A 67,490-nucleotide genomic window follows, 5' to 3' on the forward strand; every position below is an offset into this window, starting at 1 on the left:
AAACTGCCAGGGCATGGAGGCTTATCAGGCAGGCAGAAGCTGTGACAGAGGGTGGGAGATGCTGCACTGTATTATTGGGGGAGGGGGTCCTGGGGAGGCTTCCTGATCACCTGAGCTGGGAACTGGTAGCCCACCTGCTCCTGCTGGACTAGCTTCCAGCCTCCTTCACTATCCCTACTGGAGCATCTGCCCAGCTGCAGGAAGACACACCAGGAGCCTCCCCCCCCCCCATGACACTTGAATAGAAAGGCCAGGACAGCAGGAGGGGGCTGGGGGGGGGGGCTGACTGATTTGGTTCCTTTATTCCAAACCTTTTTCTATGCTGCTTCTGCGGAGGAAGACCCCAGGTTAGCCTGGCCCTCTGTATTGATGAGCCGAGGTGGCGCAGTGGTTAGAGTGCAGCACTGCAGGCTACTTCAGCTGACTGCAATTCGGCAGTTCGGCTGTTCAAATCTCACCGGCTCAAAGGTTGACTCAGCCTTCCATCCTTCCGAGGTGGGTAAAATGAGGACCCGGATTGTTGTTGGGGGCAATACGCTGACTCTGTAAAACCGCTTAGAGAGGGCTGAAAGCCCTATGAAGCGGTATATAAGTCTAACTGCTATTGCTGTTGTATTCACCTGGTGGGGGGGGGGATGTAAGGGAAATTCCAAGGAGGAGGGCATGGAAGGCCGAGGAGGTGGCTGGATCAAACATCCTTCTCAACCAGAGGCTGCTTGGGGGTGGGGGGCATTTCTGAGGGTCGGAAGCAGTGCAGATGGGGAGGGGAGAGCAGCGGAGAATAGCCTGGCAGAGCCCCCCCAGGCGTTCCCTCCAGCAGCTAAGGGACGTTGGCCTCCTATAGAATGAAGGGTTGGGTCTCATCCTGGGACGCAACAGGTGCCTCTTGCTAAGCTGGTGGTGTCTGAGGATCGTTCAGCAATGACCCCCTGCAACCCCTTTTGGGGTGGGGGCACATTTGGCTTTTCCTGGAGACCCTTCCTGACGGGTGAGGCAGGATCGGCCATGGATGGGAGGCCTTGGCTCACGCAAAGTGGGAGCTAGAAGGCTCTGGAATGGGTCTGCCCCTTGCGCCCTCCCCCCCCGCCTTTTAAAGCTGGGTCACATCCACCCATCCTGACGCAGAAGTGGGGTCTCAGCTAGCCCGCCCACACAGGTGCCTTGGTCCAGGTGCCTGCTGCAAAAGGCTTCAGCTTGGGGCTCCCAGTTGCCATGGAAACTCCACCAGAACTGGCATCGAGCAATGAAGAGAAAGGAAGGGGCACAGAAGGAGGAGGTGATGGGAGGCGCCCTCCATCCCGAGGATGCATGGCAAGACACACCAATGATGGTCCTTGGCGTTGGGTTCTAAGTGCACCGGTTGAGTCCTGCCCACTTGTGCCACTTTGCCAATGAACAGAGGGTGAGCAAAGCTGCAGTTTCAGGTTGCCCTCAGAGGTAATGGCTGCACTTGTGCGGGGTGGGGGGGAAGAGAGGGGTTTCTGCCACTCACAGCCCCCAAAGGCCTCAGGACCCTAAAGGCAGGAATCCCTCATTGGCTGCTCCAAAGGACAAGGGCTTGCTGGAGGGGCGGAGGAAGGGGTACTTGAATCCCCCACCCGGGTGCTGCCCGCTTTCTGGCCCCGAGCAGACACCCCTCTTCACCCCAGAGCGAAAACCCGCTTGGCAGAGACATTTGGGGGAAAAGGACCAGAAGTTTCCAAGGGGCGCCGGCTTGCATCTCCCCCACTCTGCTGCCATGGGTGGAGGTCTTCTCCAGATTGCAGGCCGCCACAGGAGAGAGACCCCGCCCTTCTGCCTCCCTCCCCTCCCCAACGGGACCCCAGCCCAAGAAGAGACAGCGCAGCCAAGAGCTAAAAATATCCCTTCCAGTTTATTGGGAATTTCTGGTTCCTCTGCTCCAGGATACATTCCCCACCCACCCCCTAACCCCCACCCCCAGCGAGGAGCAGGCTGGTGACGGGTGGAGGAGACACACGCAGAGGTTTTACACTTCCAGGCAAGCTGGATCGAATCCCACCGCCTGAGTTGCTTGCAGCACCCCCCCTCAACGTGTCCCCCTCCCACCCCCTCAGAATCCTCCCCTTGCCAGCTGACAGGGCTGCTGACTGCCCGAAGGGCCCTCCTGCCACTCAAGCTGCCAGACTCTTGACAAGGCAGGGCTTGCTGTCTGCCATCTTCCCCTGCCCTCTTCCCCACCCCCAACCCCAGGCCCGACACCCACCCGTGGCAAGTCCTCAAGCTGCCACTGCAGGGTCTCTTGCCAACCAGCAGCCCCTGCCCGCCAGCCGCACGGGGGCAAGCCCCTTTCTGCCCCCCCGCCCCCCAATTGCGTCCAACCCGCTGCCCCTACAGGTGCCACCCTCCTCCTTCCCTGCCTCTCCAACCAGCAGAGGGGTTGCCGTGAGTTGGAGGGCAGGGCGGGCTGTGGGGCTGGCAAGAAGGCCGAGGCGGAGGGTCCTCCCCACGCCGATGCGGCTGTGCCGTGGGGCTGCCGCTGGCCAGGGCAAGAGGGCAGGAGAGAGGCTGCTGGTCCCCCCGGGAGCATGGATTGGCCGCTGGGCACGATGGCTAGGAAGGGCATTATCAAAAGTACAAAATGGCCTTGTGGTTTACTTTGCGCCACTGCCCGCCCCGAGGGAAGCCTGCTGGTTTCGTAGTTTGGCACAGATGCAGCTGGAGGAGGAGGAAGGGGGGGATGGATGTGCTCGCCTGGGTGACGTGTGTATCTAATTGGCTGTATCAAGAACACTTAGTTTAAAATCTTTACAAAGGACGAAACACGGTGCCTCCGTTAGTGCTTAAAGAACTAAAGATCTGCTTTAAAAAACGTCTTTTGGAAAGAAACAGACAGACAGACAGGATCTCCGCAACATGGAAAGTGTGATATGGAGCCAGGGTACCAGGCAGTACCTACCAGGCCCAGCATCAAGGCCAGGCAGGGGATTCAGGATCCGCTACGGGGTCGAGAAACACCCCCACCCACTGCCAAATGGCAGCCGTCCAAGAGCTCCGAGAAGTGCGAAACCATCTCCCGCCACAAGGTGGCATCTAAGCTTGTGGGAGCCGTTCTGGGTGGCTCTCGGTTGGTAGAGAAAGAGAGAGAGAGAGAGAGAGAGAGAGAGAGACGGGCAAAGCTTTGCTCCAAGTGCCCACTAGGAGGTGCCCAGGTGGAGTCCCCCGCGGGTGTTCCAGAAGGCGAGGGCCTGTCCTGGGCTTCCTTGGCAGTGCCAGCTGGACCTGGGAGCAGAAAGGGTTTACTGGGGGCAGCCCAGGTGGGGTTGGGGGGGGGTCTCGCCTTCTCTGCCGGACTCCCCGAAGCCTCAGCTGCTCTGGAGACGAGGAGAGCAAAGCGCTTGATACTACGAGCCGAGAGAGCGGCCACGCCTGACCCCGTAAGCCCAAGGTCCAGTGAGGTGGAGCGTGTGCATGGCGGCTATACCCGGGTGGTGGAGTGTGAGTGAGGGAGCCCCGTACTGCTAAAGCTGGCAGCAAAGGTGTTGTAGGGGTGCAGGGTTTGCAGCCCCACCAGGGAGTTGGGGATCATGGTGATGGTGTTGGGCGTCATGAGGGGAATGTCGTCGGGGGAGCGGCGCAACGTGAGCGTGTAGTCGGGCAAGGCGGTGAGGCGGAGGGCATCGTGGGTCGGCACGGCCTCACAGTCCCCCAGATGGGACTGGTTGCTCTGCAGGGAGGGGATCTCCTCTTCTGGAGTGTGCCCGATGTCGTTGGTGGCGGGGGCGTGCTGCGGGCTGGGCTGGCGGTGGGTGTCTTGCCTCCGCTTGTCCTTCCGGTAGTAGAGCGCTGCGAAGGCCAGGACGTTGAGGAAGAGGAGGGAGGCCCCCACGGCAATCGTGACGCTCAGCTCGGTGGAGTAATCCCGGGGGTTCTCCACCAGGAGCGTGCCTGCCCCGTCCTGCTCGGGGTTCCACTTCTCCTGCGAGCCCTCGCTGGTGTAGGCGGTGGAGATGGCTGGCCGCTTGGTGCTCCAGGCCTTCCCGTTGGGACGGCGGGCCATGTGGGAATTCTGGGTGGTATCGGGGGGCGGCACCTTCGTGGTGGTGGAGGTGTAGTGAAACATGTCGTGCAGGTTGTACAGATGGGGCACCAGGTGCTTCCAAAAGGCAACCTTGGTGGCCCGGTAGTGGTCGCGCACTCGAGGCTTCAGGCCGATGTGCAGGTAGAGCTGGTCCCGGGGGTTGTACTTCGACCAGGCCACTTCCTCAAACCGGTTGGCCTTGGTGTGGATGAACTTGGTGTCCTGGGGCACTGGCTTGTTAGGGTCCCTGAAAGAGAGAGAGAGAGAGTGAGAGAAAGGGCGGGCGGGGGAAAGCATGCCATCATCCACCCCTTGTGTGCCACTAACGGGAGGGGCTCCCTGGGGGGAGGATTCTTCCCAATCGAGCCATCGTGCCAAGGAGGAGCCATTGGACCCAAGGGGCTCCAATACACAAGGACAGACTCTCTGGCTTTTGAGGGCTGCAGAGCGCGGAGCCTTTTCAGAACCAAAAATCAGCCTGGCAAAGACCTGGATTCGTCTTTAGGTCATTGGAAGGATTAAAGCTGGACTTTCCCTAAATCACACTGGCTGGGAGTTCTGGGAGCTGCAGTCCCAGCACATCCGGAGAGGAGTAGGCTACAGAAGGAAGATCTAGGCGTTCAATCCTTGGGGGGCACTGGAAAAAGACGCTACCTCCAGGGCCCTCAAACTATTGGTCCAGGGAGCCCCTTAGTCTCCCCCTGCAAGGAGAACAGATTTTGGTTTAATCCTTTTTAGATCCCTGGGACTGAATCTGCCGGGGTGGGGGTGGAGGCAGAGCTTTACCCCCCCATCTCCTCCGGCACAGCCTGATCCTGGCAGCGGAAGGTCCTTTCAATATCCACTTCCACACAGCAGAGGGGGTGAGCCAGCCCTGCCCTCTGGGAGATGCCAGACTGAAAAAAACCCCACCTGGGGGAAGGCGACATACCCAGTCTTGGCGAAGTTGGTCCAGTAGGTCATCACGACGGCGCTGAGCATGACGTCGTTCTTGGAGAAGTTGCAGGGGAAGAGGTCGGTGGGGCCAATCATGGGGATCCCAAAGACGTAAGGCACCTCGTCTCCGTGGGCCGCATCCGACCAGGGTGGCTTCATGAGGCTCTGGCAGTGGTGATAAAAAGCGTAGAAATAGGTGGGGGACCCATAGCGAGCATGAAGGTCAGCGGTCACCACCGATGGCTCGACCCACTGGTGGTCAGTGAAGAGGGCCACCAGGGTCTTGCGCCGCGTTTCCGGATTGTCCCGGTCGGCCCAGTCTGTGTACATGAACTTGATGGTCTCGCGCAGGGTGTCTTTGCCCTCCGGATAGCCGTAGAGGTTGTCCACAAAATTGGAGACGGAGTAATCAAAATCACTGCCGGAAACGCCGTCCTCGGGGTCCACAACCCCCTCCACGAACTTCAGCCCCTCCCCCTGGTTGACGCCAAGCATGATGTCGTAGTTGAGAAACTCCCCCTGCTCCATCAGGATCTCGGGGTCGTCCGGGATGACGTCCCCATCGATGACTGGCCCAAAGGCCACGTGGTAGCGGGCAGGTTGGATGTCCTGCTCCACCAGTTCCTTGGCTGTCTTCTGCCTCAGGCAGTCCACCATGTCCACCGTGTCCAGTACGTTGCAGCCTACTTTGTCAGCCAGCAAGCTGGTGTACTTCACCGGCTGGTAGTTGACGGCCCAACTGGAGAGAGCCGAGCCGCTCTGGATGATGGCTCGCTGGAAGAGACCTGTGAGGCGAGAACACAAGCAGGGCAGAAACGGGCAGGCGGCCCAGAGTGGGACCCTCCACTTTCAAGGAAGCTGTGCTGAAGGGGCACCACCCATACCTGCCAGCAGCTCTCTAGCGCCACCAGGCAAGGAAAGGGGCAACAGGAGGGCAGATGGCCCAATGGAGAAAGCTCATCTCCAGCCATGCCGGCTCCTTCGTCCAAGACCAGGCTCCAGGAGGACAATCTTGGGCTTGCGGCCTTAGCATAACCACCTCCGATGCTCTGGTCATCCCTCCCTGGCAGCTACGCCATGTCAGCTTGGCAGCAGTCAAGCCATCCTGGTCCTGTTCCACTCGGGCTCTGGGAACAATGGGCAGGAATGGAACAAGAAGGGTTCCTGCCTCCCCTCCCCCCCCCCCCGTCCCCGGCCTCAGGCAGGGCAATCTGAGGCTGGCATTGTGGGGGTTAAGCCCCTGGTACTTAACCCTGCATGTTCCACAGAGAACAGCCCTCATTTCCTGCCCAGCTGGGCCCCGCTCCGTGCCAATGTGGGGCTCGGCAAACGGCACATTCCCCGGGGGGCACAAAGGAGCCTTTTTGCTGGCGGGAACACAAGAGGCCGAGGACGCTGGGCCTAGGAAGCCGGCCCACAAAGGCCCTGGGGCTGGCAAAGGAATGCCAGGCCGGGCGGAGTGCCAAGGTTTCTTCCGTGGGGCTTGTCCTCGGAATACAAAAAGGTCCAGGAAGTGCAGCTCCTGCAGCTGAAGCCGGAGGGAGGAAGGGGCAGAGGGCAGGAGGATGGCAGCCTCTCCGCCAGCTCCTCCTGTCCCTCAACCTCCAGGTAAAAAACGAGGCACACCTTTGCTCCAGAATTGGGGGAAGGGGAAGATGATCATTTGTTGTCTCCCCACGCGCTCCCTTAACGCTCCCGGGATTCACCCCTTTTCTCCCTTGGAAGACCCCTACACAAGCCTCTTTCCCCCAAGCCCCCTACCCACCCCTACCGGAGGGAGCCAGCCTGCATTGGAGTCACCTTCCAACCACCAAGCATCCGAAGCCACTCCAGGTGGTCCTGCATCAGCTTCACAGAGGGAAGGATGGCCAGCTGTGCCCCGAGAGCCTCTCAGTGTCTTTGGGACCCCCCCCAAAGCAGCCTCCCCCCATCTGGTGCCCACGTTGCTCAGTTCTGATATCCTGGCGGTTGGAGCTCCACCCAGAAGCCTCGGATCCTCACCCGCTTGGTAGGGAGATCCAACAAAACCCAGCTACACTGCCGCTGAAGTCGGCTGGTTCAGGCCACCCTACCACGTGGGCAGGTAAAGCTGCAACCAGCTGGCCAGGGCATCCCTCCCCCTCCTCCACCTGCTGCTGCACCAGCCCTATTTCGACGATTCTCCTGGTGGCTCCGGGATCAGCTTCGCACGGCCCCAGAAATGTGTGTGTCCTGCAAATGACCGGAGCTAATTCTCTCTCTTGCCAGCTGCTGGGTAGCAGAAATAGGTGAATCTCCTTTGCACACACACAGCAAGAGGCAGAAATAGCTCCTGCCGCTTCTCTCCACCTGGGGGACAACATCCCCCCCACCCCCCCACACCGTGAGCAAAGTGGAAGACGGATTCTTCCTCTCCTCTTAAGGGGGGGAGAGGGGGGCTCTTGCCCGCTTTCTTGGCTCACGAAAGGCCGCTTGAATGGAGGTTGGCTGCACCATTCCAAAGAGTGTCTCCTGGGGGGGGTGGTTTCTGGGGCCTCTGTTCGGCAGGCAGGATTCCAGCTGGTGCCTAATGCATTCCGGCAATGGAGGGAGAGAGGTGGAAATGCAGCGAGGGGGGGGGGAGGGGGGAGGCTGAGCAACTCCCACCATTCTCCAGCAAGCAGAGGGAAGCCGTCCCTCGCCAGGCAGACGCAGCCGAGAAGACCCTGGGGCTGCCTTGGCTGGCCTCTGCTCATAGAAGCCTAGGAGTTCCCTTTTGGGGGGGGTCCAGGCAAACGGGGGATTTGGGGTGCGGAGACCCCAGGGTGGCCCTCCCCCTCCCCTTTGCATTCCTGCCGGTAACCTACGGAGGCTCTCCCACGCTGGGGGCTCTTCCGGCATTATCCCCGTCCCTGCTGATGGCTCTGCACCTTTGCCCCCCCCTTCCCTCCCTGTGTGGGGCTGTCCCAGATCCTTTATGCTGCAGTGACCGAACCTGAGCAGAAGAGGCAGAGCTAAGACACCCCCTCTTCAGACATCGATACCAATGCACCAATGCTTCCGAGGCCCTCTTTGCCCGAGTCCAGGAAATCCTTTGGGGGCCCAGAGGAAGGATGGAGCCCCGGGGCCCCTGTGCTTGGTCCCCCCCTGCCTTAATTCTACCATGCTTCTCTAAGCACCTCAAAGGTTTATAGTTAGCCTAGCAAGGAGGAGCTAAGCTCAATTCAAAGATGTTATTAACTTTCTACGATTTCTTTAAGTATATCTTAAACTGTTTTTGTTAAAGATTTATACCTTGTATTGGTTCTGGGAAGTCAGGGTGGGGGAAGGTTGGGGGGGATTGGGGGGGAGGGTGGGAGGGAGTGGAGTTTACTAAATTGGAAGAGGGATGTTGGATGATTGTACATGTATACTGCTATCTTTTCTTTTTTATGTATATTGAAATGGAATTATAAATACCATCAACACAAAAGGGAGTTTGCTCAGAAGCTGAAATACACCAAGTGAACTAGAGGAAGAGTGGGAAGCAGAGGAGAGAAGAAAGATAGGAAGAGAGGGATAGGAGAGAGGGTGAAGGGGGGAGGATGAGGTGTATAAGGAGGAGTGGTAAGGGGAGAGAGTAGAAGGAGAAAGGAAGGGGAAGTAGAGTAGAAAATGATGGAGGGAAGACAGGATGTAGAAGAGTTGGAAGTAGAGGAGAGAAGAAGATAGGAAGAGAGGGATAGGAGAGGGGGGTGAAGGGGGAAGATGAGGTGTATAAGGAGGAGTGGTAAGGGGAGAGAGGAGAAGGAGAAAGGAAGGGGAAGTGGAGTAGAAAATGATGGAGGGAAGACAGAATGTAGAAAAGGGGAGGAGAGAAGGGGAAGAAAGTGTCGGATAAGGTATAAATATGGTTTATGGAGAGCAGAAGAGCCAATAACGGGGTTTTTTTTCCCTTTGGTAGTTGATGGTAAGATGAATTGATGTAAGTACTTAATAATATAACTTGATATTGACTATGTAATAGTATACATGTGATTATATGCTATGAAAATGGAAAATAAAAACTTTTAATGATGTCTAAGCACCCCAAAGGGGCGATAACATTAACTAGACTGGGGTGGGCTGGGGGTGGCGTTTGCCGGTGGCTCGGCTAATCCCCATCCTCCAGGAGCCGTAAAAACACCGTGGAAATATGAGCCGTGAAAAAGTCTGCTGCTTTTTCAGCCGCCACAGGAACTCCTGTGCCGCAAACTGGACGCGCAAAAGCGGCTGGATGTCTTAATTAAAAAGCCAGGCATCCTTCCGAACCCCCCAAGGTAGCATCTATGCCGGGTTACCCATCCGTGAGGATGGCGTGGGCACTGTTGGGCAGGGAGAGGGACAAGTGTAAATACTCTTGAAGCTGTCCCGGGGGTGAGGCCAGGCTGGAAGCTGGAAGCCACAGTTTTTTTTAGCCTGCAGATTCCCTCTTGAGCTGGCAGCCCCCGCCCCTCCCCTCAGATACACCTCTAGCTACGTCCAGGCAGTCTTCGCACAGCCCATCTGCAAAGAGGTCCCGACACTTCCCGGGATCAGCCAGTCCAGCCAGGATTCAGATGCTGAAGGAGCATGGCCTGAAGCTCCAAGGCTTTGCTTGGCTGGAGTTTTAATTCGTGCATTTTTTGATGTAACCTTGGTCTTGGCTTGGCAATGTATATGTATAAGCATAAGCCATGATTGTTAACAAATCTATCTGTTATTTTAAATGCTAGAAAGATATAATTGGATGCTAATTGCTTTAAGCAGCCATAAATGGAGGAAGGAAGTATTTTTTTAATTGAAAATTTTAAAAAACAAACTTTTACAAATATTTACTTCCTTCCCTCCACCCTCACCCTCCAACTCCCCCCAACCTTCTCCCCCCCTCCCGAACCAATACAACCAGAACCAATACAAGCTATAAATCTTTAACAAAAACGTGCCTAAATAAGCTTAAAAAGAAAAAAAATGTTGATACCATCTTTCACTTGAGCTTTAACTCCTCCTTGCTAGGTTAACTCTAAACAATTTATATCCTTCCTAAATTCTTTAATCATAAACTATCTGGAATTTCTTAGTCCCGTATTTATTTTGAATATAATCAATCCATCTTCTCCGGTCCAATTTATATCTCTCATTTGAATGGTCCTTAAGATATGCAGATATTTTAGCCATCTCAGCTAGGTTTGTTATTTTCAATGTCCATTCTTGAATCGTAGGCAAATCTTCAAGGAGGAAGGAACTATTTGGAGTTCCCTGATGCTCCTTGATGCTCCTGATATTTCCCGAGTTTACTATTGGTTTATTCTATTGGTTCTACTGTTGTTCCTGATAGTTACTGACTGTTACTGTATGTGGTTAGTATTTGGAGAGAAGACCGTGTATTGGATGGAGGCTAGTCTGTATAGAGCTGTATAGAGCCAAGGTGGCGCAGTGGTTAGGGTGCAGTACTGCAGGCCACTTCAGCTGACTGTTATCTGCAGTTCAGCGGTTCTAATCTCACCGGCTCAAGGTTGACTCAGCCTTCCATCCTTCTGAGGTGGGTGAAATGAGGACCCGGATTGTTGGGGGCGATATGCTGATTCTGTAAACTGCTTAGAGCGGGCTGAAAGCCCTATGAAGCGGTATATAAGTCTAACTGCTATTGCTATTGCTATTGTATAGTAGTTACCTGTCTACATGGTGAATTATGAATTGAGCAACTGCATCTTCAACGTATTGTAAATAGACTGTGCATATACTTCAAGACTGACTATTGGTGGTGCAATACTGGAAGAAGGAAGAATTGCCTACTATTCAAGAATGGACACTAAAAGTAACAAACTTAGCAGAGATGGCTAAAATATCAGCATATCTTAAGGACCACTCAGATGAGAAATGCAAGCTGGATTGGAGAAGATGGATGGATTATATTCAGAATAAATATGGGACTAAGAAACTCCAGATAGCTTATGAGTGAATGAGCAAGGAAGGATACAAATTTGCTTAAAGTTAGCTTTACAAAGGGGGAGTTAAAGCACAAGTGAGGGATGATGCTAAAGTCTTGTTTGCTTATTTTAGAATATGTATGTTAATGTTTATACCCTGTATTTGCTCTGGGAGGTTGGGGGGAGGTTGGGGAGGGGGAAGTTGGGTTGGGGGGGGAGGCATATATTTGTAAAACCTTTTTTTAAAAAAAAAGATTTCAATAAAAAAAAAGACTGCTTATAGTCTGTTTGGAGACTATCCTATTTTTGTTAGGCAAGTAAAGCTATTATTTGTTTTGCCTTCGGTGGCTGCAGAACTCTAGTTTCCTAACGGGGATAGACTTAACAGGGGGTCTCGGTTCCTTCCTGGCCTTGGGCCCATCTGGGCAGTTGTGTTTTCTGAAGGAGAAACTTGCAGACTCCCAGACCGGAAGTCCTCTGGCTAAGCTCTCCCGGACCGTCCCTGGCCACAGTTTGCAGCTTCTGAGGGCCGCCAACTTCTGTTCTTGGGGAAATGGGAATTTCCCGAGGTTGGTTTCCCTTGAAGACACCTGGACTGTGCAACTGCCATCCCCATAACGAAGAACCTACTTCAACTACAGCTAGAATAACGTTTGCCCAATGTTGGAAACAGAGTAATATTCCCCCAGATGAATTAGCAATTCAGAAAATTCTAGATTGCGCAGAAATGGACAAGTTAACATCAAGATTAAAGGACAAAGAAGAGTCTGAATACTATGAAATTTGGGATAACTGATATAAATGGTTGCATAAGAGGAATAAAGTTAATTCAGCCGAGAAACAATAGGGAAAGGTATAGAACTGTAGGTGAATGTATATAAATAGAAAGAAGGACTAGGGGAGACATGATAGCAGTACTCCAATATCTCAGGGTTTGCCACAAAGAAGAGGGAGTCAAACTATCCTCAAGGCATCTGAGGGCAGGACAAGAAGCAATGGGTGGAAACTAATCAAGGAGAGAAGCAACTTAGAACTGAGGAGGAATTTCCTGGCAGAACAATTAATCAGTGGAATAGAAGTTGCCTCCAGAAGTTGTGAATTCTCCAACACTGGAAGTCTTTAAGAAGATGTTGGATTTGTCTGAAACAGTGTAGGGTTTCCTGCCTAGGCAGGGGGTTGGACTAGAAGACCTCCAAGGTCCCTTCCAGCTCTGCTATTGTATTATTGTATTATTGTATTATTGTATTAAATATAGAAGCAATATAAGATTGATCTATACAGGTTTGATGACACAACAATGTCAATGTGATGATTGTAAGATGTTATAGAGGGAAAAAAACAATAAATAATCTGTTTTTTTAAAAAAAGAACCTACTTTGATATCTAAGCATTTGTTGCTGCCTGTTTTCCGATGGTCTTTGTAAATTCCAATTGTTATTTTATTTTGAAATAGCAGTTGCCTCCCTTCTTATAATCCTGAATGCAGAGATCCAAGGATGCTTTGGAAAATACACCATCAGAGCCAGATATAATCAGAAAAGTTTTGGCCTATGCGGAAGCAGATAGGCTCCCTCTTGAACTTAAAAATAAAGGGGAATCGGAATATTTTGAAGTCTGGAACAGATTTTATGACTGGTATAAGACAAGGTGACAAGACTGGAACAAACTGTACATACTGTGATTGGACAGAAGGATAGACAATGTATTAAGTAGGCTAATTGTCAATAGTTGTGACTAGCTGTATATAAATGTATAGAGCCGAGGTGGCGCAGTGGTTAGAGTGCAGTACTGCAGGCTACTTCAGCTGACTGCTAGTTCGGCAGTTCAGCGGTTCAAATCTCACCGGCTCAAGGTTGACTCAGCCTTCCATCCTTCCGAGGTGGGTAAAATGAGGACCTGGATTGTTGTTGGGGGCAATATGCTGACTCTGTAAACCGCTTAGAGAGGGCTGAGGAGAGCCTTCTCTGTGGCTGCTCCGACCCTCTGGAATGAATTCCCCGTGGAGATTCGAACCCTCACCACCCTCCAGGCCTTCCACAAAGCCCTTAAAACCTGGCTGTTCCGACAGGCCTGGGGCTAAAGAGCTGTTGCCCCCGTCTCGAATGGTATGACTGTTGTGTGTTTTAAATTATGCATTGTTATGCTTTGTTTTTTTAAACTTGTTGTCTGTATCCCCCTTCCCTGGTTTGAGTTGTGAGCCGCCCTGAGTCCCCTTCGGGGGAAAAGGGCAGCATATAAATACAATAAACTGAACTGAACTGAACTGAAAGCCCTATGAAGCGGTATATAAGTCTAACTGCTATTGCTATTGCTATGTGAATGTATAGTCATTCCGAATTCACGGTGCTTTGTTGTTTTAAATGTAAAAATAAAATAAAAATATATGGGGGGAAAAAAGGATCCTTTGGAGCCCGTAATCCCACATTATTACAGGAACAAATCGTCTATGGTAAAAGCATGGGAGGAGAGGAGGGGTGGGGGAGATCCAGAGGGGCAACCCGCGGTCTTCCCCCTCTGGGGAGAGACCAAAAGGCCTCCCTTACCTTCAGAGTGGTGCGACAGGGTGAGCAGGCTGACGCAGGAAGCCCCGATGCCCGACCCGAAGACGGTGATGCGCAGGGGGTCGCCGCCAAAGAAGGCGATGTTCTCGCTGATCCAGCGCAAAGCCTGGATCTGGTCCAAGAGCCCATAGTTGCCTTTGGCCGCCTGGTCGCCGGTGCTCAGGAACCCTGCAGGAGAGTAGAGTCAGTTGTTCCCCATCCACAGCTTCCCTCCTCCGCCCTCCCCGCTGCTGACCAGGTCCCACCAAACGGCCAGCTCCTCCGTTGCCCTGCCAGAGTCCCAGAGGGAGCCTTTGGCGCAATCCGAGGAGGGCAGGGAGATGCCTCACGGGCCCGTCCCGCAGCCTCCTCTGCTCTGAGGGAAGATGCCCCCGAGCGCCCCTCCCTCGGGACGATGGGCTGGGCAACTCTGCCTTTGGGGTTAGGCCAGTGGTGGGATTCAAATAATTTAACAACCGGTTCTCTGCCCTAATGGCCAGCTGGGTAGGCGGGGCTCAGTGGTCACGTGACTGGGTGGGTGTGGCCAACTCAACGTGACTCCCGTCAATGGGTGCGTCGCCTTAGCTCTTACAATGTAATCGGGGTTAACCGGAGAGGCAGTTTCTGTAAGCAGGTCAACAAAGATGAGGCTAGAAACAACATCAGAATATTTCCTTCCTGCCTTCCTTACAGGATTAGCCCTGTAAAGTGGGGAAAAACAAAAGGAGATTTCTTCCAACAACCGCTTCTCCGAACTGCCTGGAAAGTTGCCAACCGGTTCTCCTGAATAGGTGCGAGCTGGCTGAATCCCACCACTGGGTTAGGCCCTCCACCCTGATGTTCAGCTTTCCGTTGGGTCTTTCCCCATTGTTCTGCACTTGGTTGGAGGTCTAGAGTAATGTTTCTCAATCTTGGCGACTTTAAGTCCTGAGGACATCAACTTCCAGAATCTTCCAGCCAGCAACGCTGGCTGGGGGATTCTGAGAGTTGAAGTCCACAGGACTTAAAGTTGCCATGGTTGAGAAACACTGATCTAGAGGATTCCTCTCTGGCTTCGTCTAACGAAGGCCAAAACTTAGCAAGTGTTTGAAATGTTTGGGAGCTCGTGATTTCTGAACCCCAGGAAAAGGATCACTGCGGAAATGAGCTGAAACGTAGGACAGAAATCGAGGGTAATAATGGAATGTGCTGAAATGAGTAAATTGACGTTTGAAATCAGAGAACAAGAAGATAAACCATTTTATCTTTATAAGATATGGGATTTATTTTACCAATGGTTAGACACAAAAAAAATATGGAAATGAAATATGATTGAGAACTTTACAATACAAGGACAATGGAATGACACGGAATATAATATAAAGATGTACTATTATTGGATGGATTTAGGAGGATGGATTGAATTGTTATAATATAAATTAATTCGAAATTTAGAATATCTCGTACAAAATAAAGGAATAATAGTTACAGTCAAACAAATGATTAACAATGATAATAATGTATACAAATAGATTGACAATATGGGATTAGCCATTAAGCCACAAGTTCTTTGCCTAAAATGTAATATAGCACAGGTTTGAATCCCAACATGGGTATGGCTAGCTGATGAGAGCTAAATAGCTTGAAATAGATCTATACTAGTCTCCCTTTATTTATTTATCAGCACAAATATAACACAAAATGTGTAACAAAGGCAACAGTAAAAATATTGGGTTTCTGTCGTGATGGACTCTTGTGACGAGCCGATTGACAGATAATGGAAGCTGTTAGCTTCCTCCCATAATTGGGGCTTACCAGGGGTTGTGACACTAAATGTATGTATGTATGTATGTATGTATGTATGTATGTATGTATGTGTATACACACACACACACACACACACACACACACACACACACACACACACACACACACATATATATATATATATATATATATATATATATGATAGAGATAGAGATAGAGATAGATAGAGATAGATAGATATAGATATAGATATAGATATAGATATAGATATAGATATAGATATAGATATAGATATATAGATATAGATATAGATATATAGATAAAAATATAGATATAGATATAGATATAGATATAGAGATAGAGATAGAGATAGATATAGATATAGATATAGATATAGATATAGATATAGATATAGATATAGATATATAAAGAAATCGAGGGTGAACCCTATTGAGTTCAACTGGGCACCTTCGGTAGCCGGGCATGCCGGCTTGTGAGCTGAGCATGTCGTTTCTGGGCTTCTGACCCAGGTGCAAATCCCCCCCAGGGGAAGCTTTCTCCTCTGCCCGGAAGCCGCTGCCGCTACAGCCCAGGCACCCTCAAGGGCCAAGGTGCCAGCTGGAGTTGGGGTGGCCAAAGGCCCCAAAAGTCGAGGGGGGAGGGGCTGTTTGTCTGTGCAGCAGGAGACCCCCTGCCCGCCTTCCGCTCCAAGGAAACCCTTCAGGATCCAGCGGGCGGCTTCCGGAGGCGGCCTGGCAGCCCCCCAGCGGAACCACAGGATACTCCCTCTGGGGAGGCCTATTAGTGGTACTTGCTGAGCAGTGCAGAGAGGAGGTGGGTAAACAGGGCTTCCACAATATTGAACCACAGATCAATACTTGCTCTCTGTGGGGCCCTAATGGGCAAACACGAGGGAACTCCAAGCTAGGAACACAGGGTGGCATTCACAGTGGGCCATTTGGCCCTGAAGTGGGTCGAGGGTCAGTCCTGGGGACCAGAGGCTGGAGGGGGAGAGGATCCTTTCAGGGGAGCCGGTGCAGAAACAGGGTACCAAAGCTGGGGATCTTGCTCTTTGCGGGACACTGTTCCTATTCCCCACAGGGTCCTCCAGGCTGCTAAGGTATGTGGTGCCCCCCCCCATGACCTCCCCAGGGTCCCCCACGCTGGGATGGAGCGCAGGCAGAATTTCTCCCTACCCAGGACTCCCACGCGGTAGTTGAGAGTGATGACGATGACGTTGCCGTAGCTGGCCAGCACGCTGCCGTCGATCATGTTCCCTGTGCCTTCCATGTAGGAGCCCCCATGGATGTAGACCATCACCGGCTTGGCCCCGCTGTCCCGGATGTCTGCAAGGGGGAGAAGCTAGAGACAGGAGTCTGACGCAGCCTGCTGGGCGCCCACCCCTGCGTTACCTGGACCCTTCCCGGGGAGAAGAGGCATAGCAGGGACCTCAGGCTCTGCCCGCAGGTTTCTGGCCTGGCAGACAATGTGAGAAGGCCCTAAGGCTTGCAGGAGCCCCACGAGGTCCCTTGAGCTCTGGTGGGACCCACCGTGGCCAGCTGAGAGATTCAGGGCTTGGGACGGAGTCTTAGAAAGATGCAACCCCCCTCCCACAGGGAGAGGAAGGGTTGGGACGCAGCCCCTCTCCTTTCACTGGGCCAATATCCTGGGGAGGTCCCACTCTGTATAGAGTAGCCCAGCCCTGTCCTATCCTCTGAGAAGCTGCTGCTTCACTTCCTAGCAGAGACGTGGTCATCCCCCGCCCCTTCTTCTCTCTTGCTGATTTCAGTCAAATGCCCCTGGCACCTGAACCGGGATGCCAGCCTGTGCCCCCACAGCCGCTGGCCCTGCCCGTCCTGCCCATGCCCTCAGCACAGCGGCAGGAGCCGCTCCCCAGGGATCCACACACATGCCCGGAGCTTGCACTTCCGGGAGCTGCAATCCCGGGACATAGGGGGCCACCTGGCACTGCCCTGTCAAGGATGCCAGAGGGGTCTCTGTTCACCCCGGAATGCTGACAACTCTAAAGCAAGCAGACATTACAGGTACAGGCATGTTAAGTCAAGACGCAGCCCAGACGGGGACTTCATCTGCTCTCGCCAAGAAGAGGTATGGCTGGCCAACCCCGAGGGAAAGAGCTCCTCCAAGGGGGCTGGAGGGGGCAGCAACTTGAGGGCACTTCCACCTAGGTCAGACGAAGGGCTGGCCACGAGAATCGCCACTCGCACGGCAAATGAGCCACCGAGGGAGAAACAGGACGGTCAGCTGAGACTCCCAAGCGCACAACTGGAAGGACACTCTGCTCTCTGAGGCCTGGCTAGGAGGCCCTGGGCATCCACTTCCAGGCCTGGCCCACCAGTTCAGCTATGCTGGCATCTGGGTTCCCTGGACGGAGGGTCCCGGGGAGCTCTTGGTGCTTCTCTGCCAAGCTGTTTGCACAGGTTTGGCTGGGATTTCCTTAGGTGTCACCTTGATCTTCTCCTTCAAGCAAAACTGATGGGCGCTTGGCAGGGGGGGATGCTTTCCTCGGGATTAAATGGCAGCCTCTCCAGGGAGGGAGGGAAGCGAGTGAAAAGAGCCCAAGGACACCGCTGCCCCTGGCATGGACGGAAATTGGCAGAGGGGCAAGCCGCAGTAACCACCCTGTTGCAGAAGGGCACCCATCTCCTCCACCCAATGCCAATGGTGCCCTTGGCAGCCTCCTGCCCAGAGCTGTGCCTCCCTGCCCTCCATAGTGCCATGCCCCCATGCCCCCTTTTGAAGGGGCCCCTCTGAGCAGGAAGCAGCCCCCCTCCCCCGAGGGAAAAGAGCCCCTGAGCAGCCAGGGTGTGAGCTGAGGGCCCAGGCTGGACCCAGGGGGTGTTGTGTGTGTGTGTGTGTGTGTGTGATTGAGAATGGCAAACGCCACTCCACACACACCCCCAGACACACCCTTCCTGCAAGCCCATTGCAACCTTCTGTGTGGGGACAGGCCAGAAACCCGGAGCGTCTGAGCTGAGAGAGACCCTGCGACCCCTCGCCTCGACCTTCCCAGCCAGCAAGCAACCCAGGGCGAGGGGCAGCAGGGCGGCCCCCTCCCTCCCTCCCCATTCGACCGCTCAGCACCCGGAGAGACAGAGACACAAACGAAGGGGGGAGGGGGGGCTTCTTGGGATGGCAGCAGCAATGAGGACGTGCATGAAAAAGAGAGAGAGAGAGAGAGAGGGAGGGAGGGAGGGAGGGGAGGTTTTCATGCATCGACAGCCACCTGGCGCACGCAAGTAGTACCTTCGTCTTCATCCCCGTCATTATCCGCTAAGTCCTCGCCCTGTTTCTTAGCGCTGGAGCCTGGGGACCAAACACGAGGAGACGGAACAAAAAGGAAGAAGGGGCCAGAAAGAGAAACCAAAACAGGAAGGAAGAAAACAAAAGAGAATTCAAACATAGCATGGCTGCAGAGAAGGTGGGAAGGTCACCTGGCTCAGGCCTCTGCTAAGCCTTCGGGCGCCCCTGGGACCTCCAGCAGCAGCACTGGGGAGGGTGGAGGGAGGGAGAGGCTTCCAGGGCCCCGTCCCCAGGCTCAGAGAGAAGGCCAGGCAGAGCTCAAGGGGGAGGGCGAGGCCAGCCGCAGAGGGCACGGCTGAAGGGGGAAAGAGGGGGGTGTGCCCCTGCACAGCCAGCCTAGGGGGGTCCCAGAGGGTGGGAGTGGCAAGACCCTTGGGATGCGGACAGGGTCCTGGCATAACCATGGCGGGCATCACCGTCCAGCTGCCAAGGGGTGAAAACTCAGCGCTGCCGTGAGGCAAATATTCATGCCCTTCGCATGACCGGAGACTTCCACTCTAGGATTGCGCAATGGGACTCTTGACTAGCCCCTCTGTTGGCTTGCGCCAGCCTGTGGCAAATGGAGGACCCGGGCTGGGGGGGTCCTTTCACCGAAGATCTCCAGAGTGACCCTCCTCAGATCTTGAGTAGGAACAGGCCTTTGCCTCCAGCTCCTCTGGGCTTCGGCGTGCCCACAGGCTAACCAGGGGCAGCAGAATGGGCTCTTCCTGATGCCCTCCAAGTGTCCCTTCCTGGCTGAGAAAAAAAGGGGCCGGAGAAGGCCTGGCAACGCCTCTTTGCAGGACACTTTGGGGGCTCCAAGAAGCACACCTCCCATACCTTCAGCACCCCAGAAAGAGGGCAGGTCGCCATGCCTGCTCTGGGGATGCCCGTGTGGCCCCGGCCACCCTTGGCGGCCTTCAGTTCAGAGAGCCGAAGAGGCCCTGCCCATCTGAGGATGAGTCGGCAGGTGCCCAGCTTCCGAGAGGCCCGGGGGGTGCCAGCGCCACCCAAGGGGAGAGGATTGGGCCGGGAGGGGGAGGGGGGCTGCGTGCACCTCCACCTTCCCCTCCCGCCCGGATCAGCTGAGAGTAGAACAAAGGACTCCTGTCTCAGCCGCTGCTGCTCAGATGCCAGGCCTGCCCGGTCGCCATGGAAACCGAGGCAGAGAGAGAGAGAGAGAGAGAGAGAGAGAGAGAGAGAGAGAGAGAGGCTGCGCTGGTCCTCCTGCTCGCTGCTCCGCAGGGCGCATCAGCCCGGCCCAGGCCATGTTCCTCCAGACACACACACATACAGCCGGTGCAAACAAGGGAGGCAGGAAAGAGCCCCCCCCCCCCCCTGTCCCAGGCCGTCCTGTACCTTTGGGGCATCGGGAGATGAGCGGCCAAGGCCAACCCAAGGGAGGAAGGTGTGGGGAAGCCCCTGAGGAGGCTGCGCTGGAGGGGATCAGCCATGGGCAGGGGGGTTCGTGGCCAAAGCCCTGCAGAGAGTTCACGCAGGCACCGTGCAACGGAGCAGCCTTCCATGCGCAATAGGGCCGACGGAGCCAAGCCAGCCTGCCCTGGCCCAGCCACGGGCTCCCCCTGACCCCTGGCAGCCGGAGGGAGGGAGGGAGGGAGTGGGGGGGAGGGGGAGGCGGTGGAAATGAAGAAGGGGTGATTTCTTGGCTCTGGTGGGGACCGGCCACAACACATCAAAGCCGAATGAAACAAAAAAACGCTTCAGAGGGGCATCGAGGGCTCGGCCGGCTGACACATGTTTCCCATCGGTTTCAGGCGGGGATGCCAATTCTTGAGCTTGTGCTGATGAACCAGGATCTGGGCACGAGCAGGATCTGCGGCCACAGGGCAGAGGCACCCAGGGGAAACGCCTGAGCTGAATTGGGCCCCGCTGAGAAGGGGCAGAGAGGCTTTAAAGCAAGCCCCACCGCGCCCCCTCCTCCTCCTCTTCCAAGGACACAACTCACCCCAAGCCTCCGGAAGTTTGTCGGAAGCTGCTTTGCGGGGACTCCCCACTGTGAAACAGCCCTTCCCAACCAGGCCTCCCCCCCACAAGGAAGGTCTCCCACTGAATGGTGGTGGTGGGGCACCTGCTCCTGAAGGAAGGGGGCCGGCGTGAGCCAAAAAAGAAAGGGAAAGCGCTATTTGGGTATTGATGGGGGTTTCCCACCCACCCCCCAAATAAAGAAGCCATGCGATACCCAAGGACTGAGCCCTTTCCCCCCCTCCTGCTTCTGTGACCTTGGGCTGAATGGGCCCCGGAGTCCTCAAAGGGGAGGAGCCAGGCAGAGCCCCAGGGCAGTGATGCCACCGTTGCACAGGGCAGCTCCTCCTTCGAATGGTTCAGCGGTAACTTTCCCTTCCCTGGGGAGTCCGAGGTCAGCGTTCGTGGACGGGCAAGCCCAAACTACGCAGCTGCTGCGTTCACACAAAATGCTAAGCCATGGTTGGCGTCCCATGATGCCCTGAGCCATGATCCCTGGCTGAACGGATCCGACGGGCAGGCGTCTCCCCCAAATGCCCAGGCTCTCGGCCCTGTGCCCTGCCTGCTCGCTAAGCCACGCCTTGCTCAATCAGGGTTTGCTGAGTGGGCCACACGGACTAGGATGCCCTAAGCCCATGATGGCAAACCTATGGCACCCGTGCCAGAGGTGGCATGCAAAACCCTCTCTGTGGGCACATGCACCATCGCCAGCTGCCCTTCTGGTTTTCGGAGTGCACGTGCACCAGAAAACAGCCCCCCCAAATGCCCAGAAAACAAGCCTTTTTTTGGGCTGTTTTCAGGCCGTTTTGGGGGGACATTTTCAGTCTGTTTTTCAGCTGTTTTCAGGCTGTTTTGGGGGGGCATTTTCAGGCTGTTTTTAGGCCGTTTTGGGGGGCATTTTCAGGCTGTTTTTCGGCTGTTTTCAGGCCATTTTGGGGGTGCATTTTCAAGCTGGTTTTTGGCTGTTTTCAGGCTGTTTTGGGGGTGTATTTTCAGGCTGTTTTTCGACTGTTTCCAGGCCATTGGGGGGGGGGGCATTTTCTGTCTGTTTTTCGGCTGTTTTCAGGCCATTTTGGGGGTGCATTTTCAAGCTGGTTTTTGGCTGTTTTCAGGCTGTTTTGGGGGTGTATTTTCAGGCTGCTTTTCAGCTGTTTTAGGCCGTTTTTTTGGGGGGGGGGCATTTTCCGGTTGTTTTTCAGCTGTTTTAGGCCATTTGGGGGGGGCATTTTCCGATTGTTTTTCAGCTGTTTTAGGCCATGGGGGGGGGCATTTTCAGGTTGTTTTTCGGCTGTTTTGGGGCCAAAAACAGACTGAAAAACAGCCTGAAAATGGACCCAAAGTGTCCCCAAAAAACAGGCATGCAAGCACCAGCCAGCTGGTCTCTATTTTTCCAGTGCTCCGACATGCGTACATACATGCGCAGGCACGCATGTTTCAGTTTGGGCACTCGGTGCCGAAAAGGTTCACCATCACTGCCCTAAGCCATGATGTAACAAACCACCACAGCTCCTTTGGGAAGCTGGCTAGCCCAGTCTCAGTCTTGGGCAGTTAGGCTCCCCTCGAGCCACCCGGACCAGGCCTCTCCCTTCACCCCAGGCAGACCTTCCTGGTCCAAACAGAGGAAGCCCCCCCTTGGGGTGGAGAAGTCTTGGCTCAACCTGCTTCCAAGCAGCACCCCCATGCCTGGGCCCACCGACGCCCTCTGCGTGTGGAGGTGTGCGCGCATGCACACTGATTCTGGTCCCCCTCCCTTAACTTCTTCTCCCCCTCCTCCATTCCCTGGAGCCCCTTCTAAATTTCTGCTCGCTTTTAGCCCTTTGGCTGGGAATGGCAGGAGCTGGGACCCAGCTTGGGGGGGAGGGTGTGTCCGGGGACAAATCTCAGGGCCCAGTTTCCTCTTCCTTGAGAAGAGCTGCCTGGCCCTGCGCCCCTCATACGGTTGGGGGGCAGACAGCCCAGAGAGGCCTCAGCCATACCCACCGCAGGCCTGGGGGGGGGGTGGACATTTCCAAAAGCTCAAAAGGAAGTTGGCACCTCCATGCCCGGTCCTTGGTGAAGGAATAACAGAGGGGATTTAAGGATGGCATTTGGCACGAGGGGCTGTCCGTGCTGAAGCTGCTGCTCCGTCATGGGTGGCACCGAGACCCTTTGGGAGGAGTAAGGGTGGGCGCAGATCCAGCGGAGGCTCTCTGCCTGCCCCGCTCCACTCCTGCCCAGGGGACCAAGGCTGGCCCGGAGGATGGGGAAGAGCTCCGGAAGGACAGCTGGGGCAAAGCAGACCCAGCAGTGGGGAAGGAGGATGGAGGCGAAGGGATTCCAGCTCAAGGGAGGAACGGGAGGTGGCGCTGCAATTCGGCCCCCCGGTGCCAGGCAGAGGGGGGGAGGCAGGGAGGAGCCCAGCGCATGCCCATGCTGTTGGGTTATCTGCTTAGGGGACCCAGTGGCAGGGAAAGGGCACACATCGCAGGGGGGGGGTCCCTACGGTGGGGCAAACCACTCCCCTCTTGCAGAGTCTGGGGCTGGCCGGAGAAGCCAGTCAGAAGCAGGGCATCCTCAGCCTTCTGCCCGCTGGCCGGGCCTTTCCCGGAAGTGCTGAGAAGGAAGTGGGCAGAACCGCCTTCCACGTGAGGCCAGTTGGGGCAGGGGAGAAGGGAGCTCTCTTTCCTCTGCCCCCTAGGGATAGGCAACCGATGCCAGCCAGGGCAGCCGTGCCTAGGTGGGAATGCCACACATACACCCCCAAAAAGAGAGGGTGCTCTCCCAGAGGACTGGCCAGAGAGCCCTTCTGAGTCAATAAGCCCCCCACCCCCCCTCCTGTTGTGGCATGGGGCAGGCCAGGCGCCCCCTGGCGCTCACTCTCTCACTTGCCTCTCTCTGTGCCCTCTGCCAAGACCCCCCCCCGCCTCGCTACCTACCTCCTTTCCTACATATTTTCTTGTTGGGTTTTCGGGCGCATTCCTTGGAAATCCGCTTTACTGTAAAATGAATAAAAGACTACAAAATAACAGGAGGCCCCAGAGGAGGGTGTGGGCATGCAACCCGTCCTTCTCCCCCCCCTCTCCAGCCCCCACCCCACACCCCTTGGGGCTGGCCACAGGGAGGGCAGAGGGGAGCAGAGCAGCAGCTGCTCCGGGGGCGGGGGGCGGGATGGGGGGCCGTCGCTGGAGGCCAGGAAGGGTGCAGGAGAGGAGGGCGTGTCAAGCGTGAAGCTCCCTCCTCCCCGCCCGCCCGGGGGTGGGGGGCCCTGCTGCCCCAGTGCTGCTGCCGCCGCCGAGGAAGAGGCTCCCCTCAGCAGGGACCCCCTTGTGGTGAGGCCGAGTTGGCTGGGGAGGGGGCTACTTACAGTTCCAACGGGAGAGCCCTGGAAAGGAAGGGTTAAGGGGCTCGGCCTCACCACAAAGAGCCCCCCTCCTGCTCCAGCTGCCCCCTGCTAGCCCAGGCCCTCCTCCAACCAGACCAACCAGTGGTACCCTGCTAAGGCTGAGCTCAAGGACTGGGAGAGGTTTGGAAGAGGAAGAGGAAAAGAGAGAGAGAGAGAGAGAACCCACCAGAACTGGCCTGCCAAGGACCCTCTGGAAATGGGGACAGGGGGGATGGAGAGAGAGGAGGTGGGGAGGAGGTCGACCCACAGCCAAGCCTGAGGGTGCCTAAGGCCCCCTGCTGCCCCCCAACCAGCTGGGACGCCCTGCAGCTGACCGGAGGCTTCTCCTGTCTCGCCGACCCAGTTCAGGATGAGGATGATGGTGGCTGGAGGGGTGGGGAGGGGAGACGAGCAGAGGAGGAAGGGCCCATGTGGGGAGAGAGCGAGAAGGGGCGCATGGCAGCCGGGAAGGACAAGCGTCATGGCCAGGAAAGGGATGCCCACAGACAGACAGCCATGCGGCGGGAGGAGAGCAAGTGATGGCAGCATGCTGAAACCGCAGAGAGACACGCGTGCACACCACACGCACACATACACACATATGACACACATGTCCTGCAGGCACCCCGCTGGGGACTCACCATCCTCGGTGGGGATGTAGATGTTGAGGTACAGACAGTCCTCGTTGGGGTCCTGGATGTAGGTGGCCACAATGTCCAGGTTGGAGGTGAACCAGATGGGGAGCATAATCTCGGGCACGGCGGTGTGGATGTTCTGCGGGCACACCGGGGGGAAGTGGGTGGCATTCCGGATGCCCGACCAGGACTGCGGAGGCTCGGGAGGCAGGAAGCGCTTGTCCCCGATGGGAGGTGCGGCGTAGGGCACCCCCAGGTACTGGTCCACCGGCCCCAGGATCTCGCTGGGCAGGGGCACGCGCACCCCGCGGAGCTTCCCGTAGTGAGTGTTGACGGTGGGCGAGTAGGCCTGGCTCTCCATCCGCACCACGGCCGAGGCGAGGCCCAGGATCCAGAGGGCCAGGTGCGCACCCCACCCGGCTGCCCCCTTGGTCGCTTGCGAGAAGGGCGGGAGGAGAAGCGGGCATTGGCACAATAGCTGCCACATGGTCTGGGGAGGGCAGCGCTGGGCAGCGGGCCGCAAGCAGATGCAGGGGGCTCAGAGAACCCTCCGAGGGGGAAGGAGTCCGGGGGTCAGGCAGGAGCGGTGGCAGCCGAGGGCCAAAGTCACACAGCTCAGGAGCTCTTTCTCTCTGCGGGTGCAGTTCCTCGGAGACAGGTGGTCCTGCGAAGAGGAGATTGGGGGGGGGGAAGCAGGTTAATAGGGACCACTTTGGAGGGGGCGAAGCGCAGCCACACCCAACAAGCCCTCCCTTATAGAAAGAGATACCAAGTTAGCATGCCACAAGTCAGGCGTCTGATTCTTGGGGAAGACTCAGAGCCCCAAGGATAGGTTCCTCTCTCCACCCCATCTAGAGGGCCACCTCTGGGCCCCAGGACCTCCTCTACCATGGTCTGGGCTGAGGGCTTCCTAGGACCAACATCTCCCAACTGGGGGACACTGGGACCGGATCTTCTCGAAGCTGCTGGGCTTGATTGCAAGAGGGCTTCCCTCCCCACTTAGATCTCACAGGTTAGGTCTCCTCCGGATTCCATCTGCCAGCCAATGTCGGCTGGCGACCCCCCGGGGGAGAGCCTTATCTGTTGCAGCTCCAGCCCTCTGGAATGATCTCCCTGTCGAGATCCGGACCCTTACTACCCTCCCGGCCTTCCGCAAAGCCACCAAGTCCTGGCTGCTCCAGCTGGCTGGGGGGCCTGTGAAATATCCAGCCCCACGGAAATTGTGAATGTTGTGGTTTTGTTTTTAAAGTGTTGTCTTTGTCTAGTTTTCCCCCTTTCCCTTGTCTATTGTGAGCCGCCCGGAGTCCTTCGGGAGTGGGCGGCATACAAGACAAATCAAATCAAATCAAATCAAATCACTTGGAGAGCCTCTCGGGGGCTGGGCTGCTCCCTCTTCCTCTCCTGGGTGACTTCAGACCCAGTCCTGGGAAACCTGTGCCAGGCGGCTGTGGCCTACAAGAGCCGATTCCTGCTTGTTTCTTTTCATTCCCTTCCGGGGTACAATAGGAGCCCCCCGTCCCCGTCCCCCCATCTCCTCAGCAGTCAAGAAGGCCGAGGCAGCTCCTGGTTGCAAAAAGTGTTTGCAAATTTCTCCAAATTACATAATACCCTTAAAGGGATAAAAGCTGCTCTTTCCCAGGAATTACATCCAGCTGTCTGAATTCTAGAGAGCTGTTTTTCGGCCACGGGCAGCTGGGGCGCATTGGTGGCGGAAAAAGAGAGAAGAAAGCCTTGGAAGACGCTCAAATAATTGCTAGCTCCATCGTTCTTCCCCTTGCGAGTAAGCTCAGAAGAGGCGGGGGGGGGGAAAGAGTCCCACCGCAGGGAGAGGACAGGCAGAGCTCTGTAGGGGAGGGGAAGCCCACCCTCCTCCGGGATCCGAGTCCCCTTCTGCAGAGCTGTGGAGGAAACAGTACGGAGGACCAAGCATCCAGGCAAGGGTCAAGGCTGAGGATGGAGGCCCCCTCAAGTCAAGAGATATTCCTCTGATAATTAAAAATTGGTGTATATATGTCCTGTTTTAGCTAAACATCCATAATATTTAATACCAAAAATTCCATCCTCCATGTATATAGTTTATTATCATTCTCCTTTCTTTATGTAATTATATCGTATATCATAACATTTCCCCCATATTAGTTAACATTTAACTGTATATAGTTTTATTTTATTTTTTAATAGTGATAATTATTGTGATTAATAACCTTTGTATATGGTCCGAAAATATTTCTAACCTTCCCTTCTCATATCCAATTATTATTTATCATATCAACTCCACATTATATACATTACTATCATTATCCATATTTGATGTTAATGGAGGATTTTATAAACAAGTAAATGAAATGCTAGCATGTGGTTATGGATTAAATCTTTGGCATAGTTAAGGATGAAAGATGTTTAAACAACTGTAGTCAACTAAAAGTGGAGGTATGATGATGTCAATATGGTAAACATTTGAGTTAAGATATTTGAATTAATATGAATTAATGGAAGAGATGCACAAAAACATGTTGTAACCAGCTGATATACTTTTTTATAATATATACCTGTGTTCTTTTTTTTCTTTTTCTTTTTTTTTCCCCTGCCTTGTTTTCTGTTTTTTGTCTTTTTTGTGTTTTGATTTTTCCCCCACTAGTGTGGGTATGTGTTGTTTATGTAACAAAATAAAAAAAAATAATAATTGAAAAAAAAATTGGTGTATATATGTAGCGACTATTTAGAATATTTTGTTGAAAAATGAAGGAATAAGATTTCTGTTTGAACGTATGAGGTACAAGGATAACAATGAACATAAGCATACCTGATAGTCGATTGGTGGAATTATGCATAATTGAAAATAGTGATATATAAATATAAATGGTTGGTAAAAAAAAAATCTTTTTTCTTCTTTCACATGGGGATTATATAAAGGTATACTGTTATCAAATAGACAATCAAGAATGCAAGGGAATAATTATGACTTATCGCAAAAAAATAATAATAATAATTGTAATTGAACATAGACTGTACAATGAAAGTGAGGTATTTATTTATATTTATTTACAAAATTTATATGCCGCCCAAATCCCGAAGGACTCCGGGATTTAGTTATACTATTTAGTTATACTAGATGAAAAATCTGTGATGGTAAATGTTATTCGAGAATATGGATGTTAAAGCACCTGTAACCAAACAACATGCTCTATGTGATGATGTTTTTTTATTTAAAATTGTTGTGTGTATATGTTGTCAGTGTAATAAAAATAAAAATTTATATTAAAGAAAAAACAACACAGGTATATATCATATATTTAAAAAGTATATCAGCTGGTTACAACATGTTTTGGTGCATCTCTTCCATTAATTCATATTAATTCAAATATCTTAACTCAAATGTTTACCATATTGACATCATTATACCTCCACTTTTAGTTAACTACAGTTATTTAAACATCCTTCAACCTTAACTATGCCAAAGATTTAGTCCATAACCACATGCTGACATTTCATTTACTTATTTGTAAAATCCTCTATTAACATCAAATCCTCATATCCTATTTTAGCTGAGCATCCATAATATTTAATACCAAAAGTCCATCTTCCATGCAGTATAGTACGAAAGTTTATTTGTGACCGACTGATACACTTTCTATAGCATGTAAAGAAGGATGTTGTACTTGTTTTAAATTGAAATTTTTTAAAAAAATTTAATACAAAAAAATTATATTAAAAAAAAAGAGATATTCCTCTGGGCGCCAGAAGAAGCAAGACCAGAGCTGCAACAGGGTCAGTCCTTATTTCTAGCCGGACCATAGAATGGGACAGCTGTGAATCAAGACCCCCTCTGAGGTCCAATGAAGCGCGTGGTTTAACACGGACTTCAAAATCAGATCCGGGCAAGAGATTCCCCCACCCAACAGCCCGAAGCGGAAGAGGTGGAAATGCCCTGATAAGGATCGCCCCAATGCCCCGTAAAACCACAAGATAAGAATGAGTGGATTGGAGGGGGACTGTAACGGGTGGGGTGGGGGTGTGTGGAATGAATGGACCTGCCTTGAGAGGAAGGTCAGGGCTGGATGAGTTTGGGAGGGGACCCCATGGCCGACACCGGCTTTGAGCATCCTAAGGGCAAACAGCTGGCTGGACTCACTAGCCGGGCGACACTGGAATCAGCAGAGCACGCCAAAGGAAAAGAGACAGAGGAAGGCCAGAAGCGGCTTCCAGGTGCAGGCAGAGAATTATTTGTGCCTTTTGTAATTATTTGTAATATATACAAATTATTTGTATATTGAAGCTGGACCTAGGCGCAGCGTAGGTCTCATGGGAAGGGCTGGCCCTGGCCAAGAGAATAGAAGGTCAGAATAGAACGTCCCATGGAAAGAACGTATCCAGGACATGGGACTTGGGCGAAATTGGATGTCAGCAACTCTGGGGGGAGGTCAGAGATTCTGCCAAAACCAAAGGAGAAAATTCATCCCCTGAATCCAAGGAATTAGCATGAAAGTCAGAGGCAGGCGGCAGCGGACGAGAGGCTTGGACTGGGGGAAAAAGCATGCACAACCCCGAATGCAGATTTGCAGCATCAAACAAGGGAGGACAATGAAAGGTATCCAAAGGGGGGGGGGGAAACATCTAAGATTGAGGAAAATAAACAAAGAGAGGATGCTTTTAGAGACATCAGATAAACCACAGGAAGATCTTCGGCTACTCACGGATAATCATCCACAGCTCTCAACAAAAGCAAACGAGGTTAAAAGAAGATGGGAAGATTGCGCTGCCAACAGGATCACAAAACGGCAGAAATATTTGGGGAGAAGCAATTTATTCAGGCATTGGCTCCACTGAAAATGGGGCAGGGGGGGGAGAGGGGGAACCACAGGCGCTAAACTAGTTACCAGGAGGAAGCACTAGAAGTAACACCCCCCCAAAAAAAAAAAAACCAGCAAAGAAACAGCAATGAAACTGCTACCAGCTCCATGTCAACAAATATGGAGCAGGACTGCAGGGACAAGAACTCCGATGGGCGGCCGTCGTAAGATGGATGACAAAGAGATGCTCAGAGTGGGGCTTCCTCCTGGCTTGATTGACCCCAGAAAGTTCTTTGACGGTGGAGATCTTGTGGGAGCCGTTAAAGCGAATGGCTGGGCCATCTGGTCTCTCTTGGGGGGGGGTAACCTTTGCAAGGGACAAGAAGCTACTGTAAGAATTGGATGTGGAGGAATCAAGCGCCTTAAAGATAGGAAGGAAGGAAGGAAGGAGGAGGGAAGGAAGGAAGGAAGGAAGGAAGGAAGGAAGGAAGGAAGGAAGGAAGAAAGAAGGGAGTGAGTGAGGGGGGGAGGAAAGAAGGAAGGAAGGAAGGAAGAAGGGAGAGAGTGAGGGGGGGAGGAAAGAAGGAAGGAAGGAAGGAAGGAAGAAGGGAGAGAGGGAGGGGGGAAGGAAAGAAGGAAGGAAGGAAGGAAGGAAGAAGGGAGTGAGTGAGGGGGAGGAAAGAAGGAAGGAAGGAAGAAGGGAGAGAGGGAGGGGGGAAGGAAAGAAGGAAGGAAGGAAGAAGGGAGTGAGGGGGGAAGGAAGGAAGGAAGGAAGAAGGGAGGGAGTGAGGGGGGAAGGAAGGAAGGAAGGAAGGAAAGAAGGAAGGAAGAAGGGCGTGAGTGAGGGGGGAAGGAAAGAAGGAAGGAAGGAAGAAAGGAAGAAGGGAGGGAGTGAGGGGGGAAGGAAGGAAAGAAGGAAGGAAGAAGGGAGTGAGTGAGGGGGGAAGAAAGGAAGGAAGAAGGGCGTGAGTGAGGGGGGAAGGAAAGAAGGAAGGAAGGAAGAAAGGAAGAAGGGAGGGAGTGAGGGGGAAGGAAGGAAAGAAGGAAGGAAGGAAGGAAGGAAGGAAGGAGGGAGGGAGTGAGGGGGGAAGGAAGGAAGGAAGGAAGGAAGGAAGGAGCAGGGGAGCCACTCCTCAAGTGTCTCAATCCTAAATCCAATGGATCTTTTGAAACTACGCTTTCCCGAGAAGCTCTCAAAACATGGACAATTGCGCAAGGGAGATGAGGCCGCAGGGCTGAACATCTACGAGGGAGTCAGCTCTTCCCTGGGTGTCTGCATGTGGTGATGATAGTAACACCCACCAAAATAGCCGGGCCTTTGCTAGCACTTCACTCGCTGTGTTTCCAAGTCAGCCCGGGCATTGCTGGGCGGGCAGGGCCATAGGCTGCGTTGGGCCAGCGTGGCTTAGCCACCATTCTTGCTGGCTTCCTACCCAAGGAAGGAGAAGCCTTATGGGACCTGGTGCCTTCCAAATGGCATTCCGGGCCACCTGTCTCTGGACCCTCTCTCCCTTTCTTCCTTTCTTCCTTCCTTCCTCCCTCCCTCCCTCCCTCCCTCCCTTCCTCCCTCCCTCCCTCCCTCCCTCCCTCTCTCTCTCTCTTGCTCAAAAGGGTGAGGAAGGGTCTGTTTGCAGGGCAGAGCACACATCCCTCTTGGAATGCCAGGAAAGCTCCCTCTCTGGGCATCCTTCAAGGTTTTGCCCCACTCAGTGACAAGCCTGTCTCCGCGGATGGGTCTAGGCAGAATGATGCCGAGGTCAGTTCCCCGCACGCCTAACTGGGCACGAAGGCTGACCAATGGGCCGTTTGTAGCCCTCTGGAGCAGGGGTGGGGGGTGTCTCCAACCTGTGGACTTCCAACTCCCAGAATTCCTCAGCCAACTTTGCTGGGAGTTGAAGTCCACCGGTCTTAAAAGTTGCCAAGGTTGGAGACCCCTGTTCTGGAGCAAGGAGAGGGGAAGAAGAAGGCAGAGCCGGGGTGGGGGTAAGGGGCTTGGAAGAGACCTGAGCCCAGAGGCCAGAAGGAGGAGGGCTCTCAGGGAATCCACCCCTGACTTTACTACAAGAAAGCCTCTTCGGGGAAGAAGCCTCCTTCTTGGCTGGGCTTCGGAGCTGCCATCCTCTTCCTAGTAAAAGGGCCTCCTTTGCGTTGTGGGGAACTCCCTGGGAGTGGCCCACCAATCCCAGCCTGGCTGCAGCGGAGACTGCCCTCCTTTTGGACCAGTGTTTCTCAACCTTGGCCACTTGAAGATGTCTGGACTTCAACTCCCAGAATTCCCCAGCCAGCAAATGCTGGCTGGGGAATTCTGGGAGTTGAAGTCCAGACATCTTCAAGTAGCCAAGGTTGAGAAACACTGGACTGTCCCAGGTTCTGGGGCTCCAATGGCACTAGAGCCCTGGGCCCGCCAGAGTGCCAGGCCTCAAGAGGGGCAGGGGTGAGCCAGGCTGCCTTCTCCACACCTGGACTGTGGAGCCCCTTCCCCTCCCTAAGGATGGGGAACCTTTCTGCTGACTCTCCGCCCACCCAGGCCAAAATAAAGACACTTCTCTAGATAACCTTCCATCCTGGTGAACTTCTGCCTGAGCACAGCCCCCAGCCACACCGCCTTGATGGCTGCCAAGAAGGCTTGGGTCGTGCCAAGGCACTTCTGGGTTTGGCTCCAAGGTGCCCCCGGGGCCCTGGACAAGCAGCCTCGGGAGGTTGAAGGCAGCTTACCCTGAGCTGGTGGTTTCTGGGTGAGCTGGACTACAACTCCCCTCATCCTCAGCCTGACGTACTTCATGCAAGAGGTGCACCCTCTCCCCAAATCTTCACTGCTCCCTAGTTGGACCAGGAGCACAGAGAAGGCGAGGCTTCACCCCAACAGAGGTGCAAACGTGTCCCAAGGAAAACAAGAGGGGCAGCGAGCAGAAACAGAGGGGACCCCCCACCCACCCAAGGCGCAAAGGAGGTTTGCCCACAGCCCCTCCAGAATCCCCCGGCCGCACTTGGCTTCCAGGAGACAAGATGGCTGCAGGGGCTTCCCAGGAGCCGAGGAGAGCAGAGGCATCTGGAAGAAGGAGAAGCGAAATCCTCCAGCGGATCACATCTTCCCAGGCTGCCCTCTAAGGAGGAGCTCCAGAGGGCAAACTGCGAGGCCGGGGAAAACAATGGGCCCCTTCAAGGCCTCCTCGGGGCTTTCTGAGGTGAAGAAGAGTACGAGCAGAATCTGGCTGGTGGAAAAGGAAGGAAGGAAGGTTGGGAGGGAGGAAGGGAGGGAGGGAGGAAGGGAAGGAGGGAGGAAGGAAGGGAGGAAGGGAGGGAGGAAGGGAGGAAGGGAGGAAGGGAGGGAGGAAGGAAGGAAGGAAGGAAGGAAGGAAGGAAGGAAGGAAGGAAGGAAGGGAGGAAGGAAGGAAGGAAGGAAGGGAGGGAGAAAGGGAGGAAGGAAGGGAGGAAGGGAGGGAGGAAGAAAGGGAGGGAGGGAGGGAGGGAGGAAGGAAGGGAGGGAGGAAGGAAGGAAGGGAGGGAGGGAGGAAGGAAGGAAGGGAGGAAGGGAGGGAGGGAGGAAGGAAGGAAGGAAGAAAGGAAGGGAGAGAGGGTCCAGAGACAGAGCAGCCATTTGTCAGCTGCAGAGCCAGTCCCCATCTGAGAAAATGACCTGTCTGGCCAGCTGACATTCCCCATGTTCTCCCCCCATTCAATTCTTAATACAATACAACACAATAGCAGAGTTGGAAGGGACCTGGGAGATCTTCTAGTCCAACCCCCTGCCTAGGCAGGAAACCCTATACCGTTTCAGACAAATGGCTATCCAACATCTTCTTAAAGACTTCCAGTGTTGGAACATTCACAACTTCTGGAGGCAAGTTGTTCCACTGATTAATTGTAGTAACTGTCAGGAAATTTCTCCTCAGTTCTAAGTTGCTTCTCTCCTTGATTAGTTTCCATCCATTGCTTCTTGTTCTACACTCAGGTGCCTTGGAAAATAGTTTGACTCCCTCTTCTTTGTGGCAGCCCCTGAGATATTGGAAGACTGCTATCATGTCTCCCCTGGTCCTTCTTTCCTTCTTCTAGGACAATCCCCTTCGCAACAGAGATTCACACCGCCTGCAAACTCAGGCAAGTCACAACATGCAACACACAAACCAGAACCAAAGAAGCCACCAGTTGATGCCAACACCTGGGGCTCCACCAAGGAAGTCCGGCACTGGATCCTCCAGCCAGGCCTGCCAGCCTTCAAAGGGGCAGGGAGGGGCTTCCTTTTGGTGACTGCTGATGGCCCAGCCATGTGCCTGCCAGGGGGGGCAGGTTCCTTGGGGCACAGCCTGGAGAGGTCTGGAGGAACAGCAACCTGTCCGGTCCAGTCTTCTCCCTAGGGGTGCTGGCTGTGCATGATGGGAGAAGTCATCCCACTGTCAGGGGTCAGGGAGACTGCTCTGCTAGGAAGAGCCGATGGGGACGAGCGGCTTCCCTGGTGGGACCACGGATCAGCCTAGGGACTGTCAGCCGATGGATCTCCTCAGTCACAAAAGGAAGGAAGAAAGGAAGGAAGGGAGGAAGGGAGGGAGGAAGGGAGGGAGGGAGGAAGGGAGGAATGGAGGAAGGAAGGAAGAGAGGGAGGAAGGAAGGAAGGAAGGAAGGGAGGAAGGGAGGAAGGGAGGAAGGGAGGGAGGAAGAAAGGAAGGGAGGAAGGGAGGGAGGAAGGGAGGATGGAAGGAAGGGAGGAAGGAAGGGAGGAAGGAAGGAAGGAAAGAATTGGAAGAGAGGGAGGGAGGGAGGGAGGAAGGAAGGCTGCACCCATATTTACTAGGAGATTTGGGTCTTCCCCCCCCCACACACAGCTGCCCCCTTTTAACCTCTGCCTCACTCGAATCTCTTTCAACTGTTTGCAGAGCCCAAAGTCCCAGGGCAGGGGCAATATTTGCCACCACCTCCAAGATTGCACCTCCTGCGCCCGTGCCAGCTGTGGCCTGTTGTAATATAATTCCTTGTGTAGGCGTAGTGGTCACCCATGGCCCAGTTCATAACGGGGCATGCAGAGCCACGCTGAACCACACAGGAGAAAACAAACTCCTAAAACCCCATAACATCCTGATAGTTCATAACATAACATCCTGAGATGTACCCTACCAATGACGTCCAGGATTTGACCATATATAGACAGAACTTCCCTGAGCAGTAGATTAGAAATTGTACTTTTACAGGCTGTTTTTGACCACATGCTATTGCTCCTCCTGCCTTTGTCCTATCTCAATAAAAGGGGCTCTCAGACCCCCAATCTGGGTCGTCGCTCCATCCCGAGAAAGATCGTGTCCTGTCTTTTCTCCACTTTGGCCTCATGGACGAACCACGGGAACATCACAGTGGCCCCTGAGCTACGCCACCCCCTTTCCACAGGTGGGTTGGGAAGCACCAGTGCCCGCCACGCAAGGGGCTTCCAGGAGTGCCAGTCAAGGAACAGGGCTGGTCACACGCCCCTTCCAGTGGCCAAAGCTAACCCACCAACTGCTAAGCCGTCTTGACTCTCGCCCGGGGCCCAAGGGGGCCTTCACCCTCAACGTTGCCTCCGAGGGCTCCTGGTGAAGAGCAGCCTCTGAAAGCTGCCCCCACTCCCCCATGGAGCGGAAGGCGGTTGAGCTGCTTTGGCTGGCTGGACGTGGGGGGGGGCGACGCACATCAAGCCCCAGCATCCCTCCAGCTTGGGCGGTGACGATGGCGTTGTGGGGGTCTCCTTGGGGCCACGGAGAGAGCTTGTGCATGGGAAGGCAGCACTCATCTCTTTCCAAGACCAATGGGTGTCCGGTGATCCATGCAGGGTGAGTGCGTGTAGGGCTGTGGCCGCAGCACACTCCTCCTCCTCCTCACGGGACAGAACGAAGACTAAGGGGGGGTCTTTTGCAGGCACACTGCCCCCTTTTCCCACCTCCCTTTTCTTAGCCAAGCGCCCTCCAACGGAAGCCCTCTGCTCATTGGCAGCTGCAACAGCCGAGCCACCGAAGCAGAGCCCTCTTGGTGGGGGCCCCCTGCTGGCTCTGAATCCCTGATTCTCAGGGACTTCGGCGTGAATGTCTCCCCACATCCCTGGTTCTGGCCCCAGCCAAGTTCCTCCCGGTGGGGACCTCAGCACCGTGGGGCTCTATGGGGCTCCCCTTGTGGCCCGGGGGCCTTTCGGCTCCTGCCTGCAGCAGGAGAGACGCATGAATTGCTTTTCTGAAACAAAGAATGCAGGTCGCCGTCTTCCTGACAGCAACAGGGGACCAATCTGCCATCACCCACTACAGCTGTCAGTAAGAGCCCTTGCCCACCTGATGACTTGCAGAGGCAGGCTGGTTTTCATTGGAGGGCGGGGGGGGGAGAGAAAGCCATTGTCCCCACACATCTGGAGCCCCCCCCTTCCCGGGAAGACAGCTCCCAGCCAATCAGAAGCAGCCCTCACCAGCTTTTGATGCTCGTGCCCTTTCCCACATGCTCAGTGTAGCTAATCACACCTTGCAGCCACTCTGTTGTCCGGCAAGAGCCTTGATGGGGAGGGGGAAACGGAGGAGGGGTGGGCTAAGAAGAAGCAGGGGTGTCACCCCTCAGGTGGACCGGGGGTCTTGGCTGCCCCCTCTTCCCAGCCACCGCTTCCCACCAGCCGTCCGGTGGGAGCCTCTGCCTGTAGTAGCTCAAAATGGCTCTTTCTCCCTGGCACGGATCCCAGAGGGAGGGGCTTTCCCTGAGCCTTGAACTGGAAGAGCCAGGGATTGGAGGGCACTTGGGTACGTGGGGGGGTGGGGGGGTAAACCTGCTACCAACTATACCGCCTGCTTGCCACGGGCACTGCCTGCCAGCCTGTCCTCTCTTCTGGTGAGTGGCCACTATGCTTGGGCGCCCTGGGGAGGCGTGGAGAGCCGGTCCCTGGAATCCCCCCCCCTCCTCTGCTCTGCTTCTCTGGGGCAAAGAGGTCAATCGGCTGCAGGCACCCGCTCCATGGGTGGGTCCTCTCCCCGCTCAAACCCCATCCCGTGTGGGCTTAGGGAAGGAGAGGCCGAAACCCTTGGGCCTCCTGCTTCCTCCAGGCCAGGATGGGACTTTCCTGCCTGTGGGAGCCCCAGGGTCCCCTCTGCCCATGGCTGATTCAGCAAGAGCACATGAGACCCCAGGAGTTCCTGGGGCTCCTCCCACAAGGCATGGGGTTAGCCCGGCCCACCTCACAGGGGGGTTGTTTCAGTAAAGGAGCTCGTAAAATGAAGCACTTGGCAAAGAGAGAACGTCAGACCTCTGTCCCAACGAGTCATTTGAGGGGGAGACAGAGGAAAGAATCAAGGAGCAAGGGGGGGAGTAAGCTTCCTTCTCACCTAACCAACTTTACCCACCAAGCCTGCCATCCCTCCACCCCTCCCTCCCTCCCTCCATCCCTCCATCCATCCATCCATCCATCCATCCCAGCAGGAAGAGGCAGGACTTCTCAGTTCTCCATAAGCAGGAAGAGCATGGGCAAAGTTACCTCCCCTCCCACCCACCCACCCGACTACCAGCTCTGGCATCTCTGGCTCACCAACTTCTTCCACGACTAGTTTGCCCAGATGGGAGACCCAGATAAGGCACCAACAACGGCACCACGTTCTGCCCACACAGCCCAGCTGCAGTTCCCCATCATCATAGTGGGGGTGGGTGGGCTGCTTGCCAGGAGGGCATTTACCTGGGCACCTCCTGCCCTTGGACTACCTGTTGGCTGTGAACTTACTCACATGTCCCCTTGATTTACATTATGCATGACTCACAAGTCGTTCCTGCTCCTGGACAAGGCTGGCAGTGCCCAGGTTTTTTTTTGGGGGGAGGGCGCTGGGATTATGAGCTCGTTAGGAAAAGAGCCACATGGGAAGATGTGTGGGCTTTCTCCAGTGGGCATAAGGAACAAACGGGGCCTTTTGGCTTTCTTGGAGCAGGCCAGCCCCCCCAAAAAAGAAAGTAAAAGACAGGCTCAGCCCAGCTTATGCTCTCCTCAGAGCTGTTCTTCCCCCAAAGGCAGAGGAACAAGTTACTAGTCCTTTGGATGACACAGTTTGAACAGCAGGCACCGCTTCTGCCTTTTCCTGGCAGTCTTGGCCAGAGGCACAGGTGGGGAGGGCCAGCCCCCTTCCTGCCACTGCCCCTGTCCTCACTTTGCCCCCCCCTAGGCGTCCGGAAGGATCTCCGGATTTGGGGGGGGGGGGTATTCGCTGGCCAAAGGGAGCCAGGCTGGGGTGGGGGGCAGCCCAGACTTTGCACCTGCCAGCTCGGTGGGCTGAGGCTCATGTCAAGGTGCCTCGGCCCCTCCAGCACCAGAATGGACCTGCAGGAACTTTGGTAGGGGGAGAAGCCGAGGCACATCCCCCTCCTCAACAGATCATCGCCCGGGAGAAGCTGCGCTCCGGGCCCCCTTCTCCCTTCCGTCTCAGATGCCCGGAGCAACCGCGGCGATGCCCGCAGCTGAGGCTGCCCATGGAGGCGGAGGAGGAGGAGGAGGAGGAGGAGGAGCAGCCCCACCCGGGCCGGAGAGGGCGTCGAAGCAGCCGCCCCGCTCGCGCGTCCCCTGCTCCGGGCGCCCCGTCCTTGGCTGCAGAAGCAGCAAGAGCCGCCGCACAGGGGAGGCACGCGGGGCCTGGAAGGGGGGGGGGGAGCAGCCTCCTCCTCCTCCTCCTCCTCCCCCGCTCGCCCCCCCTCCGCCGAAAGGGGGGTCCTCTGCCTTCCTCTTCTGCACCGTCACCATGGCAACGCCAGAGACCGGTCGCCGCAGCAGCGGCAGCCCCCCCTCCGCGCCCCCGCGCCTGCTCCATCCTCGCCTAACCGGCGGGCGATGAAGGAAAGGGGGGGGGAGAGGCGGGAGGGGGGCTGCTGCAGCTGCGGGGGGGGGAGCCAGGGGGAAGAGCGGTGGGCTGCCCTCGCCCCCCCCCGCCCGCCCCTCGTTCCCGTCCTTCGCCTCCCCCGACGCCCCTCCCGCTGCTTACCCGCCGACGCGCTGCTGCTGCTGCTGCTGCTGCTCCCGTTGCTCCTGCGGCGGCGGCGGCGGCGGCGGTGGTCCCGCGGCAGCCATGCCGGGCCGGCGCGGGAGGAGCCGGGGCGGCGGAGGCGGCGGCGGCGGCGGCGGGAGGGGGCGCGGAAAGGTCTCCTGCAACGGCCGCCGTCAGCGCCGCCGAAGTCCCCGCCCCGCGCGCGCCCCCGGCCGACGGGCTCCCAGAATGCGCGGGCAGCGGCGGCGGCGCGAGCGAGCGAAAGAGGGAGGGGGGCGGCGGGGAGGGGCGGCGGCGGTGGCGGCGAGGGAGGGAGGGCGAGAGGGAGCCTCCTCCGGCCGAGGCGGCCCTTCGGCGCGGGGGCTGCCGGCCGCGGGGAGGGGCGTCTCCGGAGTCCGGGACCCCCCCCCCTCCCACCGGCCCAGACTCCTCGCGGGAAGCCGCCTGGGAGCCCCCGCAGCAGGTGGCAAGCAGGAGCCCACCCGCCTGAGCCCGCAGCTCCAGAGCCCCCCGGGCGCGATGGGCGAGCCGGCGTGGTCTTGCACGGCGGCTTTCGGCCGGTCCCGGGAGGGAAGGACGGAGGGTCTGCCAGCAATAGCAATAGCAGTAGACTTATATACCGCTTCATAGGGCTTTCAGCCCTCTCTAAGCGGTTTACAGAGTCAGCATATCGCCCCCAACAACAATCCTGGGTCCTCATTTTACCCACCTCGGAAGGATGGAAGGCTGAGTCAACCCTGAGCCGGTGAGATTTGAACCGCTGAACTGCTGATCTAGCAGTAGCCTGCAGTGCTGCATTTAACCACTGCGCCACCTCGGCTCTTAAAGCGCTGGGGGGGGGGGATCCCGTTCTTCCCGGATCCCCGAGAGAAAGAGTATCAGGGGCCACACGCCGCCCTCCTGCCTTTGGGGGCGCTTTCCCCCCTGCTCCGGCATCGGGGCGCCTCTACCTCCAGCCAAGTAGCTGCCCCGGGAGATTTGTGGGTTCGGCTGCTGTTCTAGCAGTGGAAAGTAGGGCAGTTTGGGGCAGGGAAGGGCACCGAGTGGGCCTGGGGGGACGGAGGGACAGGGCAGCCGCTGCCTTGTTGTAATATAGTTGCAGAGCCACGCTGAACCACACAGGAGAAAACAAACTCCTAAAACGCCATAACATCCTGATAATGTACAACATAACATTCGGAGATGTGCCCTACCATTGACGTCCAGGATTTGACCATAGATAGAAAGAACTTCCATGCAAAGAGGCTTCCATGCAGCAGGGACTGGGGGGCACCGAAACAGAGGGCAGCTGGTCCTGCTCAGGCTCTGCTTGGAGAGACCATCCCACCCAGGCCTGGCCTGGCACCCGGAGTCAAGCCGCCCCATGTGTTAGCTGCTTGTCCTGCCTTCCGAGGCCCCACCTGAGCCGCATCTGCTCTCCCTAGATCTCAGCAGCAACCTCCCCCGTCATCTCCACTGGTCTCAGCCCCCCCTTCCCTACGAGCCCATTCCCACGACCCAGAGCCCGCCCCCCCTCCTTCAACAGCTGTCTTGGAATCTGCTCTGGATGGAAGAGTTGGTCTCTAAGGCACGGCTGGTGGGGAATTCTGGGAGTTGGCGCCCACTCCTCTTAAAGCTGGCAAGGTTCAGAAACACTGTCCTGAGAAATAGGGACAAATCCCATGTGAGCAATTGGTTCCACCACAAAACCGCGGTAGACTAAAGCGCGCTCGACGAAAGCGCGTACGTGACGTCATCACAGCGCGACGAAAACAGCACGCTGTGAGCGGTAAACTTAAAATTAATGCGAAAACCTTACCCTAACCCGCCCAAACCTAACCCTAACCCTAAGCCTAACCCTTAACCTAACCCTAAACCTAACCCTATACCTAACCCTTAACCTAACGCTAAACCTAATGCTAACCCTTAACCTAACCCTAAACCTAACCCTAACCCTTAACCTAACCCTAAACCTAAACCTAACCCTAACCCTTACCTTTATGTGAATCGGCTTGCTTTAAAAGCGCTTTTTAAAGCGCCCTTTTTTCTCCACGGTCGTATTTGTCGCGCTGATGATGACGTCACGTACACGCTTTAATCGGGCGCGCTTTAGTGGACCGCGGTTTTGACGGGTCACGGGGCAATTTCTAGACACGCAATAGAAAACATAAATATAGTACAAAAACAGGATGTAATTACATACAGACAGCTTCTCACCTTAGAAAATATTACAATTAAAACCCTTGAATGTACTAAAAGAGGAAAAGGCAATTCAAACATGGTTTCAGTATGGCCAGTTACAGGCCAGATGGAAAAAAGATCAAAAAATCGGTTTTATGCAAAGTGAGGATAATTTACTAAAACAAATTAAGGATCAAAGTCCAATGCATATAAAGAGACTGTGTAATGCATTACTAATAGAAATGGACTCGGAAACAGAATTAGTTAAAGACTGTATGATAAAGTGGGCACAAAATTTTGAAGAACCAATAATGTTGGATACATGGGAAAAGATTTGGGTAAGAAATGTAAATTTTACACAAGCCCAAAATTTGAGAGAAAACTAAGATGTTTTATAGATGGCATTTAGATCCTTAAAAACCGGCCTCTATGTATCCGAATTTACAACCTAAATGCTGGAGATGTGATTGTCTCGATGCTACATACTATCATATATGGTGGACTTGTAAAAAGGTAAAAGCATTTTGGATAAAAATATGGTGGATTATGCAAAATGTTCTTTAAAAAAGGATAAAGTTTACCCCTCAGTTATTCTTGTTAGGTATAACTACAGATTGTACAGTTAGAGAGACTAACTTGATTTTGCATTTAATAACCGCAGCAAGACTGTTGGTGGCGCAATACTGGAAGAAGGAAGATTTGCCTACTATTCAAGAATGGACGTTAAAAGTAACAAATCTAGCAGAGATGGCCAAAATATCAGCATATCTCAAGGACCATTCAAACGAGAGATATAAACTGGAGTGGAGAAGATGGATTGACTATACTCAAAATAAATAAATATGGGACTAAGAAATTCCAGATAGTTTAAGTTTATCTTAGAATATCTTTGTTAAAGATTTATACCCTGTATTGGTTCTGGGAAGTCGGGGGGGGGGGGGAGTTGGGGGGGGTTAAGGTGGGGAGGGGAGGGGGAGGGAGGTAAATATTTGTAAAAGTTTTTTTCCCCAAATTTTTCAATAAAAAAAAAAGAAATAGGGACAAATCAGTGCCAGTGTGAATGTTGCAAAGGAAAGACACCAAAAGGCCTTTTATTTCAGGCCCACCTTGAAATCCTGAGCAAAGGAGTGGGGACCCCTTGTAGAGTATCTCCGAGCCCTTTCCTTGCAGACTGACCAGACTCCAGCCGCCAGGAGGAAGGGGGGGGACTGGGCGCTGCTTCTACCTGGCCATGGTGCTGTCCAAGGTGCTATGGGCTCATCGCCCCCCCCCTCCTTCACTCCAGTTTCCTGCTGCCTTCCGACCAGATTGATCCAAGGAGCCGGTTTTCCTTCAGGGGGAAAAAAAAATCTTTTCCCATTAAAGAGACCTGCTTTTCCTGTAACTTTTTCTTTAAAAAAATAAATAAATGGTGCCCCCCCCCCCCTGCTTTGGGTTTGATGCTATAGGGAGTGATGCTCCTTTGGTTAAATTTAGCCTTGCTAATTGCTCCCTCCATAGATGCCAGCTTCTCTCCCACCCAGTTCACTGAGGCATGCTCGCCCGATCTGGATCACAAACGGTCTCAAAAGAGGAAATTGACCCAGTGGGTCTCGTTCTAAGGGGCTGCCCCTCTCTGGCCCCAATTCTGGAGACAGGACTCTCCAGAGGGGGAAGATGCCCCCGGCTTCCTACGTCCAGTCCTCTAGGCTAAGAAAGAGTCCCAGAAAACGAGACGAAAGGGCAGGGAGTTAGGCAGGGGCTGGGCTAGCGGAGCAGCTGAACTCCAGGTTGGGATGGGAAAGCCAAGCACTCCGGGAGTCTCCTTTCAGATCTCCAAACTCGGTCAAAGCAAAGAAGGCGATTAATAATGAACAAGGTAGACGCCCATTTCCACCTATGCTCCATCCGAGGGAAAGGCTCCGTGTTTCATGGAACTGGGCCAGGGGATTGAAAGGATCAGCGCCTGTAACAAAAGGGGCCACCTTTTTGTCCTTCCTAATGGGGCAGTTTCTTGCTGTGCTTTTCATTCTCCGGAAGGGATGAGAACAACGGCTGGTCTCTGTCAATCACACAAAGTCCTCCTGGATCCTCTGGCCCAATTAAGAGTTTCTGAAATTTCATTCCGGACAAAACCTGCCAGGGCTGTAAATTGCCCTCACACGTAAGAGGAATAAAATCCCTGCAGCCAGTTTTAATAGTTCTGCCCATCAAGCGTAAGCTTGCAAGGGTCACGTTTCCAAGCAATAATGTAAAAACCTCATGGGCAAATGATAAAAAAAAAAGATTATAATAATAATGATGGAAACATGGGAAAAGATACGGGTAAGAAAATTTACACAAGCCCAAAATCTGAGAGAGAATTTCTACAAGATGTTTTATAGATCCTAAAAAATTAGTTTGTATGCATCCGATCTTACAACCTAAATGCTGGAGATGTGATTGTGCTGATGCTACGTATTATCACATATGGTGGACTTGTAAAAAAGGTCAAAGCATTTTGGATAAAAATATGGTGGATTATGCAAAATATTCTTAAAAAGAGGATAAAGTTTACCCCTCAGTTATTCTTGTTAGGTATAATCACAGACTGTACAGTTATAGAGACTAATTTGATTCTGAACTTTACAACGGCAGCAAGACTGTTGGTGGTGCAGTACTGGAAGAAGGAAGATTTCCCTACTATTCAAGAATGGACGTTAAAAGTAACAAACTTAGCAGAGATGGCTAAAATATCAGCATACCTCAAGGATTATTCAGATGAGAAATACAAGCTGGAATGGAGAAGATGGATTGATTACATTCAAAATAAATATGGGACTAAGAAATTTCAGATAGCTTATGAATGAATGAACAAGGAATGTTACAACTTACCTAAAGTTAGCTTTACAAAAGTGGAGTTAAAGTACAAGTGAGGGATGACACAAAAGTTAGTTAGTTTATTTTAGTATATGGTTGCTAAATGTTTATACCCTGTATTTGCTTTGGGAGGTTTGGGGGGGGGAGAAATGTGGGTTGGGGGGGGAGAGGGAGGGAAGGGGGAAGGTATATAATTGTAAAACTCATTAAAACTTTTAATAAAAAATAAAAAAATAGATTTAAATCTTGATTAAGGCAGTTTATGAATTCTTAAATAACATAAATTTCTACCTCTCGGCTCTAAAGCTCAATCAACCATAAATGCTTCACAATATACAGCATAGGAAAAGTCAATGTGCTGCTGATAATTTCCCTTAGCAGAGAGTTCCAGGGACCACAACTGAAACACCTGGTAAATGCAACCGTGAATGGACCTTTTTCAAATTCACACGTCAGGGTGGATCCGTTCTTGAGCTTCCTGCTTGAAGCCCACCCACCCAGATTTTTCTCTCCAACAGTTGAGGGGATTAATATTAGCTTTATTGCCATCCTTACACCTTTTGACAAGCTGACTTAATAGCATGGCGTGCTATTATGATATGGGGCGGACGTGCGAGGCCGCAAAAAATATCGGACAAAAATGAATAATACCAGAAACATACAATAAGGACTTGAAATACCTGATCGTAAATGTTTTAACAGCTGCTAGAATTGTATTTGCCAAAAATTGGAAAAACGAGAAAGTACCATCACAGGAGGAAACTGTTCGGAAAATAATGGAATGTGCCGAAATGGGTAAGCTTACATTTGAAATTAGAGAACGAGAGGATGAGCAATATTATAAAGTATGGGACTTGTTTTACCAATGGTTAGATAAAAAAATCTGGGAATGAAATTGTTTACTTATGCAGTAATAGAAAGTTACAGTTATTGTTATGAAGTTTTTTTTTCTTCTTGTTATGATGTAGAGCACTATTCACTTGATATATAAAGGACAATAATGATCTCAATGTATAAGAGTGGGATGATTTGAACACTTTGGTATAATTGTATGTAGTGACCATTTTATATTAGAAAGATCTTTGTATATGAAACGGACCAATGATGATGTCATGAACAATTGATATACATATGATTTGAAATACTTAAACACTTATATGGATTAATAATTAATAATGGGAAACTATTTTTGGAAATCTGGATGATTGGTGACATTATGGTCAATTGAAAATATGAATGTATATTATAAATTAATGGGAATTCTCTGTTCTAAAAAAGAAAAGAAAGATTGGCTTGAAGAGATTACTGCATATCAAATAGAACTAAAAACGGAACTATTTTTATTAGGAATAATTAAGGGGAAGGAAGAGAAGAAAATCAAATATCTAATTCTACATATAACCGCAAGAATCTCATATGCACAGAATTGGAAAAACTAACACCAACAGAAGACAATGTGATAAAAAAATTTGGGGGGGGAATGCGCCGAAATGGGACAGGCTCGCAAAAGAGCTAAAAGACAAAGAGGAATCAGAATACTACAGTATGGGACATGATAAAATTGGCTAGAAGAGAGAGAGAGAAAAACAGGATAGAGAAGAGGAAAGATTAAGAAACTACACAAGAAATACAGAACGGCAGAATCGGTTGGGCTCGTTGGCTTAAGCTTGCTTGAGTGAGCTATCCCTGCAGGCTGAGGCCTTTGGGGCTGTCTCCACACTGAAGAACATGAAAGTAGGACATTGGGGGGAAATGAGTGGAAATTTGTAAGGATTTTGCTGCCTCATCTCTGGACCTCTTCTGGGGCTGGAGGACTTTCAATGACTTTCGCAGAGCATCAAATGCAGCCATTTGGATTTGGATTTGGATTTATTTCATTTATATGCCGCCCTTTTCCCCGAAGGGGACTCAGGGTGGCTCACAATTCAGTCAGGGAAGGGGTACAGACAGGGGGTAAAAAACGAACATAACAGTACACAATTTAAAAACACACAACAACCATACCATTCGAGGAGGGGGGCAGAAGCTCCTTAGCCCCAGGCCTGTCGGAATAGCCAGGTTTTAAGGGCTTTGTGGAAGGCCTGGAGGGTGGTGAGGGTTCGAATCTCCACGGGGAGTTAGTTCCAGAGGTTCGGAGCAGCCACAGAGAAGGCTCTCCTCCGGGTAGTCGCCAGTCGGCATTGGCCAGCGGATGGAATTCGGAGGAGGCCTAATCTGTGGGATCTGATCCGTCTATTGGAGGTAATTGGCAGCGGGCGGTCTCTCAATTCCCTCTCATTTGAGGGAATAACGCTTCCATCTTTATTTGCCGGGCTTCAAACTGGTGCCTCGCTTCCTGGCTCTCTTCCTGGCGACTCGGGGGAAGGTCTGGACCCCCCAGAGAACCTCCAGAGAAAGTGAAGCACGCTTGCTACCCATATGCCTTGAAGCAGATGGGCTCCCCTTGCAGCCCTTGAACTCTGTGGATGCCATTTGATAAAAACCAGAATGGCATCATGCTCGTGACCTCGTTGGACGCTGGTCTCCTGAGCTGAGAGACCACACGCCAGGAGGTTTTGTCCTCCGGGGCCCCCAGCAGCCGAGACGGCCGCAGCGAGTTTGCCTGGATGAGCAAATATGGTACCGTTAGCCTAGAAGGGGGCAGCGTTAAATGCGGATTATTCACCGGGCTGTGGGAATCCAGAGTAGCCTCTGTGAGTTAAGGAGCTGCAATTAAGTGGTGCATAAACATTCTTTTTCCTACAAGAAGGAACCCATCAGAGGAAGAGGCAATGCTCAAGAAGGACCACGTCTGTGGAAGAACGTGGTTGCAACCGGCTGGCCGAGAGGTGCCAGGTTTATGTGGACACTTGCCAACCTTCATCCAAGAAGAGGACAAGGGTTTTCCCCTCTCTCCTTCAGAGAAAGACAAGGACAGGAACCCCCTGGAAAGAGGGCCATAAAAACGAGGAACGAACTTGGGAAGATTGAATCTGCAAGGCCTTACCTCCGGAAAAACAGGCGCTTCCTTGCCCAGGGAGGCTCCCTTGAGGGAAAGGGGCCCATTTACCCTGGGCCCGGGTCCTGCAGCCCCTCAAAGAGCTAGCAGGGCAGACAGGATGTCATCTTTTCTCTTGGATCTTCAGCCTGCCACACTTTCTATGATTCCACTACGCCTTTTCTATGGTGGGAAAATGGGACGGGGGATTGTACCCAGTTAGATAAGATGTAGCCATAACAACATTCTTTCTAGAAAGCCTTTGTCTTTGCAACTCTGCACCTGACCGGAACTGGATGGGTGGAAGCTGCCAGCATGGCAGTGGGAGATTGGATCGTGGGATGGACTGGTGGGTGTGGGGGGCAAGATCTTGAACTTTCAACTGGGTGGGGAAAACCAGGAAGCTTTCAGATTCGGGTTTTCCCAGATGTGCCAACATGGCTCTCTTCATAAATTGGAACCTTCTGCAATACTTTGCCTTGGACTCTGATTTAATTTTGGATACTATTTGGAACCCTGACACAGGAAGCCTCCTGGAAGAGACTGGGGGAAGGGAGTGAGCAGGGGGGGGGTCATGTCCGTTCCAGGTCTCAACCAGCCACAGGACGCAAACCTTGAACTATCCCAGACAGCTCTGGAGGAAAGCAGAGGGTGATGGACTTGGGTAGAGGGGCTGCCCTCAGCCTTGCCAACAATTCAGCAAAGACCTCCTCCCCTCCTATCTCCTTAGTGGAGGAATCAGCCTCCGTGCCGGAAGCCCTCTCTGCAAAAAACGGCTGCAAAGGGTTACTCACCGTTGCGGCCGACCCACCCTCGCACGCGGAATATGGTAAATTGTTGGGAGTCTGCAGGGCAATGAAGCCAGGGTCAACCAGAAGATCAAAGCGGGGTGACTCCTTCATCAGAGAAGCATCTCTTGCACCCCCAAACCCAAGAGACTGGGGGGGGGGTGTTGAGCAGGCGTGTGGCTCAAGGGCCACCAATGTTTCTCAGACAGACACATCGTAAAGGAAGAGAAACTCCAAATGCATCTCCTCCAGATGCCCATTTTGCCCAACAGATGCCCAAGGGTTCCTTGAACCAAGGCGGGTGCCTTGGCAGGGATGCCCAGGAGGGGGGGGGGAAGGGAGAGTTGCCTGGCCATCTCCCCCCTTGGCTTTGCAAGGGCGTGGCCAGCTGTCTTCCCCACGCAACCCACAGAAGGGCCAGGTTCTCCCTTGTTAACAGCCCAGGCAAGCAGAAGCGGAGGTGATGGGGGGGTACCTGCACCCCCTTTCAGCAGCAATTCGGAGACCCGATCTCAGGGAAGAGGAAGAGCTGAACCCCTGCCCTCCCCCTGACCCCACTCTGAAAAACCAGGAGACGGTCTGGAAAGTATGCTCTGTGTATTTCTTTTTTTTCAGGACATCTGTGATACAGGGCTCATCTGGTATAAATAAAGTATAAAATCTTACAAGTTGTTTTTTTTTTGTCATTATTTTAACAAAAATACTAAAAACTTATTAAAAGCTGAAATCAAAAGTGGGGCGGGAGACTCTAGCAATCACACGGGATTCGGAAACACTGGTAGAAAGTGGAGATTAAAAACACTCATTTGGCGTGATAAAACACTCCTGGCCGAGGATGGGGGGGGGGGGTCGCTGCTGCACAGACAGACCCGCGGGTGTGGGGTGGGAGGGCTGTTCCCCCACCAGCCCCGAAGAACAATATCTTCCAGATCCTCCGCTGCTTCCCTCGTGAGGCTCAATACCGTCCGAAAGGATTGCTGCTCTGCTGGGTCTGCGTATCTGTGGGGGCCCAAAGAGGAGAGTTAGGGGCTGGGGAGGGGGGGGGGGCGTGTCAGTATTTGGGGCAGAAGCTGGCTAGGTTTGAGAGGAAGAGACGCCCCTGTGCAGGAGGGGCCCATTCTTCGAGTCTGGCAGGACACAGCTCGCCAACATTCCCTGCCCGTGGGAAGTTCTCGAGCACCCCTCTGCCTTGCCTCTCTGCACCCCCACCTAGCCAAACATGTGGGTGGGGCTCCTGCCTGCTCATGGATGGTTTGGGCCCGTGGAAGGGGGGCTCCTGGGGAGAAAGGGATGGGGACAAACTGCCCTGGGAGTGACCCCTTTCTCCCCAGGCTCACAGTCCCCATAGTCTCTTCTACTGTTGGAATTCATTCCGGGTGTTTGTGTGCAGGGCAGTTTCTGCTGTCTGAAACACACAAACACAGGGATGCATAAACATCGCATCAGAAACATCTTTCTGGCCTAACGGTCATAACTCACTATGCAGCCTCATGTAACAAGAACCATGTGAGCCAGCTACTCCCACACATGCCCTTTCTCCCCCCTATGCTGTGCTGTAACTTTCTATTCCCCCTCTCCCCCTCCCAATGCCATGCAGCTTGTAATCTTCTGTTCCCCCTTTGCCCACCCTTTGCCATGATGTGATTTTCTATTGGTTTCTTTGTAGAATGCTGTGAACTTTTCATTAGTTTACTTGTGCCATGTGTGATTATATATGCCTTTTGATACGCTCCTTTTTGATGACGCTGTAACTAACTTTTTCTAATAAAAGAGCCCTTCGATGATCATTCGAAGCCTTTTGCTCATCCCAAGGAATTTCGTCTGGTGTTTTCCTTTTGATTAGGCAAGGACACATGAGCAGCCCACCAGTGTGGTGACAACGCGGCAACTGGTGACCCCGACGTGATTCGAACACGCAGCCTGAAAGGGCATGTGTGGGAGTAGCTGGCTCACATAGTTCTTGTTACATGAGGCTGCATAGTGAGTTATGACCGTTAGGCCAGAAAGATGTTTCTGATGCGATGTTTTTGCATCCCTGTGTATGTGTTTCAGACAGCAGAAACTGCCCTGCACACAAACACCTGGAATGAATTCCAACATTCTACGAAGCGGCTGCAACCTCTCTCAAGAGTCGCAAGAGGGGCCAAAGCCAGCATGGGGGAGGGGGGGCAGCCCCAATTCCCTCCCCCTACAATCCGGCCTTTTTTGCCCAGGGAGCAGGAGGCCAACTCCACATGCTAGGTGCCCAAGAGTGCCCCGCCTCGGAGGCCGGCTGCTCTGAAACCTCTGCAGAGCCCCACAGTTGAAGGGCGCAGGGAGAACCCTCTGCTCATCCAGCCGGCGGCCTTCGCCCGGCTCATGTGGCCCTTCCCACCAGGTGCATGTTTGACACGGTGCAGCGTAGCACCCAGTGCTTCTCCTGGAGCTCATCATCAGTGGCACGGTGGATGTGCAGTCTTAACAAGTGAGCCTTTTCTTGCCCTGGGTTCCCCCTCCCACGAAGCCCCGTCCCTCGCCTTCAGGACCACCTCTTTAGGAAGGTAAGAGGGGGAGCCCCCCCCGAGAGCCCCTCCCTCTTCTTCCCTGGCCGGCTGAGGGCCCGGGACCTTACTGGAGAGCTGCTGCTGGAGCTGCCGGACCAAGGCAGCCGTCTGTTGCTGCTGCTGGGTCTGCTGGAGGCCTTGCCGCTGGAACTGGGCAGAGGGGGAGAGTGTGTCACGGAGGGTGTGAGAGGAAGGGGGGCCAGGAGCGGGGAATCCCCCCACCCCCAAGGAGAGAAACCCCCTCCCCACCCTTCTTACCAGGGGTTGCTGAGGATTCAGGCCCTGCATCCCCAGTCCCGGCGGCTGTCCCTGGGCTTGGGGCTGAGGGACGGGGGGCACGGGGGGCGGCTGCTGGGGGGGCGGCTGCTGGGGCTGTTGGGGCTGCGACTGTGGAGGGGGCTGCTGCTGCTGCTGCTGCTGTTGCTGCTGCTGCTGTGAAAAAGGAGGAGGGGGGCGGAAGGACACCCTTAGCCAGGAGCCCCTGGGAAGATGGAGGGAGGGTGGCCTCCTTCAGAGCAGGAGCCATTGAGGCACCTCCCCTCTTTTAGACCCCTCCCATTTTGCCCCAGACGCCTCGCCCCCATCATCACGGAGAGAGGAGGCGCCTGGGGGCTCCCTGCCTGCTCACCCGGAGCAGCTGCTGTTGCTGCTGTTGCTGCCTCAAGTATTGTTGTTGCTGCTGCTGCTGCTGCTGCTGCTGTTGTTGCTGTTGTTGCTGCTGCTGCTGCTGCTGGTCGGGCAGAAGCTGGCTGGGCCGCACCCCCGTGGGGACCCCTTGCGTGCTCAGGTGGTTGATGCTGCCCATCATGGTCGGCTGCTGCATCGGCTGGTGGGGGAACCTGGAGCGCAGGACGGGCAGAAACGGGCATCAGGGAGCAGACCGGAGCGGCTGTTTGGGCAGAGACCTCAGGTAGGGGCCAATGCCGTCCCGGGAGCCCCCTTCCTTCCCTCCCCCCCACCCGGGTACCTCTGTGCGGCGTTCAGGGCGTGCCCGTAGGCAGGGGCCTGCTGGTGGACGTATCCGGGCCTCTGCATGGACCGGACGGCGTCGACGAAGGCGGGGTTGGCGCTGGGGTGGCTGTTCTGATAGGTTTGGCCGGAATACGTCGAGGGGACCATGGCGCTGGCCTGGGAGGGGTGCTGCTGGAGGCTGAGGTGGGGCACCCCGTAGGGGGTGTAGCCCTGCAGGGAGAGGAGATGGCGCAGGGAGAGGAAGGGGCAGGTGAGTTACTGCCCAACCGCTTCACACAGAAAGGCGGCTGCTGTCTGGTGCTCCCGCCAAACAGAGACGAGGCTCAGCCCACCCCACCCCACCCCCACCCCAGGACTGGAGCTTCCTTCCCAGTTGCCCACCGCAAAAGCCCCCAAAGGCCAGGAGAGTTTCCTGGAAGGCAGCGAAGGGCTCACCTGAGCTGCCTGCCCGGTTCCGTAAGCTGGAGTAGGAGGCATTTGGCGCACTGGCGGCTGCCCCAGGATCCCCTGGCCTTGCTGGGGAGGCAAAAGGGAGGCATGGCACGGGCAGCTGGGGCACAGCTGGTGCCTGCAGGGGGGCAGGGACCCTCGCCAGCTCTGAGACTTTTCCCTCTGGCCACAAATGCTCTCCCCAATGACTTTGGGCCCTGCTAACTGAGAAGCAGAATAACCGAGTCCATTCTGCTCTTCCTCCCCCTTCTGGAAGACCAGGGGTGGGGGGGAGGCCCCAATAACTCCGCCCCCTAGGGGCTGTGGGAACCCATACTGTGCAACCCACACACACACACACACACACACCTGGGGATCTTACCAGTTTGGCCTGCAGTTGCTGGCGCAGGAGAGTCCCCCCGGACAGAGGAGGAGGAGGCTGCTGCGGCCTGTAGACGGCTGACTTATAGGAAGGGTCCATTCCTAGCATGCTCATGCCGGTTGGCAAGACCCCCGCGTAGGGGAGCCGGTTGGGCACCAGCTTGCCGATGGGCATGCGCACCGGCCGGTACGATGTGTCCAACCGAGGGCCGCCTGCAAGGAGAAGCAGCAGCCGGTCTTTGCTGGGCACCTCCAGGTGGAAGAGGGGTTAGGGTTAGGGGCCCCAGGCAGCGCCCGAAACCCCGAGGGAGGTTGGGGGCAGCCTGGCAGGAAGCCCGTCTGTTCTGCCAGGCTCCCTGTCCTGGCTCTCCCGGGGAAGACGCCATAATCCAGACTCAGGGAGAGGGCTGAGGGGTCCCACTCTCAAAGAGACGCCAGACTCGGACCTGCGGGGAGGGGCTGGTTCTGGGCATAGAGGCCCACCGGAGGCTGCCCGTAGGCCAGGCGAGACATGGAGTTCCCCGGCTGGTGATGCAGGAGGTCGGTGGGGATGCCGGCACCATAGGAGACGCCCCGGACCGCGTTCATCGGGTATTCCTGTGGGGGGAGGGGGTGGCAAAGGCTGTGAGGAGGCCAGGCAGGCAGGGAGAGGGGCCAGGCAGGAAAGGGGGGGAGGGCGGGAGGGGGACTCACTTCGTTCTTGCTGGCCGGCTGGGCCCGTTTCTTGCTCTTGCTCTTACTCTTGTTCTTGGGTTCGGCTGCAGAACTGCCAGCGCTGGCACTGGCCTTTTCCACCTTGGCCGGTTCGACCACCTTCTTCTCCGGCTCCAGGGCCACTGGGGTGGGGGGCTCCTCCTCCTCGGGAGGCAGAGGCAGCGGCTCCAGATAGTAGCTGCGAGGCTTGGGCTTCAGGTGGGTGTGGTAGAGGAGCAGCCGCTGCTGCTCTTCAAAGCGGGAGACCTTGCGGTCCACCCGCACCGTCCCGAACCAGCCCCAGGAGAGCGGGGCGGAGTGCTTCAGGCCCTCGAAGAGGTCCCAGGGGGAGATCTTCTGCTTGGTGGAGACCTGCAGGCCCTGGGAGGAGGAGGAAGAGGAGGAGGAGGAGGGGATTTAGATTTAGATAAATTTATTTATAGGCTGCCCTTTTCCCTGAGGGGACTCAGGGCGGCTTACAACGTATAGGGAAGGGAGTACACACAATGACATATAAAATAGTACGTAATTAAAAATAGAACACAACATTCATCATTCGGGAGGGGACGGATTATAATCTTTAACCCCAGGCCTGACGGGATAGCCAGATCTTGAGGGCTGTGCGGAAGGTCTGGAGGGTGGTGAGGGTATGAATCTCCACGGGGAGATAGTTCCAAAGGGTCGGAGCTACTACTGAAAAGGCTCTCCTCCGCGTAGTCGCCAGTCGACACTGACTGGCGGATGGAACTCGGAGGAGGCCTAATCTGTGTGATCTAATAGGGGAGAGGAAGGACAGCCATGGCAACTCTGCGGTGGGCTCCGGGGGCTGCCCCCTCCCCCTTCTGAAACCTGCCAGTCCCCTCGCCTCCCGCCCGGCCAGAGGTCCAGACAGCCACTTGCCTCCTTCTTGAAGATGGAGTCGAAGCCGGCAATCTTGTTGCCCTTGGTGTCGATGAGGGAGCCCTGCGGCTCGCAGGTGATGACGTCCCGTGTCTGCTTGGGCAGCGGCAGCAGCTGCCGCACCTTCTCCAGGCTCTCCGACTGCCGGTCGCCCAGCTCCTTCTGCAGAGGAGGAAGCCGTTGCAATGGGAGCTGGGCCACCCCCACAGCCGTGCTGCCCTTCATCCCGGAGCTCTGCACAGGGGCCCTGGGGCCCAAGAGCTTTACCCGGGAGAAAACCAGAAGTCGAGCAAGACCCAGAGCGCCAGGGTGATTCTTCCCTCCCAGGGGGCATGGGGGGGGGCTCTGCTTTACCCGCAGCTTCTTGACGAGGTTCATGTACGCCCGCTTGTTCTCCTCCATGCTGCCTTGGGAGATGCTGGACATGTCGGCGGCCAGGGTGCCATTGATCAGCACGCTCAGCATGTCCAGGACGGTGGTGAAGAGCTCACTGGAAGATCAGGGCCGGAGGGGAAGGGCGGTCAGTGAGGGGCGGGGGCAGCAGACGCCCCATTGTCCCCGCCAGGCTTTGTGCAGGGAGGGAGGGCTGCCAATTCACATGGCCCCTGCCCCACTGTGCACAGGGATGGGGCTGTTTACGTTGGGGGCAGGGGTGGGTTGCAGGCGGTACGCCAGGGTACGCGTGTACCGGAGCTGCCCAGAGCACAGGATACCGTTCCGGTACGGTGCTCTGGAGGGCCCACCCGCCCGCCTGAGCTCCTTACCCGTCTTTTAAGTCTTTGGCGCTTCCCCGCATGGTGTGTAGAGCACCTACGTGACACTCCGCTGAGCAGCTGGAGCGTCGCAGAGGGTCACGGAGCCACTAAGACGCATGGGTATGCTGCCGGTTGGAATGGGATCCGGAACCCACCACTGGCTGGGGGGCACTTCTAAGGTGCAGGAACCCCGTGACCCAACAGAGCTGCTGAGGGGCCGGGGGGGGGGGGACGACATCCGGGGGAAGGAAAGGCTCACTTGTTAGACTGCATGTCCACCGTGCCACTGCTGATGATGTCCAGGAGAAGCACTGCCCACTCTGTGGTCTGCTGTGTGCTGCGCTGCACTGTGTCGAACATGCCCCCCACCTGGTGGGAAGGACCACATGAGCTCCCTGCCCACAAGGAGGCCGGGGGGGGAGCAGAGACAGCAAGAGCTGTGTGTCTTCCCCTGTCCAGGGCAGTCTTCCCCATACTGGAAGGGGGCTCCCTGAAAAGGGAAATTCTGTGGGAGGGACGAGGGGAGCAAAGGGAGCTCCAGATCTGTCCCCCAAGGTCTGGGGAGCAGGCAGGAGGGAGACCCCGTCTGTGCCCCACAGCTCACCAGATTCAGCCGCAGCTTCAGCGCCTCGTGCATTAGCTGCTTGGCCTTGCAGTCATCTTGGTACTGGTCTTCCCGCCAGTTGGTCACAATCTAAGAGGGCGGTAATGGGAACAGCCTCCCCTTAGCAGACAAAAGCTGCTGGGGGGCGGGGGAGGCTGGGAAAAGGAAGTCCACCCCCCCAGGAGGAAATGCGGCCCCCTTGGGATTCCTCCGCTTACCTGCTGCACCTGGCTGTACAAGGAGGTGAGGAGGCCCTCCCGCTGCTCGTCCTGGCCCTTCAGGCAGGTGAGCACCAGGGACAGGAAGGGCTGCTGGCTCAGCAGGGTCATGCTGCAGGCAAAGGGCAGAGGCGGTTGGTTCGGGCTGACCGGGGCTTCCCTCCCCCCCGCCCACCCATCCTCCAGCTCCCTCACCTCTTCTGCTTCTGCCGGTCCCTCTCTTTGCGGGACGAAGAGCCTAGGTGCTGCCCCTTCTCCAGCTCGTCCCCCGCGGCCTTCAGCACGTAGCCCTGCACGGAGGTCGGGAGCTTGGCGATCAGCGGCGCCACCAGCCACACACCGGACCGTTCCAAGGAGCTGGAGGGGCGAGACAGCAGGGTCAGGCTGGCCTGACAACCCCTCCCTCCAGCCCCCTCCCCTCCTCCCCCGGCCCCTGCTGACCTAAGGACAGGCTTGGCTTTGGGGTTGGCAGGCATGAGGTTGGGGCAGCTGCCCAGGCTGACGATGCCGTTGGTCTCGGCCGACTGCTGGAAGACTTCGATGGTGGCCTTGGCGATGTTCTCCAGGAGGGAATTCATCTCCTGCTGCAGGAGGCGAGGGGGCGGGGGGTAGGAAGAGTCAAACTTTGAAGCCCTGGCAAGAGGACACCTGGGCAACTCTTGACCCCCCCCACACACACACAGTCCCGCCCGTCCTCCCCCAGGGACCTCCGCCACAAGTCCTCACATTGCTGGCCGTCTGCTTGATCATGAGCTGCAGTTCGAGCAGCGACTGGCGCATCGTCCACTGGTCCAGGTTCTGCATGAGAGGCCGATGGACGCATCTGTCAGAGGAGGGCCCTGCTGTGGGGCCAACCCTCCCTTCCGCTGGCTCCTTGCCTTCCGGAAGAGCCGGACATTCGTGTCCCTCCCCCCCCCGTTCCCTGCGCATCGTGAATGCTGCCGGTCCCTCCGTCATCCCACTGGCGCCTGTAGAGGCTGAGGAGCGCCATCTTCCCAGCCAATGCCCCCCAAGAAACCTGCAAAATGCGCTTGATCCTCTGCCGCTGAGGGTTCTCTCCCTCCTCGTTGTCGAGCAGCCGATGAGGGTAGCAGATCAGCTGCATCAGGCGCTGGGCTTGGGTGCTGCTCAGGACGGGGTCCTGCAAGTCGTTGCTGTCCTCGCACAACGACTTCAGGCACCGCTCGCCCACCCATTCCTGCGGAGAGCGAGGGGGGTGCCGCTGACCCTGGGGGACTCCGGCTCTGCCAGCCAGCCACACCGACCCAACCTCACCTGGCCTTCCGAGGCCCCCAGGACCAAGGCCTGGTGGGGATCTCCCCACAGGCACGCCTGGGCCTCAACGGGGCTTAGCACTCGGTCCACCCGAGGAGCCGCACTGCTCACGGTGACCCCAGGGTGAGCTCGCTGCAAGGCTGAGGCAGCGTTTCTCCCGTGGGGGCTGTCGGTCTCACCTGCTGGCAGATGCTCCTGAGGACGTACTTGGCGTAAACGTCCAAGCTGGCTGTCTCAATCGAAACCATCCGGCCGGCCGGCTTCTTGTCGTCATCCAGGAGATCGTCCACCCCTCCCGGGTGGGAGAAGCCAGAGCCCTTCAGTTCGGCGTCCCCTGCAACCAGGAGCGGGACCCGTCCAGTGGCCGGACTCAGCCCCACTAAGACTCCCCTCCCTGCCCCCTCCTCCCGGATGTGTCCAAGCACGCACCCAGGACGAAGACGGCCTTCAGCACAGCAAAGACGGCCCCGTCCACGATGCGATTCTGGGAAGCAGCCAGCAGGTGCCTGTCGCAGGACGAGCGGATGCCCACCGAGGGCTTACCTGGGGAGAGCCCACATTTTCAGCCCTGGACTGACCGACACCCAGACGGCGCACCAGTCCATCGTGGGAGAGCCCAGGCCCAAAGGCTTACTGCTATCCTGCTGGCAGGGATTCAGCTGGGGGGTCTTAAAGAGGTGCAGCAAAATTCGGCAGGTCAGGCGGGCCCCGGGCTCCGAGTCCTGTTCACTGCAAGCTGCAAAGAGAAGGGCAGGGGGAGTGAGGGGTCAGTGCTGGGCCTCTCTCTGTCTCCCGGAGTCCTTCAGATGGTATCCCGGCTGGATGCTCACCAGCATTGAGGAGAGAGGGAATGGCCGCGCAGCGGATCAGATCCTCCAGCAGCAGACACTGGCGGGCGATGAGGATGGCCACAAAGGTCGCCAGGGAGTCGTGGAAGGACAGGTCGCTCACCTGCAGGTAAGTAGGAAGGCAGCTCGGCTGAGCCCCTGCCTGTAGTACCATCTACCTGGGCACCGCTGGGAGCGAAGAAGCCAAAAGCCAAGGCAGGGAAAAATCAAGGTTACCGCCCACCGACTCCTGGGACGCACCCGGTGACAGCAGGGACCCTGCAGTCGAGCCCTTCAAGCCCACACGGTCCTCTTCGCCAACGCGTCCTCCTCGGATGTTATGTCCGCTCAGCAAAACCTCCCTCCCTGTCCCGCCCTTACGTCCACGTTGCAGAGGAGGTCGTTGAAGCCGCACGTCCCGTTGTTGGAGGAGCAGCACAGGGCCTTCAGCACCCCCAGCCACTCGGCGCTCAGCAGCTTGCAGTAGCCGGTCAGCTCCGCGCATAGGATGGCGATGTCGTTGACCCTGGGCGGGAGAGCAGGGGGTCAGTGAGGGCCTGGCTATCTTCCCAAGGCTCTGAGCTAGGAGCCTCGCCCAGCCAGCCTGGAGGCCTGCACGAAGGTGTGCCCTCTCCGAAACGGGATTCTCAGAGACAGAAACGGCCGTAATGCCGAAGGACAATGGCGTCAGGCGAATTGAATAAACCAACACGAGGGGAGAAACCAGCCTCCACCCTCGGGAGCTGGGAAGTGGGGGAGAAGAAAGACGGAGGGCCAGACCTCCCGCCGTGCCTCCTTGCCCATCAGCTTCCTTCCTCTGCCCTCTCCCCTGGGAAAGAGGGCGCTTGCAAGAGGCGTCAACACTGCCCCCGTGGCACCTCGCCCGGCCTGGCCCTCACCGGTCCGGGTCGTGGTGCCCCACACAGACGTGCATCAGGGCGTTGCAGACGAAGCTGTAGCGGTTGGCCGGGTTATCCGCCAGGCTCTTGCCCAGGTTGATGTAGGTGAAGTTGTGGGCAGAGGGGTTCTCGATGGTGTCGATCATGAACAAGGGTTCCCACAGCATGTTGGAGTCCGAGGGCTCCACATTGCAGTAGATGGTGTTCTTCACCTTGGAGCAGAAGTCGCTGCAGGGGAAGCAGGTGGTGAGGCCTGCGCAGCCCCAGCCGGGCCGGGAGGGTCTCCAACAGACCCCCTCGGTGGGGGAGGAGGCACGGAGGGAGCCAGCAGGCAGAGGAGGGCACTGACCTGAAGAGCTCCCCAAATTTACTCTTGAGGTGGCTGCAGGACGTGTACAGATCGTAGAGGTAGGCCAGGATGCAGCGCTCAGCCGAAGAGCCATCCGAACGGTTCATGCCATGCTTCACCACCCCACAGAGCCTGGGGCGGAGGAGAGAAAGCCAGGGGGGGGCTGAGTAGGCCCTGCCCCTCACCCCAACACCCCCGCGGGAGCCGATCAAGGAGGGGCCAGGCGTGTGCCCAGAGCTCACCCTTCAAAGACCTGGGCCATCTGGTCCTGGTTGAGGATAAGGCAGGAGTGGTAATGCCGCAGGACGGCCACGATGCAGAGGCACAGGCTGGTGGTGTAGCTGCCCACCAGGTCAGAAGACTTCAGCAGCAACTCGGCCTCCACCACGCTCAGCTCGTTCAGCAGCTACGCAGCCCGTCAGTATGGAGGGAGAAGGGGAGGGAAGATGGACGGATCAGCTTGCAGACACCCTCCAGCCCTACAGGGGCGGCTTGGAGGAAAGGCTGCATCTGGGGGAGGCGAGCACGACGCTCGGCTTACAAGTTGCCATGGGAAACCGCAGCTGGCTCATGCTCTGGAGTTTGGGCCAACCACTTCGGCATGGCTCTCCTGCTCTCCTCACGGCCAAAGAAGCGGGAAGGGCAAGGGGTGCATGTGCCCCGTTCCTGGCACACCTGCAGCTGCCTGCTGCTTGTGCCCTTCTGGGCTTGAAGGCTCGGAGGGCCGTCGGGTGAGCCTTTCAGCCCAGCGCTGGACTTCCAACGGGACCTCGCAGCCCATCTCGGCCGGAGACAAACTCTCTCTGTCTCCCAGCAATCCCAGGGCGGGACCCTCGCGCTTGCCAAGAAGGTGGGGGGCCTAGCCCTGTCCTGCCCACCCACCTGGATGGCAAAGTCGATGAGCCCGCTAATGTTGAGCGAATACTCCATCAGGTCGAAGATGAACTGGATGTGCTGCACCAGAGGCAGGTGGTAGGACATCCCTAAGGCAAAGCTGGTGATTTGCTCCAAGACATTGCGAGAGACCTGGGGAAGGAGAGGGAGAAGGAAGCGTGCTGCCCGGCAGTGCCCCCCTCCCAGTGGGGTCCCTAGATCCCTCACACACACACACACAGCTGCTCCGTCTCAGCCCCCGACCCGGCCGAGGAAGGTACCTGAGAAGTGACGAGATGCTGGTCGAAGTGGGAAAGATGCTGGAACTTGGCAAAGATGTCCTCTGCGGTTGGGAAGGCCTCTGGCTTGTTCCTCTTCCTCTTCTGCCCTTCCTCCCCTCCTGCCCAAGGGAGACACGGGGTGATGACCTCTGCAGGTCCCAGTGCCCCCCCCCCCAAGACCTTTGGCCCGAGTGGCCCTACCAACCTGTCTCCGCCGTGCTTTTCCTGTTGAGCACCTTCAAGATATCCTTGCTGATTCTTTTGATGGCGTGCCGGGCTTCGTCGCGCTGCTTCCCGACGCCGAAAAGGACCACCAGTCGCTGGTTGCACTCGTGGCTGCTCGACTCCTCCTGGGAAGGCGGGAAGAGCAAGTCCGGCTGCTGTCCATCCGTTCATGGGGAGATGCTCCAGCCGGCCCCACCCGGAGGCCCTTCCTTTTGCAGGGGAGGCACCTCCCACGCTTCCCGAAGGAGAAGGAGGGATCCCCAGGCCCTCCCTGCATGCCCAGCACACGGCACCCCTGCCCCACTGCCAGCTGCCCGGCTCCCCACCTCACCTGGGGAATGGGGAAATGCGTGCAGTACTGGATGTGCCGAGGCTGGTCGTAGAGGGCGGCCAACGTCCCATCTGCCCCTCGGTCCTTCTCAAGGTCCACTTTCTCCGGGGAAGGGCTCGCTTTGGACTCACAGTGCATGGAAGGAGAGAACATCTGGAGGGAGGGAAAAGGCAGAGCGGTGAGTGGACTCTATCTTGGCAAGGGAGACTCTGCCCACCCACCCCAGGCAGCCCCCCAGCAGGCCGGTAGCAGCACCCTCCACCGAGAGCTTCTGCCTCTCTCTGCATGGCTTCTGCCCCCTTTTGAGGGCTCCGCAGGGAGAGGAGGCTGCCTCGTCTCCTTTTCCCCCAGGCAAGGCACTGGAGGGCCTCTGAAAAGCGGTAGCTCTCTTGGGCAGGAGGCAGTCCAGGCTGCCAGGGATGGAAGGAGGGAACTTAAGGCAGCCTCTGCCACTGGCACTGTGGGCTCCCCAAAGACCAGCCAGGAGGCCCCGCCAGGCGCTACCGAGAAATCAGTCTTCTCCATGTCGTCGAAGATGGCGTTGGAACTGTGGTCAATATCCATGTGACACTCCGAGAGGCTGGCATCCTGGCAGGGAGAAGGGACGAGGCACCCCATTCAACACTCTGAAGCTGAAGCTGTCCGCCCCCTCCCTCTCCCAACCCGCCCCCCCCGATAAGCAGGAGGAGGGGGGGGATCCTATCTCAAACCTCCAGCTTGATGCCGTGACCGCTCTCCCGCTCCTTCCGGTCGTGGTGCTCCTCCGCAGCGTCGTCGAAGGGGGAGGCGGGACGGGGCCCGTGGTCGATAGCCAAGTCGCCCCGCGAGATCAGGGCGCACATGTACATGTTGGGCGAGAAGACGTCGTGGCGGATCAGCTCGCAGAAGAGCAGCACCAGGTTGAAGAATTCGGCCCGCTCGTCCTCGCTGCTGGGGTCAGCTGCCAGGGAGGGAGGGAAGGATGAGGGTCCGGGCAGCTTCTGCCCACCCAGCTGTCCCCGGCCTGACCCCCTCTCTGCCCGTCAAGCGGGACGGCTGGCTGGGCACGCAGAGGAGCCGGGGGAGGGGGCTTGCTCCGTACTTAGCATGGGGGCCTGGGTGTCGAGGAACTGCATGAGAACTTCTTGGAAAACTGGAGCGCTCACGGCCGACAGGGAACCCGAAGAGATGGATCCTTTTTCGTCCACCACTTCTGAGTCGCCGCAGCGCTGAGCACAAGTAGAAGAGCAGAAGGTGGTGAGCCCCACGCCTGCCCCCTGGGCCCTCCCCCCCTGAACCCATGCTTGGCCCCCTGCAGCAGAGCCTCTGCTGGAACAAAGCCCTCACTGGTGGGACGATTCCCGTGGCTTCTTCACCTGCAGGGACCCTCAGACAAGGGAGTCTGTCGTGACACCCACCCCCTTTTCTAGGACAATCCTCTTGGTGCTGCATAGGGACTTTGGATGTTTTCAACACACACACACACCCTCCCCGTCTCTGGCATTTAGAGCACCGTCACCGCTGAATATTTCACAGGCTTTATTATTCTATTTCAAACGTTTTAAATGTGTTTTGGATGGTTTTAAGGCCCTGCAGAAGAATTTACACTGGATGCCGTATCGATTTGTGCTTGCGGAATGTTCAAATGAACTTCGTGAATCACAAAGTTTTTGGGGACGAAAACGGACATCTGCGAAGCACTTTTGAGATCAAAACGTCTTGGCCACAAATGCCCAGTTTTAACCTCAAAAGTGTTCTGACCTGGCCAGAAACGTCCAGCCTTGTCCATGGCCACTGAGGTGACCCCCACAATCCCGGGACATCCTGGAAGAGGAAGCCCAACGGACATTTCCTCTTTTTAAAGGAAATATCCTCTCCCCTCCTGCTCGGAGAGGCCGCCCTCGCCGCCCACCCTCACGGAGATCCCCACGCTGGGCTCACCTCGGCCTCTATCTCAGATTGCCGTTTCTCCAGCAGCTTTGCCACCACCATGGCTCGGTGCCGCCCGGAACGCTTGTGGCTCACGGCCCACTCGCAGAGCAGAGCGACCACGGCGTCGTCATCGGGGGAGATCTGCCAGGAAAGAAGTGGGGTAATCTCCTGGAAGGGCCGGCCTAACCTTCTCCCCGGCCTTCAGGCAGCCTCCGAGGAAGCTCCCCCGGGAGGCTGCTTCCTTGTGAGCACTGCACGTGGGGGAGATGACTGTCAGCTGAAGAGCTAGAACTGCTTCCTCCAGCTTCCTCACCCCCCAAGAGACGAAGCAGCCTGCACCCAGCCCCTTTCCCTCCCGGTTTAGCCCTCGCTCAGCAGCCGCAATTCAGGAACAGAGACTTGGAGGAGCAAGGAGGTTCCCTCCACCACCACCACCACGGGGAGAGTTCTCCTCCGCTGGGAATCCAACTGGCCCATTTAAAATGATTTCAGCCGTGCCCGCCTCCTGGCAACGCCGATTCCAACCTGGCTGCCCGGAATTGAACGCCTCCCCTGGATACCAGGAGCCTCCTCTGGCCGTGCCCTCTTCCTGCTAGCCCCTCTTTGCAGAAAAGACCCTTCCCCTACCTCGTGGCTGTCCTTGCTCGGCCCTCCCCCGAATATCCTGTTGTACAGAGAATCCAGCGAGTTGCTGAAGTCCGAGCGCTCGAAACTGTGGCTGTCGAGGACTTCTAAAGTGTGGAGCACCCGGCTGATGGTGAACCCTGGAAGAGAAAGGGGGGGATCCTAGGAAGGGAGCCCCACTGCCCACAGAGCAGTCCAGCTGCCCAGGCGCAGGTGCAGGGATAGGGAGTGGGGCAGGGGCTACCTGCGGTGGCTTCCTGGCATTTGTCAAAGGACCAGCGCACTTCCACGGCCTGCCCACGCTCCTTGATCTGCTGCTCCGTCTCCCGCAGCCTCGCTCGGACCTGGCAAGGAAGGGGCATCAAGAGGAAGAGACTAACCTGATTTTGCATTTAATAACCGCAGCAAGACTGTTGGTGGCGCAATACTGGAAGAAGGAAGATTTGCCTACTATTCAAGAATGGACATTAAAAGTAACAAACTTAGCAGAGATGGCTAAAATATCACCATATCTCAAGGACCACTCAAACGAGAGATATAAACCGGAGTGGAGAAGATGGATCGACTATACTCAAAATAAATATGGGACTAAGAAATTCCAGATAGTTTATGACTGAGGCAACAAGGAATGACATAATCTGCTTAGAGTTAGCCTAGCAAAGAGGAGTTAAAGCTCAAATGATAGAGGATATTAATTTTTTATTTTTAAGTTTACTTTAGAATATTTTAGTTAAAGATTTATACCCTGTATTGGTTCTGGGAAGTCGGGGGAGGGAAGGTTGGGAGGGGGGGGTTGGGTGGGGAGGGGAGGGAAGTAAACATTTGTAAAAGGTTTTTTTAAAAAAATTTCCAATTTAAAAAAAAAGAGGAAGAGATCTTTGTATATTAAACAGATCAATGATGATGTAAGGAATAATTGATACATACATGAATTGAAATATTTAACCGCTATATGGACTAACTAATTAATAACGGGAAACCATTCTTGGAATTCTGGGCGATTGGAGACATTATGGTCAATTGAAAATATGAATGTTTATTATAAACCAATGGGAATTCTTTGTTCCAATCTTCGCTTTTATTCCTTAGAGATAGGTGATATTATAATACTTTAAATACTTATTGTTATTTGATAGATAATTATGAATTCAAGGAAACAAGGATTGTTACAAATGAAAGAATATTAACGGTAATTTGAACACATAATGCTCAAGTACAGCGAAATATTCAGTTGTGTTTAATGCAAAACCAGTGATGTTATTCTTAATCTTAAGAATTGATGCACCAAAACTTGTAACCAAATGACATGCTTGATGAAATGGAGGAAAGTTGATTCCCCCCCCCTTTTTCTTACTTTGTTTTGTATGTTTAAAAAGAATAAAAATTATATTAAAAAAATAAATAAGGGGAAGGGTCTGGAACCTGCCAGGGTCCTGAGCCAGCCTGGGAAATGGGGAGGGAGGGAGCAAACCTGGCACGGCCCCTCCCACAGCCCCAGGCCAGGAGACAGGCTGCTGCTCACCTGCTGTATGAAGCTGGCGTTGACCCCGGGCATGGGCAGGTTTGAGGGGGCAATGGGCAGGTGGTCGAGGGGAGAGCCCGTCTTGATTCTGCTGTCGGTGAGGGAGTAGTGCCAGACCAGGGCGCTGGGGCAGCACAGGACGATACTCTGCAGCCAGAGGAGGAGGAAGGAGGTTGAGTTCTCTAGGCCGGGGGGCTTGAAGGCACTTTTGTGCCCAACTGGTCAGCCATTTCCACGGTACTCTTCTCATCCTCAAAGCCAAATGCTCCCTGTGTCTCTGCACCCCACCACCCCTCCTGGGCTCCTCTGTGCCTCCGTGGGATTCTTTTTTTTAATATACTTTTTTTTATTTTCCATTTTCATAACGTATAATCACATGTATACTATTACATAGCGAATATCCTATTGTATTAAGCAGTAATTACATCAGTTCCTCTTGTCATCAACGCCCAGAAGGATAAAAACCCATTATTAGCTCTTCTGCTCTCCATACACCTCTTTCTTCTGCCTCTCTCCTACCTCCTTTCTTCCCTCCATCATCCTTTCCTACTCTACTTCCCCTTCCTTTCTCCCTCTCCTCTCTCTTCATTCCACTCCTCCTTATTCTCCTCATCTTCCCCCCTTTCCCTCTCTCCTATCCCTCTCTTCCTATCTTTCTTCTCTCCTCTGTTTCCCACTCTTCCTCTCATTGGTGTATTTCAGCTTCTGAACAAACTCCATTCTATGTTGATGGTATATATGCTTCCATATCAATATACTTAACATATCTTAGTTTTAAAGAAAAAATAAGAGAAGACAGTATACATGTGCAATCATATTACATTAAAATCTACCACCCCTCGTCAAGCCTAATATTCATCCCTCCCTCCCCCCCCCCAGCCTTCCCTCCCCCGAGGGATTCTAACGGCAACTCCTGTCCTCCGCGGTGGGCAGTTCTGAATGCAGCCCCCCTCCCCAGGCGTCCTACCTGCCCTCCCTCCTCCAGCTGCCACGAGCCAGCCAAGGAAATTCTCCCCGGGCTCCTTCTGAAGGCTTTTCCCCTCTGGCCTTCCCCCACCCACCCACCCGCCCGCCCCAGCCCTGCGGGACCCCTGCCAACAAGAGCGCTCACCTGCAGGATGCAGCTGAGTCCGAAGACGACGGGGCGATGCTGGGGGCACAACAAGAGGTCGCTGAAAGGGCTGGCGGAGGAGTTTCCCGCAGCCGGCTGGGGAGTCGGGGTGGAAGGGAGCGCGGGGGCTGCCTGAGAGGGAAGGTGGTGAGCCGGATGCCCACCGCTGGCGTCCAACAGAATGGCGAGGCGGCGGGTGCAGAAGTAGGCCAGGCGCCTGGACAGGTAGGCTGACTGCACAAACTCACTGGAATACTGCGGGGGAGAAAAATGGCGTCCGCTTAGCCCCAAAGCCCACTCCTCTCTGGGGCCTCGCAACCAGACACTCCCAAACCCAGCGCACCAGGTTCCATGCTCTGGGCCGCTGCAGTGACGTCGGCTGCTCATCCAGCCCTCCCTTCCGTAGAGTTTTACTCCCGCATTCCCCTTCCAGCCCTGGAGTTTCCAGCAGGACCTTCTCCCGAGTTTGCCTGGGGACGGGGGGGTGGCTGACCTGCAGGAGCAGCGGCAGGAGCAGCTTCAGGAGCTCGTCTTCGCCCGGCCGAATCTTCTCAAAGCACTCCAGCACCCAGGTGAGGAACTCGTGCCGGTCCAGCATCCCGTCCTGGAAGGTGCAGACAGAGGCCCACTGAGAAGGCCGGGGGCTGTGGGTATGGGGGCTCGGCTCACCTGTTCTTCCACCCACTTCCCCCTCCCCCCACAAGGGGACCCCACCCTAACCCCCTCCCCGCTGTCACCTGGAACATAAACATGGCCAGCTTCTCATTGTAGTCCCACTGCTTGACCGAATGCTCCACCTCCTGGGGCATGATGTTGGAAGGCGAGCCGCAGGCTTGTGCCAGCAGCTGCCGGTGGAAGTCGGCGATCTTCTGCAGCTGCTCCCACAGAAACTTGGTAATGATCTGTGTCCACTCTAGAAAGGGAGGGCAGCCGTCAGTGGGTGGGGCCTGCTGTGGGACTCAACATGCAGAGGGGGCAAGGGAGACCAGGGATAGCAAGGAAGGGGAAAGGGTGGGGGAGAAAGCCAGACCGTCCTGGTGATTTGGGGAGGGCGCAGCAGAAACGGCTGCCATGGGAGGAGGCTGAGAGAGGCCCATTTGGAGGCCGGAGCAGCAGCCCTTACCGCTGAAGGGGTCAATGACATGCCGCTTCTTCACCTTCGTTTCCGTAATGGCAGCGTAATAGGCACAGGTCATCTTGATCAACCAGGCAGCTCTCATCACAGGCACTGCGTACTTGGCCAGGTAACTAAAGATCTCCTCCTTCTTGCTGAAGATGGGCACCTGCCCGGGAGATTAGATTAGATTAGATTGCTTTTATTTATAGGCCGCCCTTTTCCCTGAGGGGACTCAGGGCGGCTTACAACCTATAGGGAGGGGATACACGTAATGACATATACAGACAGTACATAATTAAAAAATAGAAGCAACATTCATTCATCATTCGGGTGGGGACGGACCCTAATCTTTAACCCCAGGCCTGGCAGGATAGCCAGATCTTAAGGACTGTGCGGAAGGTCTGGAGGGTGGTGAGGGTACGAATCTCCACGGGGAGGTCGTTCCAAAGGGTCGGAGCTACTACTGAAAAGGCTCTCCTCCGCGTAGTTGCCAGTCGGCACTGGCTGGCAGATGGAACTCGGAGGAGGCCTAATCTGTGTGATCTAATCGGTCGTGAGGAGGTGATTGGCAGAAGGCGGTCTCTCAAGTACCTAGATCCACTACCATGGAGGGCTTTGTAGGTGGTAAGTAGCACCTTGAAGCGCACCCGGAGATCAACAGGTAGCCAGCGCAGCTCGCGGAGGATAGGTGTTATGTGGGCGAACCGAGGAGCACCCACAATCACTCGCGCAGCTGCATTCTGGACTAGCTGAAGTCGCCGGATGCTCTTCAAGGGCAGCCCCCATGTAGAGCACGTTGCGGGAGCAGAGCAGGAGGGGCCCGATTCACACACAGTTTGGTCAGAGACCTAGCGAGGAGGAGGGCTGGGAAACCAGGCATTGGGGGGGAACTGCAGCCACTACTCTCCCCACAACAGCCTCCCGGTTTCCCTGGCCCCATCTCGTTCCGGGATCTCCCTCCGCAACAGCTGCCCCACGCCAGGGCCAGGCCTCCGAGAGCCCCACTCATCCCTCGCGTTCTGGCCTTGCCTAACTCCCTCCTCCACCCAGGGCTCCTGGCTCTTCGCCCCAAGTCCTTCCCGAAGCCGTCCGCTGGCCATCCCGGAGGGTTTACGGATGCTACGGGTCTCCCCGCCTCAGCCACCCCCCTCCCTCCCTTAACGTGCCCCCTCCCCATCTAGGGCGCCTTGGCACTGCAGGTACCTTTTTAGCCAGGTGGGTGAGGGGTTTGGTTCCAGCCAGGTCATTGAACCAATTGTTAATGGCGCTCTGGGAGCGAGCCGTCACCGGCCAGAAGTTGTCCTTTTGGTTGACCTGCGGTTTCCGACGGCCAGTGTCGGGCAAGGTGTTGCAACGCAGCTTTTCGGCGATGATGCTGCTGAAGTTGGAACTGATCTGGAGAAGAGGAAGAGGAGCTTTCAGGCTCCTCCGGCCACAAGGCGACCCAGGGAGGACCCCGGCCTCACGTTCCCTCCAGAGCAACGGCTCGGCTTCATCGACGAAGGCGCCTTCACCTCCGCACCAAGAAGGGGGTCCCCTGCAGAGCGCCTCCCCCTCCACCTGACGCCGGTGCCCTCTTCCTCTTTTTGAGAGGCTGCGCTTAGTGACGCCGTGCCAGGCTGCACGACGGTGCCAGCATCCCTTCCCCAGCTCATTTCTGCTGCCCGCAGCTTCCCCCCCCCAAATCTAAAGACCAGGGGGAATGGGCAGCCAGCATT

At 55.3% G+C, this 67,490-nt stretch overlaps 2 protein-coding genes across 4 annotated transcripts in view; both read right to left on the reverse strand.

Annotated features, from left to right (window-relative positions):
• Positions 1-2,236: 2,236 nt before the first annotated feature.
• On the reverse strand, positions 2,237-38,199 carry NLGN3 (neuroligin 3). Of its 2 annotated transcripts, XM_032227978.1 has the most exons (6): positions 38,167-38,199; positions 24,435-25,092; positions 16,343-16,492; positions 13,404-13,589; positions 4,971-5,760; positions 2,237-4,286 (listed from the first exon to the last, which is right to left on the reverse strand). In XM_032227978.1, the coding sequence occupies exons 2-6, from the start codon at positions 24,913-24,915 to the stop codon at positions 3,437-3,439; spliced, it is 2,457 nt and encodes an 818-aa protein (XP_032083869.1). In that variant the 5' UTR covers positions 24,916-25,092; positions 38,167-38,199; the 3' UTR covers positions 2,237-3,436. The 2 variants fall into 2 exon arrangements, with proteins under 2 accessions (XP_032083869.1, XP_032083871.1); XM_032227980.1 differs by lacking the exons at positions 24,435-25,092; positions 38,167-38,199 and adding an exon at positions 18,414-18,642.
• Positions 38,200-47,512: 9,313 nt separating this feature from the next.
• MED12 (mediator complex subunit 12) overlaps positions 47,513-67,490 on the reverse strand; it is a 20,864-nt gene continuing 886 nt past the window's right edge. Inside the window, exons 3-44 of one of the 2 annotated variants that reach the window (XM_032227971.1) lie at positions 66,976-67,167; positions 65,779-65,938; positions 65,393-65,568; positions 65,149-65,259; positions 64,656-64,910; positions 63,545-63,691; positions 62,267-62,366; positions 62,026-62,162; positions 61,408-61,539; positions 60,569-60,695; positions 60,198-60,427; positions 59,992-60,075; positions 59,488-59,640; positions 59,137-59,281; positions 58,932-59,050; positions 58,660-58,803; positions 58,020-58,183; positions 57,778-57,909; positions 57,429-57,656; positions 56,911-57,055; positions 56,533-56,653; positions 56,337-56,438; positions 56,132-56,245; positions 55,882-56,036; positions 55,446-55,625; positions 55,154-55,225; positions 54,869-55,011; positions 54,623-54,784; positions 54,428-54,539; positions 54,210-54,299; positions 53,865-53,974; positions 53,205-53,340; positions 52,851-53,012; positions 51,951-52,331; positions 51,704-51,854; positions 51,259-51,470; positions 50,883-50,963; positions 50,443-50,657; positions 50,104-50,314; positions 49,734-49,904; positions 49,544-49,625; positions 47,513-47,931 (exon numbers count right to left, since the gene is read on the reverse strand). In XM_032227971.1, the coding sequence (XP_032083862.1) occupies positions 47,888-47,931; positions 49,544-49,625; positions 49,734-49,904; positions 50,104-50,314; positions 50,443-50,657; positions 50,883-50,963; positions 51,259-51,470; positions 51,704-51,854; positions 51,951-52,331; positions 52,851-53,012; positions 53,205-53,340; positions 53,865-53,974; positions 54,210-54,299; positions 54,428-54,539; positions 54,623-54,784; positions 54,869-55,011; positions 55,154-55,225; positions 55,446-55,625; positions 55,882-56,036; positions 56,132-56,245; positions 56,337-56,438; positions 56,533-56,653; positions 56,911-57,055; positions 57,429-57,656; positions 57,778-57,909; positions 58,020-58,183; positions 58,660-58,803; positions 58,932-59,050; positions 59,137-59,281; positions 59,488-59,640; positions 59,992-60,075; positions 60,198-60,427; positions 60,569-60,695; positions 61,408-61,539; positions 62,026-62,162; positions 62,267-62,366; positions 63,545-63,691; positions 64,656-64,910; positions 65,149-65,259; positions 65,393-65,568; positions 65,779-65,938; positions 66,976-67,167 (6,288 nt within the window). In that variant the 3' untranslated portion in view covers positions 47,513-47,887. Of the gene's footprint in view, positions 47,932-49,543; positions 49,626-49,733; positions 49,908-50,103; positions 50,315-50,442; positions 50,658-50,882; positions 50,964-51,258; positions 51,471-51,703; positions 51,855-51,950; positions 52,332-52,850; positions 53,013-53,204; positions 53,341-53,864; positions 53,975-54,209; positions 54,300-54,427; positions 54,540-54,622; positions 54,785-54,868; positions 55,012-55,153; positions 55,226-55,445; positions 55,626-55,881; positions 56,037-56,131; positions 56,246-56,336; positions 56,439-56,532; positions 56,654-56,910; positions 57,056-57,428; positions 57,657-57,777; positions 57,910-58,019; positions 58,184-58,659; positions 58,804-58,931; positions 59,051-59,136; positions 59,282-59,487; positions 59,641-59,991; positions 60,076-60,197; positions 60,428-60,568; positions 60,696-61,407; positions 61,540-62,025; positions 62,163-62,266; positions 62,367-63,544; positions 63,692-64,655; positions 64,911-65,148; positions 65,260-65,392; positions 65,569-65,778; positions 65,939-66,975; positions 67,168-67,490 lie in introns of both variants that reach the window. The other variant, XM_032227970.1, reaches the window with a different exon arrangement.

The sequence above is a fragment of the Thamnophis elegans genome, chromosome 12, assembly GCF_009769535.1.
Source record: "Thamnophis elegans isolate rThaEle1 chromosome 12, rThaEle1.pri, whole genome shotgun sequence".
Classification (NCBI taxonomy): domain Eukaryota; kingdom Metazoa; phylum Chordata; class Lepidosauria; order Squamata; family Colubridae; genus Thamnophis; species Thamnophis elegans.

Bases quoted from the DNA above. Each gene is read 5' to 3' on its own strand.
- NLGN3 (XM_032227978.1), bottom strand. From the start codon at position 24,915: ATGTGGCAGCTATTGTGCCAATGCCCGCTTCTCCTCCCGCCCTTCTCG. The intron at 16,493-24,434 runs GTGAGTCCCCAG...TCCCCCTTGCAG, and splicing joins CTACATCCCCACCGAGGATG to ACATCCGGGACAGCGGGGCC. The intron at 13,590-16,342 runs GTAGGGAGAAAT...ACTCTCCTGCAG, and splicing joins CTACCGCGTGGGAGTCCTGG to GGTTCCTGAGCACCGGCGAC.